The 57,708-nt window shown below is 35.2% G+C and overlaps 8 protein-coding genes, 1 long non-coding RNA gene, 1 other non-coding gene and 1 pseudogene across 10 annotated transcripts; 1 reads left to right on the top strand and 10 right to left on the bottom strand.

Annotated features, from left to right (window-relative positions):
* Positions 1 to 285: 285 nt before the first annotated feature.
* LOC133852044 (bZIP transcription factor 11-like) lies at positions 286 to 1,610 on the bottom strand. The gene has a single exon (XM_062288714.1). The coding sequence runs from the start codon at positions 1,057 to 1,059 to the stop codon at positions 574 to 576; it is 486 nt and encodes a 161-aa protein (XP_062144698.1). The 5' UTR covers positions 1,060 to 1,610; the 3' UTR covers positions 286 to 573.
* Positions 1,611 to 8,100: 6,490 nt separating this feature from the next.
* Positions 8,101 to 11,290, bottom strand: LOC133851513 (mitogen-activated protein kinase homolog NTF3-like). Its single transcript, XM_062287958.1, has 3 exons — positions 10,721 to 11,290; positions 10,131 to 10,554; positions 8,101 to 9,027 (listed from the first exon to the last, which is right to left on the bottom strand). Exons 2-3 carry the CDS (start codon positions 10,551 to 10,553, stop codon positions 8,344 to 8,346), a joined length of 1,107 nt encoding a protein of 368 aa, XP_062143942.1. The 5' UTR covers position 10,554; positions 10,721 to 11,290; the 3' UTR covers positions 8,101 to 8,343.
* Positions 11,291 to 12,126: 836 nt separating this feature from the next.
* LOC133852707 (cellulose synthase-like protein D5) lies at positions 12,127 to 13,022 on the bottom strand (annotated as a pseudogene).
* A 3,785-nt stretch (positions 13,023 to 16,807) lies between these two features.
* Positions 16,808 to 16,879, bottom strand: TRNAH-GUG (transfer RNA histidin (anticodon GUG)). The gene has a single exon. It is a non-coding gene; the product is annotated as a tRNA-His (tRNA).
* A 4,806-nt stretch (positions 16,880 to 21,685) lies between these two features.
* Positions 21,686 to 26,211, top strand: LOC133851740 (transcription factor bHLH110-like). The gene is made up of 7 exons (XM_062288295.1): positions 21,686 to 21,982; positions 22,610 to 23,288; positions 24,582 to 24,704; positions 24,809 to 24,874; positions 25,035 to 25,100; positions 25,343 to 25,402; positions 25,861 to 26,211. The coding sequence occupies exons 1-7, from the start codon at positions 21,852 to 21,854 to the stop codon at positions 25,963 to 25,965; spliced, it is 1,230 nt and encodes a 409-aa protein (XP_062144279.1). The 5' UTR covers positions 21,686 to 21,851; the 3' UTR covers positions 25,966 to 26,211.
* Positions 26,212 to 27,155: 944 nt separating this feature from the next.
* LOC133851821 (probable mannitol dehydrogenase) lies at positions 27,156 to 29,974 on the bottom strand. Its single transcript, XM_062288411.1, has 5 exons — positions 29,222 to 29,974; positions 28,990 to 29,103; positions 28,178 to 28,691; positions 27,634 to 27,787; positions 27,156 to 27,511 (listed from the first exon to the last, which is right to left on the bottom strand). Exons 1-5 carry the CDS (start codon positions 29,317 to 29,319, stop codon positions 27,303 to 27,305), a joined length of 1,089 nt encoding a protein of 362 aa, XP_062144395.1. The 5' UTR covers positions 29,320 to 29,974; the 3' UTR covers positions 27,156 to 27,302.
* Positions 29,975 to 30,398: 424 nt separating this feature from the next.
* On the bottom strand, positions 30,399 to 33,037 carry LOC133851823 (thioredoxin domain-containing protein PLP3B-like). Its single transcript, XM_062288412.1, has 9 exons — positions 32,926 to 33,037; positions 32,710 to 32,811; positions 32,033 to 32,107; positions 31,900 to 31,947; positions 31,646 to 31,788; positions 31,438 to 31,510; positions 31,203 to 31,264; positions 30,862 to 30,959; positions 30,399 to 30,791 (listed from the first exon to the last, which is right to left on the bottom strand). The coding sequence occupies exons 1-9, from the start codon at positions 33,028 to 33,030 to the stop codon at positions 30,682 to 30,684; spliced, it is 816 nt and encodes a 271-aa protein (XP_062144396.1). The 5' UTR covers positions 33,031 to 33,037; the 3' UTR covers positions 30,399 to 30,681.
* A 1,051-nt stretch (positions 33,038 to 34,088) lies between these two features.
* LOC133851820 (disease resistance RPP13-like protein 4) lies at positions 34,089 to 38,526 on the bottom strand. The gene is made up of 2 exons (XM_062288410.1): positions 37,991 to 38,526; positions 34,089 to 36,793 (listed from the first exon to the last, which is right to left on the bottom strand). The coding sequence occupies exon 2, from the start codon at positions 36,783 to 36,785 to the stop codon at positions 34,224 to 34,226; it is 2,562 nt and encodes an 853-aa protein (XP_062144394.1). The 5' UTR covers positions 36,786 to 36,793; positions 37,991 to 38,526; the 3' UTR covers positions 34,089 to 34,223.
* Positions 38,527 to 41,016: 2,490 nt separating this feature from the next.
* Positions 41,017 to 43,349, bottom strand: LOC133851863 (AAA-ATPase At2g18193-like). Its single transcript, XM_062288464.1, has 2 exons — positions 42,274 to 43,349; positions 41,017 to 41,884 (listed from the first exon to the last, which is right to left on the bottom strand). The coding sequence occupies exons 1-2, from the start codon at positions 43,282 to 43,284 to the stop codon at positions 41,423 to 41,425; spliced, it is 1,473 nt and encodes a 490-aa protein (XP_062144448.1). The 5' UTR covers positions 43,285 to 43,349; the 3' UTR covers positions 41,017 to 41,422.
* Positions 43,350 to 49,746: 6,397 nt separating this feature from the next.
* On the bottom strand, positions 49,747 to 52,472 carry LOC133883072 (AAA-ATPase At3g50940-like). The gene is made up of 2 exons (XM_062322268.1): positions 51,341 to 52,472; positions 49,747 to 50,339 (listed from the first exon to the last, which is right to left on the bottom strand). The coding sequence occupies exons 1-2, from the start codon at positions 52,376 to 52,378 to the stop codon at positions 49,923 to 49,925; spliced, it is 1,455 nt and encodes a 484-aa protein (XP_062178252.1). The 5' UTR covers positions 52,379 to 52,472; the 3' UTR covers positions 49,747 to 49,922.
* A 4,108-nt stretch (positions 52,473 to 56,580) lies between these two features.
* On the bottom strand, positions 56,581 to 57,230 carry LOC133851041 (uncharacterized). Its single transcript, XR_009895727.1, has 3 exons — positions 57,101 to 57,230; positions 56,908 to 56,973; positions 56,581 to 56,790 (listed from the first exon to the last, which is right to left on the bottom strand). It is a non-coding gene; the product is annotated as an uncharacterized LOC133851041 (long non-coding RNA).
* Between the last annotated feature and the right edge of the window lie 478 nt (positions 57,231 to 57,708).

Here is a 57,708-nt window from a genome sequence, read left to right as displayed (position 1 = left end):
CCAGAATATATAATACAAATTTTTTTGTCCAATTATGCACATGGAAATTAATTTAAGAGCCGGAAAGGAAGAGAAAAACTATTATATTGATGGTGGTTACGTTACTATTACGTCACCACACCAGAATATATAATACAAATTTTATTATGCGTAATCGAACAACCCACGCACGTTGCGTCCGCAATTTAATCCTTTTATTGACGTAATAAGTCTAACATGAATTATCACATTATTATATAAATATAATAATTGTCATATAATTAAAGCTTGCAAAAACCACAGATCGAGCAGAAGGTCGAGCACTACTGCACTACAGATATATATTAAATAAAAAAGAGTTACACAATTAAACCGGCCAATAGATTAACAGTATCCGTGCAGATACCATTTACAAATCAAGAACCCAATTAATTAAGTGCAAACTCTGCTAATTATTATCACCATCCCCTCACAATCTTCTTGTCTTGGGCTGTTCAAGAATGAAGAACCTAAATCAAATAGTGCACTTATTAGAAACCTGAACGACCCCAAGAAGCAAGAGATATTTAGAAGACCAAGATGGATCCCAAAAGACTAGTACATAAACGCGTCGGTCGAAGCCATTATGGGGTGGTTCAGATAGAGAGAAGAACTCCATGGATTCATGAAGCTATCATATTCATGGGTCTGACTCTGAGTGTACTCCTCGGTCTGAAAAACGACACTGTTTGTGGAGTTCATGTAATTGATGATCCCATTGAGAGACTCTAACCTCTGGCTGAGCTCAGCCATCTGAGCTCTGAGAATGGAGTTTTCAGCCTCAATATTCAAGTAGAGCTGAGAGGCCATGTTCATGCTTGTGAGGATTTGGTTGTTCTCCTTTGCGAGCTGACGCGCTTGGGCCGTCAGATCATCCAGGTGATTCTGTTTGCGCATCCGTGATCTACGTGCCGATTCACGATTGGACAGCATTCTTTTACGCTTTCTTTGATCCACAACCACAACATGCTGAAGATCGCCTTCAGACCCTGAGTTCTTAATCGCGCTCGACCCTGAAGAAGCTCCGCTAGAAGAAGCCATAGTATGTTCTAACAGAAACAGTAATATTATTTCTTGATATCAATATTAAGCTAACAAAAAAACAAGATTTTTTCTATCCGGATTATGCTAGATAATAACCAAGCATAGAACCCAGATGCTAATAATTTGAAAATAACTCTAATATATATATATATATATATATAGAGAGAGAGAGAGAGAGAGAGAGAGAGAGAGAGAGGGGCCTATAGCTAGTTTATGATTCTGAAAAAACGTAGAACCAGTAGAGGAAGACAACAGAGAAGGACTGAACCAAGTGGGTCCTGCGCCGAAGGATGGAGTTTATCATAAACCCAGAGAGGAGGATTTCACTGACTACTGGAGACATGAGTCTCAAACATCAAGAAAAATATATTATGCATCAAAAATAGGTGATGGAGGGGATCGAGAAAGAAAGAGAAAGATCTTGCGCAGAGGGGATATGGGTTAGAACAAGAGAACCTGAGAAAGAGAGGCCCAAAATTTACAGGGTGTAGAAGAAGAAGAAGAAGAAGGAAGAGATTTTAAAGAGAGTTTGCAGGTGGAATTTATAGACCAAACAGACTAACAGAGCCCATTGTAAATAAGTTATTCTAGAAATTAAAGCAGTTGTAGCAATAAAATAAAAGCAATGAGAAAAGACAGCTTAGAAAATTTTGTCTGGAACTATTAGAGACTTTTGAGAGGGGATGGGGTCATGTTCACGCGCATGCGGAAAGAGAAGCTTCCCCCTGGCAGTAATTAAATGTAAGGCCATATAATATTATGTGCACGAAATTTGCAAGTATTATTGTAGAGTCATTATCAATTTATCACTATCATGGCAATAGGAACTTTCAAAATTCCCAAATTGCTCGCTTTTTGTTACTGTTATAGTGTTGAGTTAAGTCTAATCTCAATACGTATACGAAAGTTTTTGAGCGTTCTTTCTTTGGAAGTTATTTTTGAAGATTAAGTTTTACCTAAATTTTGTATTATTTGGTATTAGAGTCAAATTACGTCACAAATTTGAGTTAGGGAGATGACGACTTATGAGTTAGGTTAAAATACTGATAGGTAATGGAGCCACCAAAAGAGAAAATGATATCATCAAGTTAGTGTTCATAGAGTGAACTGCCGTGAACGTTGACTGTGGAAGCATAATGGTATGTTATGACTTTTGTGTCTCATATAGATTAAGTTTAATCTTAATAATGTGTTTATAAACTCTTAAGCATCATTCTCTTGCAAGCCAATCGACTTTCAAAAGTGAGTTTTGCCCAAAGTTAATTTGTATTACTTTAATTTCTTACGTGTGAAAATTACTATTAAATTAAATAATAAATAAAAGTACACTTAATATTTAAAATTGGTGATTTTCACAACCATATAAAGAAGTGAGCTCAGTATTTTAAACATTTTTCGTCAAAATAATATGAGATTTCAAAATGTGGTTTATTGGTTTTCAACTAAAGAAATGCTAGTTTTCCAAAACTTTTTTCAAAATTTTAGTGTCACAATTTTATCATACCTTTATTTACTAAAATAATAAATTACATGAATGACGTCATGGAATGGCGAGACATTAGTTTAAAACCAAAATTTTGGAAAAAGTCTATGAAATAACTATACGCAGATATATCAAATTTTTTTTTTTTTTTTTAAAATTTTTTTTTTATTATTATTTTGTGTTTTCTTGGCATGTACATCGTGAAACTACTACCATACCATGGAGGAGGATTAACTGATGAGAGGGCCGGAAATACCAGAAATTTGCTGAAGATGTGATGGTATGAGTGCTGTAGCTAGCCTGTAGAAGTAATGTTACACATTATTTTTTTGTCCCTTTAAAATTGATGTGACTCTTAAAATCACCATTGGATTTTTGATATATCACTCTTGGATTTTGATCCAATGGTGATTTTAAGAGCCACATCAATTTTGTGAGGATAAGGGGATGATGTGTAGCATTACTCATTCCAATGACGCCAAGACGGCTGGAATAGAGGGATTAGGCTCTGTAGTGAGACCATAATGGATTTGATATCACCTGGGTTTGGCTCAAAAGGCTTTAAATGGTTCTAAGTTGGTTTGTTCGCTTGTTTTTCGGAACCAGTTTATGCTGTGCCGCCATGGTTGAGCTTGGTCCTTGCAACTTCAATTGCTTGGCTTTCACGACTTCATTTGGCCCAAAGGCATTGGAGTCGAATCTGAGTCGTCTAATGTTTTTTAGGTTAAGTACTTTTTTGTCGCATGTGGTTTAACAATTTTATTTTTTGTTCCATATGATTTATTTTTGTATCATAAATGGTATCTCGATTATAGCTAAAAGCAAAGATGATACCTCTGTCCAAAACTTGACAAAAGTCCACATTACATACCTTAAAAAACCTACACGTGTCTATATGCATAATTAAAAATAATAATGAAAAAACTAAAAAAAAAAAATTAAACTTTTTTTTTTAAAAGAAAAAGAAAAAAAGAGAGGTGGCAGCCTATGGGGTGGTTCGGCTATCCCTAAACAGTAAATTGGGGTTGACTGAAACCACTCCCGTTTGGCATGGGGTGGGGTTTGACCACCCCTACAAGGCCACAAGATTGAAAAAAAAAAACCCTCGAGTTAGGGTATGCCCAAGCCAAACGGGGGTGGCTGAGGCACTCTAAAGGCTCTTGGAGGTGGTTTCGAGTCTTTCGACCACATCGGCCATTTAGCTCTTTGGGGGGTGACCGAACCATCCTAAAGGCCATAGGGATGGTTCGGCCACCCCAGATCAGTCCTCTTTTTTTTTTTTTTTTTTTTTTTTCAATTTTTTAAAGTTTTTTTGAAGTTTTTATTTTTATTTTTTTTTAAAGCTGTTATTATTTTTATTTTTTAATTATACGTAAGGACATGTGTTGCTTTTTTAAAACATTGACATGGACTTTCATAAATTTTTGAACTGAAGTTAAACAGAAGTATAATTTTCGTCTTTAGCCAGAATCAAAATACCATCTGCAGTACGTAATGAACTTATTGAGTAAAAAATAAAAGTGTTAAAATATATGATGTCATCGTATTTAACCATTTTGTTTGTATTTGATTGGTTTTTTTAACTGGAGATGTCCGGACTTTTCTCAACGGATGTAAGCCGGATCCATTATATATGGTCGTATGGTGTACTACGTATCTATGGCAATATCGTCCGTACAATAGCACATGCATGCATGTCAGGCTTATGAATTGTGATCCAATTAAACAAGAACAGATCGACAATTTTTGTTGTTGTTGGTAATAGTACTCTAATAGACTTTTGAGCATAGATATATGGTGATATTTGTGGAAGTGACAATAATAATCTCCAATTAATTGGCACCTCGCAAAAAATGATTGCTTATCTCATGGCTGATGAAAGTAAATATTTAGAAAGCCAATTTCATTCTGAAATATTGAAAATCCTATCTTTTTAACTGATAAATAATATGAAATCCAAATATATGTTAATTTTCAGAATAATATTAACACAGATTAAAATAATGCTCAATCAGTGAACGGTATTCACTATTCAAGTTTTGGTTATAGTAAAAAAGATAGCTTTTTTGATATATATATATATATATATATATAAGAAAGCTGGCCTTTTCGTTTTAATTGGGTCACAAACAACGTGAGATCCATTTATATATTCTTCTTCTTCTTCTTCTTCTTCTTCTATTCTTTTAATTTTTTAAAAGAAAAGATAAGATATAAATACAAACCGCACAAAAAAAACACGGCCTGTCAAAAAAGGAAGGCCTCAAAAAGAGTCAAAACACTACCGTCATGAGAATCATCATATTCTGCATGCCGTATGTGATTTTTTTTTATTTTTTTATTTTTTTATTTTTTTTATTTTCCCGGTTGTGTACGCCAATCAATCAAAGTTAAAAAGAGGTGTTATTATTATTATTATTATTTTTTTTTTTTTTTAACTTTTTGCTTTTTATTTCTTTCTTGCCCACTTTATTAACATTTTCCTCTCTCTCTCTCTCTCTCTCATAAAAGAGCATAATATATTAACATTCCTTGCTTTGGATGCCCTACGCTCAAATTTTAGGTAATAATTTAAAGGTGCCTTATACCTTTCATTCAAGCATAAGTAACCCTTTTTTTTTTTCTTTTTTTTTTCTTTTTTTTTTTTTAATTTTCTGATGAGCGGTTTTAGTGGTTCCGCGCTAAGCAATTTGAAGCAGTAGTGAATGAAGTAAAAAAAAAATTATTTTTCCTTTTATAAGATTAGCAATTAAAGAGGTTCCATGCATGAACAGTAATTTCTGGTAGTATACTCATCACCGTCCACCATGAAACTTATAAATTAAATATGGAAAAGATGCTTGGTGTACGTGGCACGAGATCGAAGTTCCAAACAAGAAAGAGCACGTGGAATTGGCTTGGGCCAAATGGTGCAAAAACAAAAGGAAAGCTCGAGGTATATTATAATATTAGTATATATAAGGAGTGTACGTACGTGATCAAGGCATGATACGATGGTAGTGGGTTTGTGATGTTATATATACTTACACACAGTCCTTATCTGCTCAACTTTGTGACTTTGTCTATATCTCAATTGGCGTGCCATTTTCTCCGATACTGGAAACGGAAAAAAATTATAATAATAATAATAGAAAAAGAAAAATATGTGTATGGTGTGGTGTAAATGAGTAGGGTTTGAAACCTAATGGTTTGTGGCGCCTACAAGGGAAGCAAATATGGCGGCACATCTTTTGGTGAAAGCAGTGCTCTAAAATGACTGCTGAAAAGGAAATTTAGATGGAAGAGTAATTAAGCATGGTTTCTCCATGATTTTGTAATCGCTTCTAGGTGTATGATTTGATTTATATGAATAGATGTCTCATAGTTCACTTTAAAAAAAAAAAAAAAAAAAGGGACAAAAATGAAAGAAATCAGTAGTGAGGGTGAGTTGAGGCCACAATTCCAGTACATCCCCCCTTAAAAAGAAAGGTTTGCCTATTCCATTAAAAATCCAAAGATTCTGTCCTCGTGGGAGATATATATATAATATAAAGCATATACATTCAAATCCCTTGCTTTTATTATATATATATATATATATATATATATATATATATATATATATATATATATATATATATATATATATAGGTGAACATTATCAGCACGTGCCTCTTCTGTGGTTTAAAATGCTAGACGCCGCCTAGAAGATTCTCCATACTTTGACTGCTTCACAATTGAAATCTGATCAACATTAATGGCATTATCCATGCTTTACAAGTAGTGGGCAGTAGGCAGCTTCCCCCGATTGTCTTGCAGTAGCAGCCTTGCAAGTTGCAACAGTATATGTATGACATTTTGCTATAAAAAAATATACTTTACACACAAAGATTAATGTCTCATATACCCCAAAGGATTGGCTCAGTTGGTGGAAGCCGAGACTTTAAGTGCTTCTCATAGTCACAAGTTTGAAATCCATTGAGAGCAAACTACTTCTTAGGGTCAGCCTTCCGGGCAAAGCTCGCGACTTAACCGGTCCATGTTAAAAGAGGTGCAATGCATGAGTCTCAGGTTTATCTGACAAGGGCATGCGCACATCTCTTGGAGGGGTTCCTAGTGTAAAAAATAAAAGAAAAAAGAAAAAGAAAAAAAGATTGGCTCATATTCCACGTTGTTTGATCATATCTCATGTTATAAAAATGCTTGCAGAGCCACCGGACCTGATTCTTTGAATCTTTCTGTTGGCAATAAAGGCATTATACCAATTTTAAAGAGAAAATTAGAACCTTAAAGTAAATAAGGAAAGCATGGAATAGTGTTGGTTATCATTATAATTATGCCCACGTTTAAATTTCAAGGACTATTGTTGTTGGAGTTGCTAAAAGCTCCTCCTAAGGAAACTTAATGTCAAAACCACTACCCATATATGATATATTAATAGAGAGGGTAATCAATCAGTCATACCCCAAGAAGAGTAATAGGCCTGCGTAGGTGCCCATTTAGAAATATATTCAACATAATCCCACCAAAGTGGACGCTGTCTTTGGGAGGAGTCGATGTAAAGTGGCCGGAGATCGGCCTACCTTCCTCAGGGTTTGCATGCATTAATACATGGTCTCATTACAAAAAATTTGGTTTTTAGCGATGAGAAAAAGTTGTTTCTAAAAGTCCAAAAGTTGTCGTTAATGACACTTTTAGCGACAACTGGTTGTCGGTAATAAATTTTTACAGTTGCTTCGTTAAAAAAAGTTTATTAGCAACGACCTCAATGTCGTCACAGATAATATTAGAAGTCATCATAAAAAGCTTAAAAGCCGACTAAACCGCCGTGTTGTCGCTGATGAATGAACCAAAAAATATTGGGTGCCTAATGAAATAGGTAACAAAACAACTTTTCCGCCCATTGCCGCTAAATCAGCACTTGGGTATTGGGCATTTGCATGCATGTAACTATGTAAGAACTGAATTATTTGCATCTGTTTGATTTAAGCTCGAGCTGGATGATGAAAAACGTATTCTCCAGGCGGGATACTCAACACGTTAGTTACAACACTGCACGTGTCGATACGCATAGCACTTAGTATCCATTGTTTACGGTTATCAGGTCTCGCTGATAACTAATTATGCATGAGCCAATGCACCGGCCATGAACGTCAAAATGAGTAATCAAGACTTGGATGAATTGCATAAGTTTTGTGACCAAGAAACTAACTTCGATGGAGTTCGAGGCTGTGCTAATCCCAGTTGCATGGGCCTTGTGACCAGGTGTGCTTTAAGTCGTTAGCAGGCTTTTCCTTCTTTCCGAGTCTATAATTCACGAAGGAACTAACTCATGCACCAGCCCAATTGTCCCGCCCTAACGATTAGGCTCAAATATACCTCCGTAGACCTTTTCCTATTCGAGCGATCAAAACTTTTACAAGAATATTTTTTCACGTGTATGGAGCCGATAATGCCTGTGAGAACCCAACTTTCCAGAAAAAGAAAGGATAAGATCTCTTGCTAAAACTACAATTATTGGATGCATCTATATTTTCTGCGTTCTAAATGATAGGGTGTCATGTATGCATCACGAATTATACAGGAACAGACATTTCCAGACTAAAAGGAACAGTTTCAACTATTTACAAGTTACAAGATGCCACAAACAAAGAACTCAAACTAATAAACAATCAAGTAAAACAAAATCTTGGTGCAGTCCTTAAGTTTAACAGCACACTTCTCAAAGGCATGTTTCCCTACGGAACAATAGAACTAGTTCCAGAGACATATCAATATATCATACAACACAACAAGGTCAAAGGAAGCTTTTGCAGTACCTATGCATGGGCAGAAGCAGCTTCAGGATGGTAAAGCAGCATCTCGTTCCACATCATCTCCCTAATCATCTGTTCCCCCAAACTTTCATCTATGTCGAGATTAATTGGGACCTGGGCAGGAGGATTGCTTCTTGGATCAAACAGCCCTGACATGTAAGGGTGTTGGAGCGCTTCAGTGACAGTAATTCTCTTAGTTGGATCAAACACAAGCATCCTTTGCAACAGGTCTATGGCTAAAGGATCAGCCTGCGGGTACAAACGGGAAAATCGTGTCCCCCTTGAATAAGGCAGTGATTTTATGTACTTCCTGGCCTTTGAATTGTCAATGAACTCAAGATCGGCTTCTTGCTGGCTGCCAAGAACATTGATAATCAGTTTCAGCTGGTTGAGGCACTCTGTTCCAGGGAAGATTGGTTTCCGACCAAGAATTTCAGCAAAGATGCATCCTACAGACCAGATGTCAATGGAGGTTCCGTAATTGTCACAGCACAAGAGGAGCTCTGGTGCACGGTACCAGCGAGTGACAACATACTCTGTCATGAACTGACCATTGCCTCCACTGGTTCGTGCCAGCCCAAAATCACATATTTTCAAGTCACAATTAGCATTGACGAGGAGGTTCCCAGGCTTCAAGTCCCGGTGAAGGATGTTTGCTGAATGAAGATACTTCAGCCCTCGAAGCAACTAATATGTGTAATGTGAATTAGTCACAAGAACATTGACAATCAAGACTACTAGCAAAATGAAGTAAGAACAATAAAGAAAGAGGGTTCAGAAATTAACTAAAACTTCTTATAGTAGCACATATATGTATTATATCTGGCAATGCAAGACCAACCCTCTACACAGCATCTCTCAGGTATTGCTATATAGTGTAGAATACTTGACATAGTATTGACTTCGTAATTCAGTCTACACATGCTTAACAAAGTTTGTTTGATCTACAACCAGAGGAAGCCGCAATAGGGACAGAGAAGCACTTGTCACTCTCACAGAAAGTAAAACAAGTGAATATCGCAAAAGACCCTGGACTTCACAGCGAGCATGTCCGGAAAAAAAGGTAAGACACTTTCAATGAACAATGCTGAACCATAGAACTTGGTATTGATGGATGTTGTTTGAACAACACTTGGACTGCTACAGCATTGTAATATTATTGTTTTACACCTCTATAATTGCTCCAATAAATAGTTGCAGGAACCCCAATTAGATATGAACTAAGGGGTATAGATGAGCATCAAAGTCATGAACAATCACAGACAGAATGAAGAAGTTTAAAGGAGAAGTTGAGAACTCAGAAAGTATATATTTTTTCTTAAACAGAGATACCTGAAAACAACATGCAAACAAAACTCAGAATTCACAATTAGTCCAATCATCAAACAGAAACCAACCATTGCATATCCAAGATTTATACATGCTTTAATCATGTTAAATTCATACATTGTCCGCTAAAGGTTGAATGCTGATTGTAATAAATTCAGTACAAGTGGACTTCTAGTTATATTTAAATGACTGTTCCAATTTTATTGTTTCTAGCACTTCAATACCCAAATATGGTTACAATCGCACACAACCTCTCTGTTAGATAAAATCCACTTGAAAAGACTATTATTACAATTGGTAAACTTTTATGATTAACAGGATAATGTAAATTCATACTTAAGAAACATTAGTCTCTGATAATCATATATTTATTCGATCACCAAATTAATACAAACCCATTGGGAAGACTAGCCGAAAGGCTAAATATACCATATACCCTACTTGAGAGACAAAAAAAATACCTGAAAAAGAAAATATTTGCAATGATCATTCGAAAGCGGTTGCGATGACTTAATAATCTGATGAAGATCCGTGTCCATAAGTTCGTAAACCAAGTACACGTCCTTGAAACTCGTCCGATGGATCGGCATCATAACATCCTTCAAAGCGATCACATTCTCGTGCCGAATATGCCTAAGAAGCTTCAGCTCCCTCAGCGTTCTCAGCGCATCGATGCGGTTCTCAAACACGTTGTTGATCTTCTTGATCGCAACTTTGTCATTGCTTTCCCTATTGATGGAAGAGCACACTACCCCATATGCCCCTCTACCTATGGGCTTGATCGGCACGTACTTGGTATCGATCTCAAACAACGTTTGCCACATTGAATAGTAATGCTTCCCTCTTTGCCTAATTCCATTCGGAGGCTCCACAACAGTCGCCATCCTATAATTCGCCATAATATATAATCAATATTAACCAACTACAGCTATAATTGCTTCAAGAAACAATGAACACATCAGCAGTAATCACTTTTATTAACCCACTAATAAAGCTAACTACAGTTCTATTTATGTATATAAATGAAGAAGGGTTTAGAATCGATACTTACTTGCCGATTCTACTTGTGGGTGTTTCGAATTTTGATCTTTTGGGCTTGCCTTCTTTGCTGTTTCGCTTTTCCTTTTCTCCGACTTTTAAATTAGACTAAAAATTCTCACTTTTCACGCTTTTTCCCACCAAGAAAACATTCCCAGATTCCAAATCCTTAAGATCATTCATGCCACGAATTCTTCTTGAGCTTTCACATCATTCTTCAACACAATGAAGCTCGAATCTCTGGCCCAGAAGCAATATCAAACTTTCTCTTTTTGGACACAAGTGGGAAACGAGAAAAAGGCTGGCTGATCTCGAACTAGTCCTGGGCTCACAAAGAGAGAGATTGGATGAGTTTGGGGATTTGGATTTGGATTTGGATTTGGCTATGTCGCCGTGAGCGATGGTAGAGAGGGACGGATGGATATGTATGAAAGGTTTGAGCGGAATCAGGGATGATGGGGGTGTTGTCAATTGTCATGAGCCATCACACCCCACACGGCATTCTTTGCTATGTAATGCATAAACGACTGCTACGGATCTTTCTTCGGTTCTTTTTAGGAAATATCACTTTGTCTAGCTATGACTCTATCTTCTTGCGCTTCAGTTACTTCCAACTTGCACAGACAAAACAGTCGGGTAATTGTGTTTTTACATACCACGCCACGCCGTCTTATCGTCGGCTCTCATCGGCTCGGTTCACTACTTTTAGTACTTATCATTGTTGTTTTTTATTCTCTCTTTCTCGTAAAGGTTGGAATCTGGGGTTTAACGAAAATAATGCAATTATGAATTTAATTAAGCTCAATTGTGTAATACATAATTGGCACCATATATAATTATCATCATCAACACAATGTCACTGTATATATAACCAAAAATAAACACAGTATCATTGTTAGGAATTATCTTATTCAAAATATCATTTTTTAAAGGGAAAACTTCAATTTACCCCCATGAAGTTGTCACCGATTTGCAATTCTATCACCAATGTTTCAATTTTGTTAATTGCACCCCATTAAGTTTCAAAAATTTTCAATTTAGGGATTCCGTCCAATTAATCCGTCTGAAGAGATGGAAGTGATCCCACATGCCTCACACGTGCCTTTTTTAAAAAAAGTTGACAAAAATGTCCTCATTTGTTACAAAAACACAATGTTTTGATAAAATACCAAAAAAAACTCAACTCCACGTACGTCGTTGTCTTCTTCATCCAACCTCCATGCAAACCCACCACCGTCCATTCTCCACATGTCTCCCGCATCGCCAACGGCCAGCCCAACTGGTACGCCATCCTCCAACTCGTCCAGCCGACTCAGAGCATCGAGCTCATCACTTATAGGAGGTGTTGTTGGCGGTGTATGTTAGCCATTTTTGCTATTTGTTTCTTCGCTTACCAGCGAAATACAAGAGTGAAGGACTCTAGCGCTCTACTAGCAAGCCCAAGTCCTCGTAGGTCCCATTTGTTAAAGGATAAGATATCCTCTGCAAGAACTTCATTCGCGGACTCGCGAATAATGCATTGTTTCTTGAGAAGAAAATCTCAACAGACCCTGTTGCCCATCGAAGCACTTGGTGTAGCCTGTCTGTCAGATTAATAGGAGCTGTCCCTCTAAATGCATCCCGTTTGGTGACACAGTACACTGATCTCCACCCTCTATTGTGCATTCTATAACCAGTTACCACATCTTCTGTTACAGAACCATATATCCATCCGACCCTTTTTCCCCACTCAGTTTTGTCCTCATAGAAGCAGGAAATTACACTTATCGCCTCTGCTACAGTTGCAGCATCTAAAGGTTCACGAGGCACGGCAAGAGAACCGGCTGGCCTGCCTTGCTTGCCTTTTCCTTGTAAATCTTGAAGCAACCTTCCCTGGTATTCTGCTACTGGGATAGATGCAGCCAGAGAATTAGAGTTACCAAACCTTTTCGGAAGAAGCAAGGACTCAATATCTGCATCATCATCACCATCATTGTAATCTGCATTGATGGGCAAAGCTATCTCATCCTCTTCCTTCTTTGCCACCTTGGCCTTCCTTAAAAACAACTTAATTTTCCTTCTACCAAACCACCCATGGTGCTCTGTGGCTCTAGGAGGACTAAACCCATAAAGTGCAGTTCTTCTGAAAATGCAGCCTGTACCTACATACATTGGACCCTGTATCCCATCCAGAGCTCTCATGCTTACATCAAAGAACACTGTATTTGTGATTTGCATACCGGTCATTTGGATCAATGCCCTCAAACCTTTGTGGGAATTGAACATAACAGATCCTATCACCTCCCCTATCAAGCATAAAGCACATTCCTACATGGAGTGCGTGAATCAAGAGAGTTGGGCTGCTGTCAGGCATGAAGCATGGATTTTTTTTTTTTTGTTTTTCTCTCGCTTGGAAACGAATTCTTTACTTGTCCAGGAGTTTACATCAGTCCCGTTTGTTTTCACTTAAAGCAACCGCAAGAAGAAATTAACAGTACGATATGGGATCTTCATCGAAAACATGTATCCGTCGTTGTTGTTGGACATATTTGTGTTTGTCATCTTCTTTGTATCAGAGCAGATTATATATTTGCCTGCTAGACATATTTGCTTAGAAGGAAGCAAGCATCATCTGGACAAAATCACCACTGTGATGTGCTCTGTTCACCCCTGTTATACGCAACTAAAACAGAGGCTTCTAGCCCCCATATAGGTCCGCCAATGGCTGTGCCCATAAAGCAGGAAGCAGCACGTAGCCTATTCTTCCACTTCATTTTTTCATTTGCATCCAAAAACAACCCAACAGTAGTATTTTTCTCCAGAAAAGAACAAATTTTCCCATTTCCACAATGGCGTGAAGAAGACAAGCCCTTCCAGTTGCTAGAGAAGAGGGAAGACGAGCCCTGCTCCACCTAGGCCTACCTTGGTCCAGTCACTGACTTCGACCTTTGACTGTAGCTCCAGGAGCGGAACGTCGCCATAGTTGGAGCCGAGCGGGTCATCCTCGACCGAGATCGACTGCGCAGCGGAGGCCAGTGTGGAGGCCTCTTGGCGGCGGCACAGCTTCTCTTGCTTGGCGGCTTCCTTCTTGGCCGATTTCTTGCTCTGCTCTTGTTGCGGCGGCTCAATCGTGGAATCAGAGGAAAGGGTTTGAGATTCTTCGGAGGACATGGTTGAACGCGTTGGAGGAGTACAAGGTCGTTTCTCTGTGAGTTGAAGACAACTTTGTCACCTTCTTTATAAACGAAACGCTGTGTTTTAAAGAGGGCAATTTTGTCAAGTTACGTCCAAAAAGAGCAGGTGCGTGGCACGTGGGTCCAATTTCGTTAAGTGTAACGGATTAATTGGACGGAATCCCTAAATTGAAAATTTTTGAAACTTAATGGGGTGCAATTAACAAAATTAAAACATTGGTGATAGAATTGCAAATCGGTGACAACTTCATGGGGGTAAATTGAAGTTTTCCCTTTTTTAAATGATAGTGGACATAATACCATCACAAGTTTGATTAAAGAGTAATGATTAAATGTTTGTTTTATGTAATGGTTTTAAAATGTGCAATTTTTTATTTATTAAAAAAATAGAGATTTTGAAACGTAATTAATAAAAAAATATAATTTTCAAAAAACACAATTAAATGTTTGATAAAATCTATAAAATGAGATTTCAAAATGTAATTAACAAAAATACAATTTTTAAAAGACACTATTAAACGTTTGATTAAATTTATAAAAAGAGTGTTGATGCATATCATATCTGTTGTGTGGAAATATATATATTTCAGCCTTTAAAATCGTGCGTTTTTTTTTAAAAAAACACACCCTTAATCTGCTGCACAACAATATGAATTTTTTTTAACATTTTCAAACCACTTTTTTTTTTCAAATGCAATCGAAACATTTTTCATAATTTTGTTTAAAAATGCATATTTGACCAGCAAAATCACAAGATCAAGCCCACTTTCAAAATTTTGCCATTAAGGACCTATTGAACTCTATTTGTAGTGTATGGTATGAGATTTATACCTGTTATCTTTGATTTTTTTTTTTTTTTAAAAAAAAAAAATTATTTTTCTATTTCAAGGTACGATATCAAGTGGAGAAGGTTTTATAATCTTGTGATAAAAGACATTTAGTGGTTAAACCAATTGGGATATTAATAAATATTGATTGAAATTTCTATGAAGCATTTTATCCAACGTGGGAGCTAAAGTTCGGCTGGCTTGCAGCTCAGACCGTGTGGCTAAAACGATCAGAAGGGAGCCATAAGAGAGCCGAGAGAGCGTATATATGCTTTGACGAGATAACCCTTTGCTTGCCCTTTAATTCATTCAATCTCGTGAACGTTTCAAAGTAACATTCTGTACAATGGACATGCTTTTTCGCCGCAAGCAAGCGGCCACCCACGTGGACAGTAGTGGTTGAGGCCGGTCGCTTTATGTTGATTTCACAAACTCCTGTGCCTTCGATCCGCCTAATTAGCTTCTTCGTACGGACGCGGATGAGAAAAATACAGGTCTTATTTTTCGACCGGTCAATAAAAATTATTATTGAATATTATATATATATATATATATATATTTGTTATTTCATTCAATAATATATAGCTATTTTTGAATTTTATTTTCAATTCACTTGAAATGAGAAAGATGTTGTTCCACAAAGGGTTACGGAATTACGACACCATGATGAGGTGTTTAATATAATTGAATATAATAAATGCATGAAAAATAAAATGTTGGGGTTGTCAATTATATATTTAAAATCACGTGTATTTTGAATGGATGTTAACGATAATTATATTATGTAAACAACGTTTAGACAATGAAGTACTCGTTGTCACGTCAAGAAATAGAAAGGGTTCCAATTAGGATAAGACCCAATTGTTTTTTATATATGAATAAGTTACTTTTTTAATTAAAAAAAAACATCTATTTGACTTCTTTTTAGATTTAAAAAAATAAAAATAAATAAAGGATCGTTTGGATGTTTGAATTTTTTGAAAAATTGTGAATATTAAAAAAAATTATTTTTTAAATTATGTTTAGATAGTTTAAAAAATTTGAGACAAAATTAAAAAATTGAATTAAAATAAAATCTAACTAAAATTAAAAAAATTAAAAAATAATATTTAAAAAATACAACATGTCCTAAAACATTTGACAATCTCTCTTTTGAAGATATTTGGAGTTCTGGGTTAGCTTGTGCAGGTCATCTTGGGCTTTCAGCTGGGCCCATGATGTAATAAGGTAGTTTTTTTTAGGGACGGAGGATAATGAGAAAGTTACAGCCCTATTAAGGAAATTAAAATGCGTCAGGAAATGAAAAAAGTTTTTCTCCCAAATACTTTATTAAAAATGCACGTAAAAATTATATGCTCTAAAAATACATTTGAGTTTAATAGATTGAATTAAATAAATTTTGAAGAAGGATATAAATTTCTTATAAGCTTGTTTGTAAGAATTTCTACAATCAGGTGTTTAAAAGTGTCACGTGTTATTTGAGCATGTGAGAAGTACAATTTTTTTTTTTTATTAATTATATTAAATAGAAAAGCATGTGAAAAGCACACGCTAATAAAAAAATATATGATTCTCACATGTTAAGAAATACATCGCACTTTTAGAACCCGGGTTGGAGGAAGTTTATAGAAAAATTTTATCATTTTGAGAGAGACTATATTATTGCGCCGGATGTAATGTTAAAAACTACATTTTTATTTTACAATTATCTCATAATGTTTATGTGACAGTTCTAACTAATTCTTGGATCAGTTTTTGTTAAAAAAAATTATAATAATTAATTAGAATTACTACTATAAGACCGATAGTTATGAAAAATATGGTATACCCTTAAAAAAAAAAAAAAAAAAATGAAAAATATGGTATATATCATTAAGTATTTTGCGCAAGAGGCCAAATTGCACTTGACTTTCGGTCTAAGTAATGCAGCTGGTGGTTGGGATTCGGTTGGTGTGTAAATACAAATCTTGCCGACCGAATCACAAAAACATAGAAAGAAACGATTTCACGAGAAGTTGCAAGTTGTAGGGCAATACAAATAGCTATGGAGCTATTAGATTACCCGTACACAAAAATTACGTGAAACTAAAAAGCCGTTACTGTGGCTGCTGGGATTCGAGCCCAGGTCTCCACGGCCACAACGTGGAATTCTCACCACTAAACTACAGCCACAACGCTGCTCAAGTGAAGAAAGTTATATATCTTAGATTATAATAAATCTTTCTAGCCTGTATGCTAGTTCTATGCGCATGCACAGTATGGCATGAAATTAATATTTGTATCACAACAGTTTTTTTTTTTTTTTTTTTTTTTTTTTTTTTTTTTTCAATTCAGTATATAACATTGACAATATGTCTTTTTAGCATGTAAAAATCATATATATATATCAAAACACCTTATGATTTTCATATTTTAATTAAAAAAAATTATGTACTTCTCATTTGCTAAGAAATACATGACAATTTGTTTTATAAGCGGGTTGAAGAAAAATTTCTCTAACTTATTTCGGAAGAAGTTTATGTCTTCTGTACCACTAATTGTGTCAAGGCGAATTCCTGTAAAATATGCTTAGTTCGTGAGATAATGTGATTGCTTTTGCATTAAACCAGGTAAACACCAACGACAAACATAAACAAGGTATTTTGGTAGGTAAATAGGCATTAGAAGCAAGAAGATCAGAGTCCAACTAACGCTATATTTATAATTGATTTCCTAAGCTTGCAAATACACAACACACCTAGCCCAAAACTAGGGAAAAAAAATCATAATATATATATATATATATATATATATATATATATAGGGCTAGGTAGCACATTTCGAGTGCTGATGAGTCTAGACCCAGATCGACCCAACATCGTCATTTCGACAGCTGTGTAATATTCACTCTTCACCTAAAATCATTCAAACCTCGATGTGTCAGTATTTTTCGAAGATAACCTATACTGTTGGAGATGGTTAGGAAGCACCACTAGCTCTTTCCCTGTTACATGGGTAGTTTTAATGTCACTTGACCCATGACAGATGAATGGTAGTTATTGGGGACACCCCCTGCCAAAACTGGTGACCTCGATTCATGGACGAACAACACACAATCTAGTGGGAAGGCAACACGTGGCATGGCTGTACGAGAGAGGAAACGGCCTTCGACCGGAAGGAACATGCATGGTTCAAAAGGGAAGGTAATTAAGCACTTAATTTATTCATTCGAAAAACCACACTAATTCCAAAACTCTTCCTCTTGACTTTCGAGGAAGAAAGACGTTTTTAAAGTTCTCAACTGATTTAGGCATCAAATGTATTTTCTATGATCAGCTCGCCCTGACAAGTCCCTAAGTATATTCTTTCTTGTAATTTCAAGTCTCCGTTTGCGTGGTGTTGGCTGTCCAGACTTTAACATATTCAGTATTTATTTATTTGGTCTTTTCTTCAAATCCAATGTGGGCAACTTTAGACCTAATTTTTAAGTGCTTACACACTAATAATTGTATTAATTACTTTCATGAATCGTAAAGTTTAATTGTCGTATCAAAACATTAAATTTTTCTATGATAATTCATACATATAATAATGAGAAAAGGTTTTTCAAAAAAAAAAAAAAAAATGAGAAAAGGTATTGGGGAGGGGATGCGGGAAACTTGGCTGAATCCTCAGCGTTGTTGCCAATCTTGTGAGGAATGTTTGGTTTTCTGCTGCTTTTGGTACTGTAAGAGCGCCAATGGAACGTTCTCCCGCTTGGATTAGATTAATTAGTTTAGCGATTTTAGCATAATTAAGCATTTAGTAAAATTATAATTTAATTTTAGAAAATATTATATTTTAAAAAAATATTTATTTGGGATTTTAAATTATATATATATATATATATTTTTAACATTTACTCGAATAGAACATATATTTCTCATAATTGATCACCCGTAGACAATTGATCACCCTCACAAATTTTGAGCTTGGTTGACTAGCAATAATTGATAATAGATAATAATTCTTTTCCCATCTATCTAAGATTTAATAATGTATGGAATATTTTTTTCTTCTTCTTAAAGCTGTCGAAGCATATAATGGATCCAACGTGGATTCCAATTCGTGGTTATGTATAAAAAGTGGATTAGACAGACTACATACTTTCACTTGTAATTTTAAATTCCATGTGACCTAGCCAAAACGTATATACAAATGGCATCTTGGGATCCCAATTAATGTTTTTGCAATAAATAAATCTTTTAGCACATTTTCAATGGACACAATTTATTCTCTAAGATAAGAAGAAATTTTTCAATCTAGTCTATTAAATTGATATATATTTTTATAGTACGTTTTTTTTTTTTTTTTTTTTTTAATTTTTAATTTTTAAATGTACGTAAGAATCACATGCTTTAAGTCTAAAAACAAATGTCACATGTTTTGATAATCCTCCACTTGTTTGAAATCCTTGTTAGCTAATCCTTGGGGGCTATAATATCTCTAATTAATCTCCGGAAAAACAAGAATGAAATTAAGCATGGAATGTTACTGATCGAGGAGCTGCTCTTTTGATCAACAGTTTGTCCGACTTAGGTTGTTGTTTTTGTTTGTTTTGTTTGGCATTTGCATTTTGCTTAAAGAGTTTCCTGCTATTGGCTAATTGGCTTGATGTACCGCAGGTACTGTGAATTTGTTTGGCCGGGCTATAAGGCTTTTTGGCTGTTGTTGGTGTTAACGTTGGATACTGTGTGTCGTGTCTTTGTTTCAAGCTGGTTTAGCTGTTTTGGTTGTATTTGTTTCGGTTGTGAATTGATAAAGTAATCATCATTCATAAAATAATAATAATAATAACAAAGATATATGTTAATTTAATCGATTAAATTGAAAAAAAAAAAAAAAAAAAACTCTTTAACAGGAAAACTTTGTCCCATTTTTTTATTATGCCTAGTTAGAGACCTAAAGTACGGAAACTTTAACGGATAATTAATCTTTAACACTGATTTGTTGGAATTAACACAACTCGGCTGTATTAAGAAAGTGCAATCCTAAGGGCACAAAAACTTGGAAGAATGGAGGGATCGAGAAGAAGATCGGCAGTCGGCAACTGCAAGCTGGATATATAATTAAGTAAATTAAGAAGAGGCCGAAAGAAAGAAAGAGGGAGTTGAAGTTGGAGGTGGCGACAAACTTGCCCCATGATCTTTATCTCACTTTTTCCCATAACTTTTTTTCTCTGATGTGAACTTTTGTGGGGTTGATCTGATTAAAAATTTAAAATAGTCGCCCTTCTTTTAGTGAAAGACAGCTTAATAGTCTATACCAATTAATCAAATATAATAATCCAGCACCACCACAATCATATAACAATAATTAAACACATCGGTGACTGGACTCTTCCTTGTATAGTACTAATCTTTTGGATCCATTATAAGAAAATGATTTATGTCATTGAAAACCTTAATCTTAATAAATTGATGTGGGGTTTATTTATGTTAGAGTATTAATTAAATAATTAAATTTATATATTTTTTTATCGGTATAAATTTTAGAAATAAATTGTGATTTATTAATATGGTATTAGAACAAAGAAGTTTAGTTAAAACCCTGTCTCCTAACTTCTTATTTTCTATAAATGGTGATTTAAGGTTTGAACAACTTTTATATACACATGGTATTCACATCTTCGAGAAATATATTCTTTCATCCTCTAAATAATTGATCTGTTCATGGAATTTTCTTCTTAACCAAGCTCTGTTTGTTTCGACCTAGAATCAATCAGATCGAAAGTGAAAAAGTAGCAAATCAAGGTTGGACGGAAAACATTATCCCTATTTTCCCGTGTTCGGTACGTCCGAAAATCTTGGTCAAATAAAAAACATTTTCGATTGACTATGAAAACTTCTTTTAAGTTGTGTTGCGTAAAATGGTTTCCCCTTTTTTATTTATGTCAATCATTTTTTAAGTTTGAACTTCTCATTCTCGCATGCACTATCTCATGCAATTCATTCTCTGCCACTTTCAAAGGTTTCTAGCCGATACCATTGGAGGTCGATGGACGTTGTCGACCATAATCGTGATTGCCAGCCGTCTATGATTTTCCGTACGAGCTAAATATCGAAAAATGTTTTTAGCTAAAATTATTTTCCTAAAAAAGTGATTTCGCTAAAATGTTTTACCGAATAAAAAATATTTTATGTCGAAACAAACTAAGCCGAATATCGTCTAAGAATTTGACTCATATTCTAAGTGGCATTTGAATTAACAAATCCAGATAAGTGGTACTAGTGCTGCAATATATTTCTAGTTATGCTTTAACTTACCTTAATGTACGTAACAGGCATCACTATATGTAATGACTCAGAAAAAAAAAATGTTAGTCATATATGCGCTATCATTTCAAAAAGACTAGTCAATTTGAGCATTACTTTCTTAGAATCCTTTATAAAGCTCAGTTTCACCTAGTAATTAGATAATGTGAGACTTAGTATAAATGATTATCTTTATAAATCACTCACTCTATGTGAGTTATTCATCTATTTTCACTGGTATATATATATATATATACCGGTGAAAATAGATTGACTTCTTTTTCCTGAAAATCATTGACGCAGTTACACAAGTAGCGGGCGGCTCCTTTGTGGATGATGGTGGGTCCTAAATCTAGGTTAGCAAGTACAAGGTCCCTAATAATGGCTTGAGATGAATAAAGCACACGGCTATCCACGGCAAAAGTTCAGTTCTCTAATGGTTTTAATACCTATACACAGTATATATGCAGAATGTGAGGCCCATAGAATGAGGGGGGAGCTAGAAACCATGGTCATGCACCGCAATCTTTCCTCTTTACACGTCTGTTTGAGCCTCTAAACCGATGACATACACGATCTTATATGCTACAGTGGAAGTAAAATCTCAAAAATGTTTTTCCAATATAATATGGAAGATATAGGGTTTCACGAGCAAGTTAAGTTGCATAAAGCTTCCCATACATAAGAAGAGAGTCAGTACTTGTCACGAGAGAGAGAGAGAGAGAGAGAGAGAGAGAGAGAGAGAGAGAGAGAGAGGAACCTTCGTTCTCTTTTCTTTGGAAGGGTTACTTTAATCTTAGACTAGAAGAGTAAAAGAGAAAACCAAGTGAGAAGGCATCTTGGGATTTTCAAGTTCTTAAAGAGTAAATATAATGGAGTCTACAAATATTCATCATCAGCATCAGCTCCAAGAACAGTTAACTGAGTATATTTTTACTTCAGCAACTCATCAGTCTGGCTACAAAGCATCAGCCACCCATGATTGGAGCCCAAGCATCGTTTTGTAAGTACTACATCTATATATCAGCTGCAGTATGTAGTTTGCTTTACCTGACCTTCTCATAAAATAATTAAATCCATGCAAGATTAGGTGTTAAAACTTGATAATATATTCAATCAGAAGATTCACGAGGTCTTGTTTTCTGATGTTTTCAGTAACATCAATGAAACATATAACATGATTATGCATATATAGCTAATGCAAAGAGTACACATATTAAGACTATATATATAGTTAAGGGTGATCAGTATGTGTAAAACTAAAATACCATTTTCAAAATTAATATAATTCACTGGTTTCTTCATAGTTGAGGCGATAGTTAATTTCCTAGGGTTTATGAGTTTATATATGTTTGTTGACGTAGATTGAATTGAGCCCAATATTGCTGATCGACCTTTCTAAAAGGGTTTTATACACTTATGTCTTGCCACGGCGCGCGCACAAGAGATTAAAATTTATGTGAATTTTGTGTCATGTTATAAATCTTCGTGTCTCTTGTAATTATTTTGTTTTATTTTTCTATTGCTAGCTATTTTGGTAAACCTACTATAATTGAGTACTGGTTATGTGAATTGATCTCTCTCATTTTGAGTTTAATTAATCTCTTGTTTCTCTTCAATGATGGGGCAGAAATGGTAGTAATTACAATAGCTATCTGACAGCTGAAAACGTCCCAAGTTCAAGGGAATCATGGCAGAAGTTTTCCATTGATGACCCTCTTCTTAGCCGACCTTCGGTCATTTGTCAAGACTTGCGTTTTTGTGATGGAAAAAGTACCCAACAATCAGCCAATGAACTACTGCACCTTGCAAAATTCAAAGAAGAGGTGCCAGACACTTTCCCAAAATTGAGTGAAATTGTATGCAGCCTCTCTGATATTTCAGAAGAATCGCATTCACTACCCACAAAACATGAGCAGCAATGTTCTGCTAATTATCTATGTGAGAATCTATGTCTCGGCAACTTCTCTTCTGGTGGACAGATCCCTGGACAACAGCCTTCGGCTGGAGATTTGTACTCTAATAGTCACAACCCTACAAGTTTTGGAGGAGTGCCTGGATCCAATAGATATAATTTCAGCCATGTTTTTCCATTTTTTTCACCCTCAGATCTGTCTACTTCATTAGCTTCAAATTCTTTGGGCTTAAACTTGCAAACATTGGATCTCTTGACATCTACCAATTATGGTGGGAATTTTAGCCAGGCTTCACATGATGTTATAGGTGCTCCTAAAGGAAGTACTTCTCTAAGCCCTGATCACATGCATATGCAAGACCTCGCAGACAGCCCATCAAATAGCTCCAACAAGGTGGGCATCTTCTTCTTCTTTTTCCCAAGTCATAGATATGGTGTTTTTGCTTCTGTTCGTAAAATTATCATAAACATTGACCATTGCAATTACAACTGCAGAAAAATAAAGGCAATTGAGAACAAACAAAGGGCTAGAGGTTTAGATCCTAGAGGAAGATAAATGCATACCATTGGAGTTGTGCATTCTGAGTCTCTCACTAAATTAACTGCATGTCTTCTTTTTTATTTATTTTTTTGTTGCTGCTAGAATATGATATTACGATCCTAAGCTTTCCACATAACTTAAGTTCAATTTTAATCATGTATATACATAGAAGCTTTTAGGCACCCTCCTCTTGCAGGTTAGTTTTCAAATGTGAGAAAGTTTATATCATTTAGTATCAGAGACATTCACCATATTGAGTATGAGATCGGATACAGCTTGACTTTGTGGTCGAGTCAGGGAAGGGCAACCTATAAGCTAAATTAAAATATCTTGGTACTATATATGTATAGATATATTGTAAAGTCATTAAATACTGATAAGTAAGTAGAGCCACCAAAAGAGATAATGCGTTGGTTGTGAAGTGCAATCTTAACTATATATATATATATATATATATATATATATATAAGTTATTGGAACCTTCTCATTGCAAGTTAATATATATATATATATACCTCTAATAAAGAAAATATACATATATATACTCGATCAATGATTGTATTATAGTAAGAACGAAATAGATGCTTAGCGAAGAAAAAGTTTGAAGGAGCTAGATAGTAATGACAATATTGTACTAGATATTTGATTATAGGGAGGAAATCCTCAGATTTTTCAGTTTCAAGTTTAATTACATTTCTTTCTACTTGATCATCTTCGTGTGGATAGCTTTTACTTTATACAGTCTAAGTATTCTCTTTTCACTACAAGAATTTTGGTTTTTAATGACGATCAAAATTCGTCGTAAAAAGTCTAAAAGTTGTCGTTAATATTATTTAGCACCAACTGGTCGTCACTAATAGGTTATCAGTGACATCGCTAATAAATCATTATCAACGACGACTCTGACACATGTCGTAGTTGACATTGTTATTGCAAATAGTGTTAGAATCTAAACCGACATGTCGTCAGTGATGATACATTGTTATTAGCGACGACATAGTGGCTATACGTTGCCGATAACTTGAGCATTATCAACGCCACAAGAAAGGTTCTTGTTGTGTTTAATGAGTCCATCTCTCTTAATTCTAGACTTCAAGCATTCTCATCGATATCCAAAAATTAAAATTTTCTCTTTGATTGTAAAAGACATCAGGTTTAATGAACGGAGTTACAAGAACAAAGAGACAGAATGTTTCTGAGCCAAAAGAGTTTTATGCAGAAACAAAGAAGTCGCGGTCAGTATCACGATGCCCATGCCCACCACTGAAGGTCATTATATATATATTTAAGAAATACTCAACAAATCTTCACGTTAAACTTTACTCCCACTATAATATAGTGCGCTCTTACGAGTAATACTAGTTTTAAACTAGGTACGAAAGGAGAAGCTAGGGGACAGGATAGCAGCTCTTCAGAAATTGGTGGCACCTTTTGGCAAGGTACTATATATCTCTCCATTCTCTGTCTCAATTATATTCTTCATCAAAACCCACTAATGTGTTTCCAAGAAAGGGGATTATAATATATCTTCGGCCCTGCTTCTGTAAAACTTTTTTTTTTTTTTTTTTTTAATATTTGAATGGATATTGGAGGTTGCAGACAGACACAGCCTCCGTATTAACAGAAGCTATTGGGTACATCCAATTCCTTCATGATCAAGTCCAGGTGATTTCTTTTACACTTTCGAACATTTGATCTCTTCTGAATGCATGTATGTGATCATCACGATTTGATAGCTTCATACAAATTAATGGTAATATCAAAGAAACTAGTGCAACCCAGAAAGAAAAGTGGAATCTACTCCATAAATTAAAGCTGTAAAGGCATTAATTAAGCATAAAAGATATGCATAAAATAACCCACACAGTACTTCTCATTGGAACTCAAACGGGTTTTGATTCCTGCAGACATTGAGCACGCCTTATCTGAAGTCCTCGCACAGCAAGCCCATTAGAGCCATGCAACCGGTAAGATATTCTTCTGGCCATACATATATATATTGTATTTAAATCTCTACTATTCTCTCTCTTCCTCTCTTAGCTAGCCAGACCAGAATGTTTTACATTTAAAGGTCATTTCCATATCTAGAGACAGATCGATTGAGAACAATAGCAAAATGAAGTACTATATATAAATATTAAGTACCCATTGATTCATTGAACATCATTGCTAAACATTTAACATCTAAGAAAATTTATTATGGGTAGAGTTTTCCTCTAAATTGAGTTGAAAGAAGTTCTTCTGACACCATTTATAACATTTACATATGTCCCTTAACATGATAGAAATACATATTATTTAAAGAACATATCACTATTTTATAAACTGGATTGAAGCTTGAAGAAACTTCATCCAACCCAATATTAAGGAAATATTCAAGAAAAGTCGTTTGATATGATTTGTATTTGTTAATAATTAATGACAGGGTTTGATGAAAGAGGATGGAGCAGTACCGAAGCGAGACCTTAGAAGTAGGGGGTTGTGCCTTCTGCCCCTATCATGTGCATCATATATAAGTGGTTATGACTGAGGGCTTTACTTACCACGTAATATATGCTTACCAGGCTACTCTCATGGACTTAATGCCCGCCCACGTTTTTATTGTTATGGGCTATTCAGTGCGAATTGGTCGACCTCTACACATGAGAAATGTTCGTGTTTAGGGGAACAAATCTTTTTTTTATTTTTTTATTTTAGTATTGTAAGGGGTAGTTCAGCTTTTATCGTAAGCTTTTTACAAACTGATATGATAATTTACGTTGCACTTATCACATTAGTCACTAAATATGAACTGTCACGTAATAATCTATATAACACTTGTAAACTAATATGACAGTTCGTGATTGTTTTATCAGTGTTGTTAGGGGTACAATAACGTTTATTATAATTTCTTTATAAACTGATATGATAGGCCTATTTACACTTACCATATATCATGGACCACTAAAATATGAACTATTACATAATAGTTTATATAATACTTATTATGTTTACAAATTGATGTAACAATTTCTGTATCACTTATTACGTCAACATTGCCGAGTAACATATCCCTAACACTCATTTTCTATTAAATATGACTTGTGATCGATGTAATTAAATTTGTTAACGATATGCAGTAAGAGTTGTTTGGCAATTAGATTGATGGGACGCCAATTATTACTTGTGATATATACGCAAATTAGATATTCGACAAAAGCTTTTGATTTATATATTATATATGCAAGGGAACATGGAATACATATTTGGGTGGCTTTGGAAAAGGGAGCATCACCGCAGTTGGTATATATCCTTAGAGCATCTCTTGGTGTATATTTTATAAGAAAAACGTTAAGAGGTTTTTTTTAGTGTTAATTTGGTGTTTTTTTTATGATGATATATATGACATCTTATTTTTAATAAAAAAAAAACTATAACTTGATTTCTTTCTTATGTTTTTATTAAAAAATTACAGTATTATATCAACATATAAAAACCCAAAAAAAAAAAAAAAAATGCTAAAAGTAGCTTAGCATTCCTATTTTAATTATAAAGTGTCCCTGTTCGAAATAAGTGAAATCATTCATTTTCTTTTCATAATTGTTTAGAAGAAGAAAAAAAAGTCGCTGAAGTCACGTAGGAAATTGGAATTAATGACCGAAAAGCAAAGATAAAGTGTGGCAGTTCACAGCCACACCTGGCCTTTTCATCTTTATTTGTAACAACTGTAACAACAGAACGTGTTGTTTGAAACGACTACAACCATTTAATGACTATCAAATGATAAAAAGAACAAGGTTCCAGTAGATCGAGATACAAGAATATATATCTAAGCAGTTTGTTAAACAGAATTATTGGATCGAAAACAATACAAGAAAACTAAGAACTTCAAGATTTGGTAGCGGCTAAGGTGTTTCCAATGTCAATGACAAATCGGTATCTAACATCACCCTTAGCAAGGCGCTCCATCGCCGTGTTCACGTACTCCATTGGAATAATCTCTGTGTCTGCCGTGATGTTATGTTTCGCTGCGAAGTCTACCATTTCTTGTATCTCCTTCATTCCTCCAGTATTACTTCCTGCAACCGTCTTCCTTCCTACATGTTTTAACAACTCTTATTAATTAACTCTATGACTATGAATGAATAAAAAAGGATACCAACATATAGAATTAACTCTATTGCAAATTAAGTTTGTCAGTCTTAGCTTATAGAATTACCCATAAGCAGAGGAAAGACGGGTAGCTCAAGCGGCTTTTCTGGTGCACCCAACAAAACAAGCTTTCCATGGGACTTCAATAGATCAATTAATGGCAAAATGGAGTGCGTTGCAGATACGGTATCAAGGATACCATCCATTGTATTCTTGGCAGCCTGCTCAAATTTAATATATGTATCCAAAATTACAAACCCAATCTTATAAAGTATTAATTAAATTATTAAACTTATCAATTCTTATAAGCTTAAGCTTTTGAGACAAATGGTGCATGATTTAAACATGGTATCATAGGAGGTCCAGAGTTCAAACTTTGTCTCTCATTCATTTATCTTTAATTTCAATTAAATATTACACGTGTTGAACCTCATATATTAAAAGGGAGTTTGAGCCCACAAGTGATAGAGATTGTTAAAGTATTGTTTAAATGATAATTAAATTTAGCTTTCCCTGTAAACTTAAAACTTTTGGGACAATGAGTGATTTAACACCATTATCAAAAAGTACAACTATCATGAGAAGATCATAATGAAAGCTATAATATTTACCTGCACTTGTTCTTGGTCACGGCTAAGCAAAAATGAGTCGGCACCAAGATGTTCCAAAGCCTCATCCTTCTTGCTAATGGAGGTGCTAATTACCGTCACTTTCGCCCCAAAAGCCTTTGCAAATTTAACAGCTAGATGACCAAGTCCACCTAGGCCAACAACTCCAATATGCTTACCCGGCTCGGCCAGACCATAATATTTCAAGGGACTATAAACTGTTATCCCGGCACAAAGTAGGGGAGCACTGGCGTCAAGTGGGATGTTTTCCGGGAAGTGAATGATGTAGCGCTCGTTAGCTACCATTGTGTCTGAGTAGCCTCCATATGTGAGTGTTCCATCGGAGTAAACGGAACTGTAGGTAAGAATCATTTCGGGACAATAAGCTTCAAGGTCATTCTTACAGTTCTCGCAGGAATGGCATGCACCGACCACGCATCCCACGCCCACCTTGTCTCCTACTTTAACTTTCTTCACCTTGCTCCCCACTTCTGTCACTTCTCCAACGAATTCGTGCCTGCAAGCCGAAATTTAAAGTGAACCCATGATATATATATAGTGGAAATAAAATAAACTAATTAACCATCATAATCAAAATTACGATTTAATTACGCCCATGCTAGGAAAGCAAAACTTAACAATATTATGGATAAGAAAAATTGATAGGTTTTGCTGAATTTATTTTCGACGACTCAATCCCAGCAAAATAAATAAATAAATAAATTGAGTCTCCTCCAAAATAAACAAAAAGTAGAGATTGTAGATGGATGATTCACATAGAAGAGTAATGAGAAATTGCTAGCTAGGAAACATACCCAGGGACAAGTGGGTAGGTGGACATGCCCCATTCGTTCTTGATCATGTGAAGGTCCGAGTGGCATATCCCACAATAAAGAACTCTGAACGTTACGTCCTCGTCTCCCGTTGCTCTGCGGACATATATATATATATATATATTATATATACCATTTTTATCACAATTTAACCAAGAAATGCATGTTAAGCACGCATTTGTGTAAAAACGAGTCAAGTAAAGAAAAAGAGTACCTTCTGGAAAATTTGAAGGGCGAGAGGACCCCCGAAGTGTCCCTGGCTGCCCATCCGAAGGCCTTCTTCGGGTGCTCTTGCTCTGGTAATTTCGCCATCTAACTCTTCCCACACGTAGAAATTAAGCAACTACGAACAATTCTGGTTACAAAAAAGTGGCAGTTTATACAGGAAAAGAATACGTTGAAAGAGGGATATATGATATCGAATGAGCCTGTGATATACATATATATATATATACATACATATTGGTTGGGGGGCGCTGACGTATTCAGTGAGCTAATGGTTTTTATGGACTAATTGCATGTTACAGTGATTATAAAAGTTCCAAGTCATAGGCTGCTCGGAATTGTAGACCAGAGTGGCGGCTCTAATATATCTTGCGGACTACGCCAGTCGCCAGTCGCCAGTCGTTCCTGGTTCCTGGATTGTGGCCTCTCACATCATAGCACAATGGTCTTGATTGTGGCCTAGGGCGCCTGGGCTTGTGTTTGGATTTATGATGGATAATGAGACAAGATAATGAGAAAGTTAGAAGACAGTGAAAACATCGAAAGCAAACATGAACCTATATGCAAAAATAACGGTTTTTTTTTGTGGTTCTGATGATGGAAACAAGGCTCTTGAAGTCTGAAATCAGAGTTCCACTAGTGACTAGCGTGTGCTTTGCCGCATCCGCCATAGCCACAGAGGAGGACTTTTGAGCCACTCCTCCTCTTTTTTCTTTTTTCAATTTTTTAATGCTTTCATTATTTTTTTTTTCAGTTTTATTTTTTTTTAATTTTTAATTTTTAAAGCCTTTTATTTTCATTTTTTTTTTTTTTTTAATGCACAGGACACGTTTCAATTCCTAGAGGTGTTAACGTAGACTTATGTCAATTTTTTGACGAAAATTTGGACAGAAATACCATCTCCGTCTTTAGCCATAAACGAAATACCATATACGATACGAAATGAATAACAGAAGGGCAAAAAATAAAGGCGTTAGGTCCAATGGGGCAAAAACGTATTTAACCCAAAGTTTTAATATGAAATAAATGAAAGGGATTTTATATTATTATAGCAAGCTTCCGTAACCGAAGCTTCAATGGAAGTAGAGCTTGATACCCCCAAGGTGGCCAAAAGCAGTCAAAACAGCGTCAAGGTTACATTTCCCTTGGATCAAACAAATGTGCTCTGGATCAAGTAGTATTATCTACTATTGACTAGGTCGGTTAAACAAGCTGCTCAAACATGGCACTCAACAGTCATGTAAATGCCTGAAGTTCCTATCTAGTATCACTTGTGCAAAAGGAATCTGTTGGGATAAATGCACATTAGTTTAGCAGTGACAATAACAAACAAAAGCATGCATTTAAAAAGCGTCTCAAATCCAGCCCCCATCCCTCCCTCTCTCTCTCTCTCTCACCCAAATGGCCTAAAAATGAGAATACAGCTAGAAAGATCCAATTGCTCCATCTTCACTCGGAATCAGAATCAGGATTGAAAGAGGATCTCACTGATCTGCACCTAATTTCATGGCATCCATCATCTTCGCCATCTTCATCTTCTTTATTCTCACTTATAATACCTGTATAATGATATGGTTGAGGGACTTGTCACAGTTAAGCAATGCAAAACACGCTGGACAAAAGCATTACCTTTCTTTATTAGTAGGACCTCAAGCGCCTTTGTGGTGAAATCATCTTTTCCTCCCAGATCTTGAAACCCAACCAGCCTATCTACTGCAATTCCTTTTCTGAAAGAATATATAATTTGATGCAAAAACTTGAACAAATCTGGCCGTCATCAAAACATTCATTAAGGCCTATCAGCACTGTGAAACTTTGGCTAATCGTTGAGATAGCCTTGCCTAGCCTAACCTCCAGACAAATTCCACCAATTGTTCATCATTAAAGAACCAGATGGCACAGTACTGATATGCCTCTTTAATAGTTCTAATGATCAAATAGAATAGTTAAAAACAACAATATGCCCTCACCTAAACAATATGACACAAGGCAAAGTCTTGACTCCTAGTTTGGCAACGAAGAAGGGTGCATTCTGCATTTCAATTTCAGTCATGTATCTTATTTTGCATCTTGATTTCTTTAAATAGTCAACTTTTGCGTATATATAGATCCCCAAATGCCAATGTCAAAATCGTATAAACTCAGGTGAATAACTAATAAGTTCTCTATTGAATCATATGAACAGAAAAAACAATGCATACTAACCTCTGCATTCAGGCTGATGAACTTCGCATCAAGATGTCTTGGTGCAAGAGACTTCAAATGCTTATCCATTATCCTAAAGAGATCCATTTGACATGAACCATTTTCCATGAAACCGTAAACTTTGCAATTCAGATATTTATGTGCACGTGGGTGTCTGCTTGAAGAGAGAGAGAGAGAGAGGAGAATAAGACTATAGTAAATGCTTTACTTGCAGCGATAGAACTCCTGATGATAGAATTGACAAATAACTTTTTCACTACCAGTAACTTCGCCCAAGAAATCACCCTCAGTAACCTCCCTGTATTCTCCATGCCCTTGCTTCGTTAATGCTTCTCGCTTTTCAGCTTCTTTCTATTCAAATAAATCCTATCATAAATACTTTACTAACTACAGAATGCTTACTCCAAATCTATATACCATTATGCATCCAGGAAAATTTAGGAAAAACATCAAAAATCTAACCTTGAGAGCCGCAATCCTATCGGCATGCAACTTTTCCAGCTCAGGATCCTAATATCACCCAGTGCAAGTACACCTTTATAAATAGAAACATTTGCAGTAATATGCCGGATGCAAGAAGCACTATCAAACTTACGTCCATCAACTCATCAAGGTCGACCTCCTGGTTAATAGAACTTGACGCCTGTGCCTTATCTTGAGAAAGCAATTCCTGTAACATCATATAAGCATACGTGAGGAATATAACAATTGGCGATGTGGGTTGCAAACTGATACAATCAAACATAACAACTTCAAATCTGGTTGGTTAAACAACATACCCATATCAGTCTTTCTAACTCATGAGAAAAGCATTCTCCTATTACCAAGCAAACCCATTATTTAACATCACCTAAACCAACTACTCCTCAGCTTGCTTCAACCAAAAGAGTTATGAAACCGTGAAAAGCAAAAGCCAATGAAGAGGATAAACAACCGTACTTCTGCAGGGGCCTAATCATGTGAAAAAAAGAAGTAACATTTGGATTTTTTTTCCCTTAGGCTCATAATATCAGGAACAAAAGCAACTCAAAGTGTAATTAGCTGATATATAAACCCAAAACATTGAAAATTGCCAATTAAATTTATTAACTTGTCATCACTTGCAAAAATTCCAAAAACCCATCACTGACAAACAAGGTACCAAAATTGGATTTACAGATCACAGGACAAATAAACACACAATCATTTCCCCTCCCTTTTCCCTTGTATTGCTCAGGAAAAAAAAATATATACACAATCAAGAAGTAACTAAGAAGTAATTAAGAGAAAGACCTTCTGATAATCACGAGCAGCGGCTGCCATCACATTCCCAAATGCTAAGTTCGACAGCGTCGATTTCACTGCTTTCGGATCCATTTCTCTCTCTCTCTCTCTGAAAGATTTAAAAAGCATATCGGAATCGGGATCAGAGTAAACGATATCGTTTTGAATCAAACTAGTCAAAAAGTTATGAGCTCGCACGAAGGGATCTGGAAATCGAAGCCTTACCTGTGCAGATCGTGAAACAGTGTGGAAATACAAGAGTAAGTTGGGAATGGGAGACTCAACAAGTTCGGGAAGAGAAAGATTGTCAAACGGTGCGTTTTGAAGCATTCTCTATCTAGAGGGAACCCACCAAAAAATAAAAAATAAAAAATCCAACGAATAATATATCATTTAAAGGACTCGTTTGAGTGTGCAATTTTCGAAAAATTGTGAATATTGACAGAATTTATTTTTTGAAATTATATTTCAATGGTTAAATAACCTAAAATAAAATTAAAAAAAAAAATTGAATAAAATGCAAGTAAAATTCGATATTTTAAAAACAGTATTTGAAATTTTTTACTCACCCATCACATGCCACACTTCTTTACAATATGAAATATTAATGATACATTGGATGAATTCTATGTGACACAATATGAATGAATTTTTTTAGTAAAAATTGTGATATGACTCATATGAGTTTATAAGAAATTATAGTAAAAATAGTAATTTTTTTTATTTTTTTTTAAAAAAAATGACAAACTTGGCTATAAGATATATAGAGTAATGCTACTCCTAAAACTCTTTTATAGCTTACTAACATTTGTTTATTGAACCCATCAGCCACTTAAAAAAAAATTATCACTCTCCAACATAGAGCATGTTCTCGAATATTTATTTGCAGAAATATTAAAAACGAAGAAGAAAGAATTAAGAGAACATAATAAAAATGAAATAAGAAAATTATCCCAAAATCATAATAAGAAATAAAATGCCACAAACTTCAGCTTTAGATTGATACTTTTTTCTAGCTAATTGGTGTCCCAATTCACTCCTAAACTCATAAATGGAATCTTCTCTCCAAAAAAAAAAAAAAAAAAAAAAATGCTTCAACAAAACTCATGATAATAAATTGTATTGAAGACAGAAAGCAATAAACAACTGAGTATTGTAAACTTAAGAAGTTGGTTATGAGATTATATTTCAAGATATCCAAGAAGTTCCAAAAAAGAATGGATTTCTTACTTCTCGTCATACTTTTGAACAGAAAAATGCACATCCCCTCTCTTGCATTTCTAGGCATTGGAAGCAAACCTTTTAAGTTTAACAACACATTGCAGCGCAGCAGACCAATGGCATGATTTATCTGTAAGACTAAACAGAAAAAAGGAAAAGGAAACCAATTTCTTACAAGCATAACGATTACCATATAACTTACAAGCTTAACAATTACCATGCAAGTAACAGAAAATTTTCAAGTGCCATAACCAACAATATATATTACACAAGATCCATTGCCTTTTGCATTTGTTCTGGCTTTAGCGTCTATGCTCTCCCTTCTTCCAGACATCACCTCTGAACCCAGAATCGTCAATTGGGAAAGACTCTAACTCTGGACTCCAACTCGCATTCACAATTCTTAATGATGGCATAACTTGTTGCATCTTCGACCACTCCACTCCCAAATCCGAGAGAGATTCCAACATCAAGGCCTCAATCTTCCAAACAGTATCGTCATCCCCCCAAAATCCCTCATGGAATTCTGCAATATTACCGGAGGAAATTGAAAGAAACCTTAATACAGGAAGTGACATGGGGCTGAGCCACATTGGACTGATCTTTCCTGGATAAAATTCGAGACACAGCTCATGGAGTTGCGGTGGAGGAAATAGTTTATCAACCTTGGTAATGAGGTCGCTACCATCACTATCAAAGCAACTCATGGACAAATATTGCAGTTCTTGGAGATTTACCAATGCATTGACCTCAGTATGTCCAAGCTCATCATCTCGAGTTATTTGTATGCTCAACATCCTAAGTTTCGCTAAATTTCTCAATTCACCAATGCGACATCCTTCTGGTTGGCTTGATCTTGCAGGCCTAAACCCTAGCAATACTTCAAGGTTTGAAAGCCTTCCCAAGCCTTTGGGAAAGCATTCAAGTGAACCGCAATGGCTCACATCTAAGACCTTCAGCTTCTTAAAAGTCACAATGTAAGATGGAAGCATTTTCAAGTTTTGACAATAACTTACATCCAAAATCTGAAGGTTGCCAAGCTTCTCAAGTGATGGTGGGAATTGAACCAATGGATGAGTATTGCTTAAGTTAAGGTAAGTTAAGTGCTGAAGGGAACCAATCTGGCTTAGAATACCTGAGAGGGATGTTCCAAAGATTGATTTGGAAACATCAAGTACCCGCAAGTAATGAGGCTTGGAGAGTGCTTTGGCAGTGCTGGATGCAATCTTGTTTACTTCAGCAGTCTTGGTTGTTGACAACAAAGCCCGTAACTTTCGATTGCCTATCAGGTGCTTAGAATCCAAATTGCTTGTGATCCCCAAATGGCGACAACTTGTTCCATCTTGTTTGAAGAATTCATCATCTTCTGCAATTTTTAACACCAAATCACGAACCATATCATGAATTGTACAAGTATAAATTGTCCCATTGTAAGTCTTATCAACAACCTCGATCAGACATCGATTTGTTAATCCTGAGAAACAATCTTCCCCAGCTTCAGTTATTAATCTACCACTTCTCAGCGGGACAAAACACTCTCCAATCCACCAATGGACCAATTGCTCTTTGCTTATGACACAATCCTCTGGGTAAACAGAGAAGCAAAGAAAACATGACTTTAGATGAGGTGGGAGCTCATCATAGCTCAACTGTAGTGAAGCCATCAAGCCTCTCTCAGAATCATCATTTTCTGCTAATTCATCACGAAAATGGTCTAAGATTCGCTTCCATTCATGATATCGAGATGGTTTACAAAGCATCATTCCTCCAACTACCTTAATTGCTAATGGAAGACCCTTGCACTTCTCTACAATCTCCTTCCCAATATTCTCTAGCTCAGGGTATTTACACTCACCTTCACTTGCTGCAAATGCAATCTTTCGAAATAGTAACCAACTATCATCCTTACTGAGAAATTTAGGCCAATGGATTCTGTTTTCCCTCACTCCCATCTTTTGTACAACTTTCTTAAATCTTGAAGTGATAATGACAACGCTTCCATTTCCTTTAGGTAATCCTCCCTCAATTCTCTCCCACCAAGCGAAGTCCTCGCCCCATACATCATCCATCACAATCAAATACTTCTTCCCTATGAGATATTGGTTTATTTTCCTCAACAATTCACCTCGATCATCCCCAATACTAGCATCTCCCAAGTTCCTTAACATGCTTCTCAAAATCTGTTCTTCACTAAAAGTTTGTGAAACAGAAACCCACATTCTTCTTTCGAAGCGTCCCTCTACTTCTCTATCATTGTAAACTTTCAGGGCAATGGTGGTCTTTCCCAAACCACCCATGCCAACAACTCCAATTGCTAGTATACCACCATCTGCTTCAAAAAGCCAATCTTTTACCTTCCTCGTGTCACCTTCCAATCCTACCACTTGAGTATGATCGTACACAGGTGAGCTCCATCTTTGGGATAAGTCATTGCATCCATATACGTGATGTGGTTGGTTTGAAAATGAGACACCAAAATAAGTTGCAATGTCTTGTTTGATGTTGGTAATTTTCTCGATGATTTCTTTGAGGCGTTTTCCAGTCTGATATTGAGCTGGAACCTTTGTCGGATAGATGCACATTAACCAACCAGTGGAAAAGAGTTCATTATCCCTTGAATGAAGTTGGCAATCTGCTAAAATGTCTTCAGCTTCAAAAATCAGCTCTCGCAGATTTATTGTGATTCTACGAAGAGTATTGTTCTTCCTTTTGAGCCTGTCAATATCTTTGAGGAAGCTTTGCATTAATAGGAGCTCACTCTGTAATCTTTCAAACTGATCTCTGAATTCGCTTAAAACGCGGCTCTCTTCTGAAAGAGCATTAAGCAGTTTTTCCAAAAAAACGCTTACTACTGCATCCACCATGTCTTTGCCTAACAAAACATTATAAGAAAAATGAGCCCTCAACATTTAATAGAAATACTATAGCAAGAATCATCAAAGAATGGAAGAAATCCAGACAAGAATGGCAAATATCAGGTTCCCCCTCCTACTGGAAAATATCAATGCCCTGCTGCTTGGAATGGTATCAGATTACCATTGCCTTGAGTTGAGTTGAATGGCATAAGCTGATATGGCATCCAAGGGCTATTCCAGAGCATATTTTTGTAGTTTGGCTAGTTATCATAAACAGATTTTCATCAAAGGTTTTATTACTGAGTAATGCTAAAAGTCCCTCTTGTGTCCCTCCAAAAATGAGGTAGCTTTTAAAATCACTATTGGATTTTTGATTGATTACTATTGAATTTTGATTAAAAGATAATTTTAAAAGCCACTTCATTTTTTGAGAGACGCAAGAGTGACACATGAAGACTTCTAAAATTTCTCTTTTTTACTTCAATGATGTTATAATGGGAGTGCTATTTGTACTTCTCACAGAAGAATCTTGGAAAGCAAAAATTACTTATTTTACAATCGCAGATTTTCTAAAATAATTTGGAAGCATTTACCAGAATTATGCTCAACTAATGCGCAGATAGAACTATGGATGTGGAACTATAGCGGGCAAGTGCAAACGTAAAGGGTAAGAGTTTTCAAGCTATTCTACTGTAGCTAGTTTGGTCAGCTCATATTTACCATATTTGGCTAGAAAGAAATGCAAGGAATGATGATGGAAATCATGGAAACAAGGAAGTTTGCTACATACCATAAAGGAAGATGTCAGAGATTAAATCTGTTCTAGCAAGCCTGAGAAAGAACCTTCCCAAACTAAGCAATTACATAGAAATTGAAGCATTCCTTTGTCTTTTTTTTTTGTTAGCATTGATTTCTTTCTCTTTGGTTTGAATTCATTCATATCTTAAATCACCACTTATCCTAAAAGCTTAAACAGATAAGAAAATGGTAAATCTAATCATTAGTTAATACTTTAACAATATCAAATACTGCTGTTTTTATGAAGTTATTTCCCTCAACTAAACTGATACCCACCAAGAAGCTCCTTCTTCTCCAACACGTTTCCCAACCCCAAAAGCCAAGATTCAGAAATAACTAGGCAGATATAACAGTGTAAAATATGACCTTTTTCCAAACCAAGAATGAAACACATAGAATTGGTACGTTAGACTTACAATTGGGTTGTGTTCACAGTTGAATTACTCTTCTCCAATGATGCCCAGTATCTCCCAGAATCAAGTGACTTTGACCTCCAATAATAGCCTCCAAATCTACAGTTGAATCTTGTAGGAGAAGATCAAACAGACTGTTACCAATCTTTCCTACTTCTCTCCAAACGCAGAAGCTAAGTATTGAAGAATCGTGAATGAGAGCTTCAAGGATAGATGGTCCTAAATGATATATTAAGCTTTATATGCTCATGCCAATGAAGTCATCCTGTTCAACATCTCGGACCTGGATTTACATAACCATCCTTCCTTATAATATTAGATCCAGGCTATCCAGCGATAATCTTAACACTTGTAGCTTCGGATTTGAGAATGACAACACAAGGACATAATGGTAATGTTATCGCTAATTGCTCGTCAACTCAACAAGGGTCGACTACAAAGCAATGAGTGAACCGGTCCACGCGGTTTGAAGTTCATCTAGAAAGAACAGAAACTTCCTTTCATCTCTGCGGTTCCTGCCCCGAGCCCGCTCTGTTGCTCTGTTTCTTCGAAATTGTTTGAGCATCCTTATCAACTTCTCCAGAATTTTCTTTTTTGATTTTATCCATAACTTTTAAAGTAACTCATATATCAAATTCTTTAAATATTTTTCTATTTTAACTATATATTATTTTTTATTGGTTTTGAGAATAACTACTTTCATGAACATCAAAATTGTACCAACAATCAGCCGACTCCCTTCATCTAAGGCTATCTACAGCAGTTAAAGTTAAAGTAGCTACTCAAAAACTACAAATATTTACTTTAGCTACTCCAACAGTTAAAAACACTCCAACAATACTCTTTATTCTACTCTTCATTTCATTAAAATATTGTTTTTAAATCATTTTCTTTTATTTATTTTTTTTATTTCTCTTTCACTCTCCGGTCTCCATCTCACTCTCCGGTCTCCCCAACCCCAACCCGTCGAGAACGCCATCCTCGCCCAAGAGGCAGAGCCCCTTCTGGAAAGCTCAGATCAAACCACCATCCTCACCGTGCGACCTAGAGAAGATGGAGATGGAGATTGAGAGAGAGAGGTGGGAGATCGAGAGAAATCGGGAGAATACCCGAGCCCAACCCCAACCCGTCGAGAACACTATCCTCGCCCAGGAGGCGGAGCCCCTTCTGGAAGGTCCGATCGCCGGTGGATGGACCTGGGTGGACGCCGGCGAAGCTGGGGGCGGGATTCTGGTGGCTAGAGAAACGTGTGATGAGGGAGAGAAAACATCAGTTGGTTGTGGTGATGATTTTGGTTGTTTTCAGTTGATTTTGGTTGTTTTAGAATATGCGTTTCAGTTGATTTTGGTTTGGGCAATGGCCGAGGCCGGAACGGAGGTCTCTGGCGGCCAATGATGGTGTCGAAGTGGCGGACTCGGTGGAGACCAATAGAGATGAGAAGTGAGGGAGAGGGAAGTGGGTGAACGAAGAAGGAGAGGGATGCGGGTGGAGGTGGAGGTGGAGTGATAGAGAGGGAAAGAGAGAAAACATTAATAAAAAATTCAGAAACAGATGAACAGTGAATAGCCAATAGTGGCTATTCACTATTGATGAAGTTAAGGAAAAAATTATAATGGCCATTCTGTTGGACGAAGGAAAAGTGGTAAAAATAGTCAAATTTGACTTTTTGGTTAAAATGAAGCTTCTGCTGGAGATGGCCTAACGTCCTACATTTTTTTTTCACTCAAACATTTTTTTTTTTAAACCCAAAACGCCCCGTTTAGTCGAGCCTCAGTAGCCTCCAATCGTTCCCCACTTGCTCTACTAGGCTTCTTCTACACTCTTCCATCTTCTGTTTGAACTTAGACTCAAAGGTTCCACCCGTGCACTAGCTTCTCTATACTAGGCTTCTTCTACACTCTTCCATCTTCTGTTTGAATTCAAACTCAAAGGTTCCACTTTCAACTTCCCTACCACAGATCTACCTTTGACAAATTAAATCGCACTCAGTGAAGAAATTGCACCCAGAGAGAGATGCACGAAAAGCGGAAGGCGGGGATGAAAGTGAAGAAGCGGGAGAAGTGAAATAAAATGATATAAAATGAATGGCGTAAGAGTAGATCGGAGGTAAATTTGGAGAGGGTTTTTGACATGGGTTATTTTGAGAAAACTATGGAGAGCTCGATGCAAGAGAGATTTTGAGAAATTTCTCTATTGTTTGGTGAAATTTTTGAAATAACGAGATTGATACGGATGCTCTTAAGGAGGTGTTTGGTAACATCCATACCGTTCCCTTAATTTATTTTTACTTTTTCTAGAAAACAATTAACTTTAAAACATTCTAACTTTTTTTGCTTTTTATATCACATCAATAATTTTTTTTTATTATTTAAATAAAACAAATTTACTACAATACAAATTTTTTTCATTTTTTCATAAAAATTCTTTATACTTTATATCCCATTAATTACTTCTTACTACTATTCAAAAAATTCAATTCAACAATCTTTATCAAACACACCCTAACTATTGCTATATCGTATAAAAATACCTGACAAAAGTTTCGTAAGGAGTATTCCAAGTTTATTATAAACTAAGGTGACAATTAATTTGACAGTTACATAAATACATGCAGACAAAGGGAAGTTATGACCTCTTATATATATATATATATATATATATATATATATATATATATGGCTAAAAAAAGTTAAGATTGACTTCAATTAAAATTTAATTTGATCCCTAATTCATATTTTAACCCCTCCGAATAAGAAATTTCAGTTTTGTTTCTACTTATCATACCAGTTACTAAACAGTATGACTATGAGCATTCACTAAATAATTTAATTAGTTAGTACCTTAAAATAATAAATAGCATATGAATTATCACGTCAATTTATAAAAAATGAATTATCACGTCAATTTATAAAAAATTATAGTAGTTTAAACATGATCCGTATTTAAAGAGAATTTTCTCTTAATTATTATAATTATTATTAGGTTTTCGTTTAAGTTTTTTTATCAGCTTTTTGATTGAGACAGTAAGATAAAAACAACTTATTTTTAACATGATCCATACTATTATATTATAGGATGACAAGTGAAGTGACCACCTACCCAACTCTTTTCACCCAAGAAAAGAAAAAGAAAATGAAGAAAAAAAGAAAGAAAGAAAGAAAGAAAGGTTCCGTAGGCAGATTGCCAAACTAAACGAGTGGTGGGCGAAGAATCATTTCGGAATTCGGATTACATCATCTACATATGATATCCCCACACATGCAGCTTGGCTTGGCCCCCATGTTTCATGAACAATGAAACTTTAGACTTTAGGGTATGCTAGACTTTAGAGTATGCAAGACTATCTAAATCCAAATTTAGTACTTGTATCCTGCAGAGAATCCAAACACATGAGATCAGTTTACACGAAAATTAATTCGGGCTTAATCGATCATTTCAATTTTTAATTTGTTCGTCATCAATCTTCGTCTTCTCTTCAATCTTCATCTTCTTTGATCTCTGGAGTGGGACTTCACTTTCATCTACTACATCATTCGTTCCACCGTCCTCCATCTCTTTTCGCTTAAGGAACTTAACAAGTCCTGAAAGAGCAACATCAGCATCATCATCTTTCATTAATTCTTCTGCCACTGCTGCAGGAGTGACCTCTGTTGTCTCTAACAAGTGTTCAACTTGTTCAAAAAGTGGGTGACTTTGGACATCAAGGTAATTAGAGGCTAAGAGTCGAAACCCATTAAAGGTGCAGAAGGACAAGTTGATGTGCATGTCCATCCGACCAGGACGTAACAATGCTGGATCTATTTGCTCTTTGTGATTGGTAGTAAACACAATTATTCGCTCCTCTGCACTGCTTGTCCACAAACCATCTATGGAATTTAGTAGACCTGAAAGTGTGAACTGCAAAAACAGCACAAAAGGCTATCGGTAAGACAAAAAGTGGGGGGCACGAAAAAGTACTTGAAATTCGTCAAGTCACTTAGTCTAAAATGAGTGTACATAATAATATTGCTTAAAAATAATTAGTTGTTTAAAGAGAATTCTTGCAATCACAATGTCAATTCTTGCAAAGTTAACCTCATCCAAAGCATTTGGTGTACCTCAAAGATCATGATCTTTTCTATTTTAAGAACCATTTTACTGTCAAGATTTTGTTTTGTTATATATATCCTGTGTATATAGTGTCATACTATTTTAAAAAATATAAAATAAATTATGCAAATAGGTAAAATATATAGAGATCAGGATCTTGAAGGAAAAATTTAGGATGTTTTTTAGGACACACTAACCTTTTTAAGGTACTTGGGTTTACGAGAATGATCATCATCATCTTCTTCTAATCGATCCCGGACCTCTCTGTTGCAATCAATGTCCTCAATCACAAGTATGGAACGATTAGACGTATTACGCAAGGATTGCATCAGATCTGCGTTGGAGAAAACACTGCTGAGCTCCAGATCGTAAATATCAAACCTCAAGTAATTTGCCATAGCTGCGATGAGGCTCGTTTTCCCAGTTCCAGGAGGGCCATACAGTAGATAGCCGCGCTTCCAAGCTTTCCCAACCTTTTTGTAAAAACTCTTCCTCCTCAGGAACCGATCCAGATCATCGAGAATAGCCTTCTTTAACTCGGGTTCCATGGCAAGCGTGTCGAACGTTGCTGGATGCCCAAGTTCGGCTGCTTGCCATGGACCATTCATCCTCGTGTAGTGCTTCAAAACCTTCTCTCCCTCTTTCATGGCCTTGTACTTGTCCAAGATATGAGGCAGATAAGAATCCATGACTTTTTCCAGATCGTTTTCATCAAAACTCAACACATATTGATACTCAGGACTCATTTGTCGACGAGATGATGATGAATTTGTCGGCGGCTGATCCTGCTGGGAATATCTCCATGTAAGCTTGATGTTGTCAAAGACATCCGCGATAGATTCTCCACCTTCGATTGCCTTTGCTATCCTATTAGCTCCTCCTAACTTGCCGACTCTGAGCTTTCGGTTTGCACGACTGATCTTGGAAGATATGTATTCTTTGACAGCATCGTAGAGTTCGTTACGACCCATATTCTCCCAGGTCTCACGGATGGTGATGTGAGAAGACTTACCGGCAACAACACCAAACAAGTAGCGCTTCATTGTTTTGTAGATTTGTGATCGAACATTTGCCGGTATGAGTTGGTTGGTCGCAGTTTGCAAAAGCATCAGAGATGTGGAGAGGGCTACGTAGGCGTCGAACCATGATGATGCTGTCGGTATAGACCTCAGCGAAGAGGTAAAGCTGCGAAGAGGAGCAGAATTCATGGTGGAGACTACTGGAGAGATGAGAGCTCTTTGAGGATTGGGAAAGAGTATAGGCCTAACTTAAATTCCTCATTTGAATTATTTATAAGCCTAAGTCAGAAAAAAAAAAAACCATATTTATTCATTTTTATTATTTCCTCCTTGTTTCTATATGTGACTCATGGTGCTTTGATGCTAAAAAAAAAATAAAAATAAAAAGTGAGGAAATGAAATGCTTTCCACTCAAACGATTTGTCTCTTAGTTATCTTTTGAGAAGTGGGGCAGAAGGTCATGTGTGGGGCTATGAAAGTTGGGTCTGTTTAATTAAAGGGTGTGTTTGGTAATTTTTTTTTAAATTTTTGGATTAAATATCTTTGAGCCCACGTAGTTTAAAGATTTTATTAATTTTTTATCTCATGTGCTTCATTTCGTATAGCATATAATACTTTGTTTACGGCTAAAGATTGAAATGGTACATTTGTCCAACTTCCGTCCAAAAATTGACGGAAGTCCACGTCACTAACCTTAACAAATTGACATGTGTCCCTATGCCTCATTAAAAGTTATGTATCTGTACTTTTTGAAAAAAATTAAAATTTGGTGTCTCGGCCACCCCTTTTTGGCCTGAGGGTGGGTTCGGCCACCCTAGACCAATCAGTTTGGAGATAGTTCAGCCACCTCCACAAAGCCAAAAAGAAAGAAAGAAAGAAAAAATCGGCTTGGTAGCCGAACCCACCCTCAAGGCTATTTTGCTATTTCGGCCACCCTCATTTTACTATTTGGGAGCCCTAAATTTGTTTTTTTTTGTTTCCCAAAAATTAGAACACGTTTCAGTTTCTTAAGAGTGCTGACGTTGACTTCCGTTAATTTATGGACAGAAGTTGGACAAAAGTACCAATTCCGTCTTTAGTCATAAACGATGTACCATTTATAATATAAAATAAAGCACAAAAAACAAAAAATAAAGTCTTTAAACCGCAGGGGACAAAAAGGTACTTAACCCTTTTCTTTTTTAAACGCAATGAAAAGTTATTTATGTGATATAAAGTAGGAAGAAGTTTTGAATTTTTTCTTATAAAAAAAAAAATGTTGTCAAAAAATAATAGATGCGACAGAAAAAGTGAGAAAAAAAAAAAAGTTGCTAAAAAGTTATATAATTGATATAAAAATTGAATGTTTTGAAATTGAAAAGAAAAAGAAAAAGAAAAGAAAGAAGGTAGAGTCCACATCAATGTCTTCCAAAGCTTTCAATCTGGACAATAACGTTTTCTCAGATTACCAAAAAATTTAATGTTCCCCAATGTCAAAAATTCCCTTGATAAAATAATAATAAGAATAATAATTAACAAAAATTAACAAAAGAAGTACATAAAAACTAAGGGTAGCCAAATTTAAAAGCTTTCGTTTTTATTTTTAAAATTATTAGTTTTTTTTTAAGAAATTAAGAAATTTCGTTTTTTTTTTAATAACAAATTTCGGTTTTTTTGTTTAAAAAAATTAATTATTTTTTCAAAAAATTTAAAGGGGTATTTTTGTTTTATTAAAAAAATTGTAAGGTAATTTTTGTTTTTTTTGCTTACATTGCAGATAATATTTGAAGAGAAATTATTTCAATTAAAAGTTTGAAGAGGACATTGTCCTAATGACTCTAACCACAACTTTTTTTTTTTTTTTAATCTCCTTTCACCGGTCGGAAAGGTCACGAACTGTTGGAGATTTTACCCTCAGTTCTAATTAACGTCTTATTGTAAGACTCATGGTGGTTGATGCTAAAAATCAGCCACGGCCCACCGCCAAAACTGCATTGTTTTCTCCCCCCTTAACCCTCTTCCAACGCCCTTTTTTGTTTTTCTTTCACTCCTCGTCATCCTCCCTTCTCTGGCCATCCTTTTCCATCTTTTTCACCGACACCACTCTCCCACTGCTTGCTGCATCCGTGATGACCAGCGTCCAACGTGGACGGGGAAATTTGTGCCATTCATATTGTCTCGTAATTCGTAAACCTGTGTTGCAGTGTTGGCTGCACGTGTACGTACCATGGCAAATGATCATTGGGATCCGTTGGTGAGTGGACGTGGGAGGAAGATTCCTTGCAATTTCTTTTATTTTCAAATTATGTAAATTTAAATCGTTTTCTATATAAAAAAAAGGGCTAAATACCCCATTGGTACCTGAGTTTTACGTGTTTTTAAATTTAGTACCCCAGTTTTGTTTTGTATCATAGGTGGTACCTGAATTAAGGGTAAAAACCCATTTAGTACCTCTGTTAGATTTTCCGTCCGAATTTTAATGGCTCGCCACGTGTCAACCGCTGAGGTTGACACGTGGCACTACATAAAAAAAATTAAAAATTAAAAATTAAAATCTTTAGAAAATGATTAAAAATAATAAAATTTAAAAAAAAAATTAAAAAAAGAAAAAAGAAGAGGGGTGGCTGAGCCACCCCCTTGGCCGGTCTGGCCGGTCTGGACCCCACAGTTGAAAAAAAAAAAAAAAAAAAAAAAAATTTGAAGGGTTTTGGCCCTAGGGGGTGGTTCGGCCACCCCCAAGGGCCAACCCTCAATTTTTTTTTGAAGGGTTTTGGCCCTAGGGGGTGGCCGAACCACCCCCTAGGGCCACGGGGGTGGTTCGGCCACCCCCTAGGGCCAAAACCCTTGAAAATTTTATTTATTTATTTTTTTTTTCAACTGTGGGGTGGCCGAACCACCCCATAGGGGGTGGTTCGGCCACCCCAGACCGGTCAGACCGGCCAAGGGGGTGGCTGGGCCACCTCCTTGGCCAAAATGGGGGTGGCCGGCCACCCCCATGGTGGCCAAGGAGCCACCCCTCTTCTTTTTTCTTTTTTTAATTTTCTTTTTTAAAATTTTATTATTTTTAATCATTTTCTAAAGATTTTAATTTTTAATTTTTAATTTTTTTTTATGTAGTGCCACGTGTCAACCTCAGCGGTTGACACGTGACGAGTCGTTAAAATTTGGACGGAAAATCTAACAGAGGTACTAAATGAGTTTTTACCCTTAATTCAGGTACCACCTATGATATAAAACAAAACTGAGGTACTAAATTTAAAAACACGTAAAACTCAGGTACCAATGGGGTATTTATCCCTAAAAAAAAATATTTTTTACTTAAAAAAGTGAGATTACCCTTTACAATTGAGTATGTTTTTATTATCTTATGTCATAGGAATTTTTGTGCAAAAAATATTTCTAACTTGTTAAAGAAAAAGGTATTCTTAAAAGTGAAAAAAAAAAATTTGGAATGATTTTTTTTTTTTTTACATAATTGAACCATTGGTTCTTGAAGTTAGCCTAAATTACAAATCACTTCCTGTGGTATAAAAAGTTCATGTAGGGTCTATGTGGTAAACTATAATTACGAATCACTCCTTGAACCCGTTTTCGTCTACAAAGTTAACAGATTCTGTTAGTTTGTCATATTATACCTAATAAGAAATTGACACATGTCAATTACGATAAATAAAATAAATAAATAAAACTTAAAAATTATTTTATTTTATTTTTTAAAATAGAAAATAACAAAGGGGTGGTTGCCGAGGGTGGCCCGGCCACGTCTGGGGGGTGACGTACAGCATCCCCTAGGCTTGGGGTGGCTAAGTGTCGATTTCCTATTAGGTATGACGTGACAAACTAACATAATTTATTAACTTGGTAGACAAAAAACGGGTTCAGAGAGTGATTCGTAATTATAGTTTACCACAAGGACCTTCCATTAACTTTTTGTACAACATGAAGTGATTTGTAATTTAGACTAACATTCATTCGTTTTCTTTTTCTTTTTCTTTTTCTTTTTTTCTTTTTTTTTTTTTTTTTTTTGTATTGACAATATGTCACATTTTTAATATGTTGCATTTTTCATGCCATACGATGCAAAAAATTGTCTGAATTCATATAATTTGGTAAAATTGTAGTGAATCGTAATTCGTAGAGGAGTCGGACTATGGGAGGGTAAATCGGTATGTTTTCTTTTTTGTGGTTTTTTCTTGGAAAATGTCCATATGCTGTTCTTAAACTACCATCCAATTGATAATGTTTCATCCAAACCTTCAATCGGGACAATGTCTTTCCAAACTACAAAAAAATTGTCAATATCCCTTTAAAAGCGAAAATACTCTTAATAAAATAAAATAAAAATTATTAAAAAATGAAAATACTAAGGGGTGGATTTTTTTTTTTCCCCTGAATTTATAGGGGTATGTTTGTCTTATTGGGAAAAAAAAATATTATGGTCATTTTTGTCTTTTGCTAGCCTTGGGAGTATTGATACTTTCTTGATAATTTGAAGAGGACATTGTCTCAATTGATTTATTTTTTTTAAAAAAAATATATATTATTAATTGAGTGGAAGTTTAAAAATAGTAGACATTCTCAATTTTTTTTTTTCTTTAAGGTCGAAATCCAGTTAATTTTTTGACCTTTTCCCTTTTTTTAAAAAAATAAAAATAAAAAAAGTAATTTAGCGGTGGGTTTCAACTTCCAAGCCTTTTGGTTTTGGATGGCTTTAAGCCTTTAAGAAAGGTGGAGTAAAAGTCGTTTCTTATCAAAAGAAAAGCAACATTAAATAAGTGCATTCGCCATTTTTATTCTAAAAGACCTGGCCACAGTTATTTTATGTTGGTTCTTTTTTTTATATTTAAGAAAAATTTCATAAAAAATATCAAAAAAAATCTCCCACAGCAGATGTTTTATATTTAGATGAGAATGTTGTGAATGAATAGTAATTTTCTATATATACATGTCTACTATTCATTCCCTATGTATTATTTTAATATAAAAAACATATATTTAATTGATATAGAGAAAAGAAAAAAAGTAAGAAAAAGAGAAAAAAAAATTAAAGTAAAAAAATAATATTTAATTGATATAGGAAAAGGTAAGAGAATCTATTGTGGAGCATTTTTTATAGTAAAACAGAAAGTAATTTTATTTCTTAAATATAAGAAAAATAATTAAAAATTGACTGCTAGTACTCTAATAATATAAATTAAAGTTGAACCAATTGATGATTCTCTTATAATAAAATGTGAAACTTTACTCAGCAATATGTTTTTATTTTTAATGAAAGTACGAAAGTATTACCTTTTATATATATATAAAGAAAAAGAAAAAAAAGAAAAAGTTGGCCACCAGCGTGCATTATATTAATTGCAAAATACCATGTATTGCAATAATTAACAATTATTGGTGGAATGTTTTTTTTTTTTTTTTTTTTTTTTTTTCACTTTTTAGACTATTACAGTAAAAAATGTTGCGTTTTGCGTTTAGATGAGAGGACGCCACCGGTATTTCTCGAAACATTGCACAATCAAATGGGGGTGGCTCTTACCTGTTCGGAGTAGTACCAAAAATTTCTTAGTTATACCTGAGGTCGCCAAAGTTTTGGCACCCCTACATGCTGCGGAAATAAACAAAAAGATACGGGCATTCATGATATAATCACGGAGGAAGATGTTATACAGATTGTTAATGAGATTAAAGCAACAAGTAATAATTGGAGTAAGTTTAAACATATTGTGGATGGCATCAAACTGGTGTTATGGCAGCTATGATCTTGAAGAATTGAACATGTTAAGCGGGATGCGAATACAACAGTTCATACCATAACCAAAGAAGCTATTTATGTGTCATTGATAAAGTTTGAGCTGAAACATTTTCAAATTGTATATGTGGTATTATATTTAGGAAGCTTTTGCCCTTAGGTAATTAAAGTTTATTCAATAAAGATTGTTATATTTCAAAAAAAGGGTGGCTCGAACCAAATAAAAGGGCATAAATGTACTTTCATAGTTGTCAATTTTTTTTTATTTATTTTAAAAAAGAATTTATTATTTGAGGGGCATAATTGTACTTTGTCAATCAATTATGTTATGGTTTTGACGAAAAGGTTTACGGAGGTTTCGAAATTTTTTAAAATAAGCTCAAACTTGGTCCAGAGAATATATTTCAAATTAAAAACTGGAATCTTATGACACGTTTGGGTGAGAGAGATTTTTCAAATTTTGTTTTTTAAATATTAAATTCTATTAAGATTTTATTTAACTTTTTTTAATTTTGTCTCAGATTTTCTAAATCATCAAAATATAATTTCAAAAAGAGTAATGTTTATTGCACAATTCTTTCACAACTTTTACACAAATCTAACAATTTTTTTTTTTTTTTTTTTAAATCAACTATTGAATATTTATGGTCTACATGTAGAAAAACAAATTCAATGGTTGATCATTTAAAAAAAAAATAGTTAGAATTGTACAAAAGTTGTGTAAGAGTTATGCAAAAAAACATTACTCTTTCAAAAAACTTCTCTCAGTATTCGCAATTTTTCAAAAAATCACACATCCAAATGAGCCATTAAAATTAGGGGTGGACAAATTATCCGATTACCGCCTATCGAACTGCAACTGAACTGACATTGACCGTCTATCGACCGTTTACTGAACCGCAACCGAATCGACATTGGCCGCCTACCGACTTAACCGAAATCAATTAAACACATGAAATCAATTTACAAGTAAATTAATTCGGGCCCAGTTCTTCATTTCTTATTTTAATTTGATTGAATTCATTAAGATAAATATAGATCATAATAAGATTATAGATCACCCTTTACTCTCCCTTCTTTGATCTCTTTATTTTTGTCATCAATCTTCATCTTCTTTGATCTCCGGAATGGTGGCCTTCGTATTTACATCCTTTATTCCATCGCCCTCCATCTCCTTTCGCTCAAGGAAATTAACAAGTCCCGAGAGAGTAACTTCAGCATCGTCATCCTTCATTAATTCTTCCGCCACTACTGCAGGAGTGATCTGTAGTTTCTCTAACAAGCGTTCGATTTGTTCAAAAAGTGGGTGACTGTGGATATCCAGGTAATTGGAGGCTAAGATTCGAAACTCATTAGCGTTGCAGAAGGACAAGTTAATGTGCATGTCCATCCTACCCGGACGCAACAATGATGGATCTATTTGGTCTTTGTGATTGGTAGTAAATACAATAATTCGCTCCTCTGCGCTGCTTGTCCACAGACCATCTATGGAGTTTAGTAGACCTGAGAGCGTGAGCTACAAAAAGCATACAAATAGGCAATAAGACAAAAAGCACAATGACTTACTAATTATTCTTTAATTAACTGATCGACCTCCGACACAATTATTTTAAAATAATTATTTTTCATTGATGGGGGCAATATTTTAAAATAAAGTTAAACAAAAATTGATTAAAAATATTAAAGAATATAACTAAGGAAATCAAGAAACAATTCAACAAAATTTCAGTATTATTCATAACATAATTATATAAATAGAAACTATATACATGCTCTCGAACAGATATATTGTAGACAGCTAAGCCCAGTAACTCAATTAACAAGATAGCAGCCCAAAATGAATAGCATTAACGTACAATTACTTATCCTTTACACAAAACGCACACCTTTACACATGAAACGCTGCATACTTTCGTATTAATGATGAGTGGATGCCAGCTATCTATTGAGATACATGCCATTTTTTTTTTTTTAAAATGAATAAGAGTTGCACGCCTTCTGCCACGTTGCACTCGAGATACACATTTGACTGCTTTCACACCTCTCAAGCCAAGTTTTCCCGACTTTACCTTCTAGATTTATGGCTCTGTTCATCTTTCTTCTTCGTCTATTTCTTACTAAAAGCGTGAAACTGTTGTCTCAAAGAAAAAAATTAAGACCGCAGTGCGAGTCGTTTTTTTTATTAAATAAAAAAATATATATTTTTTTTTATTCAAATTTATAAGAATATGTCTTACTGAAACTTTTTCACAATTATTTTTATCTTTTTATTTGCTTTAAATAAAATATTAATACAATTAATAATTTGAGCGTACCTATATGTAATAGAGTGGTAGTTTGAATAAAGCATATGCACTTTTACCAAAAAAATTTAAATGATTGATCAGGGTCGCCCACGTGAACATGTTAAATAAAATATAGTGGGTAACAATATTACTCAACGTAAAGAGGATCTTGCTCCCCAAAATGTATGAATTTTGAACGATGTTTTCTGGACATACGTACGTACACACTAACCTTTCTAAACGTGGGATCGTCAAAAGGATGAATCGGATGATCACGAACTTTTTCTGCTCGATCTCGGACCACTCTATTGCAATCTATATCCTCAACCACAAGTATGGAACGATTAGACGTATTACGCAACGATCTCATCAGATCTGCATTGGAGTGAACACCACTGAGCTCCAAATCATAGACGTCAAATTTCAAGTAATTTGCCATAGCCGCAATGAGGCTCGTTTTCCCGGTTCCAGGAGGGCCATACAATAGATACCCGCGCTTCCAAGCTTTCCCAACCTTTTTGTAAAAACTCTTCCTCCTCAGGAACCGATCCAGATCATCGAGAATGGCCTTCTTTAACTCGGGTTCCATGGCAAGCGTGTCGAATGTTGCTGGATGCTCTAGCACGGATGATTGCCATGAACCACTCGTCCTGGTGTAGTGCTTCAAAACCTTCTCTCCCTCTTTCATGGCCTTGTATTTGTCCAAGATATGAGGCAGATAAGAATCCATAACTTTCTCTCTATCATTTTCATCAAAACTTAGCACATACATGGGCCTTGAGTGATCTGATTGAGCTGGACGAGATGAAAAATGTGTTGGATCTTCCTGCTGTTGCCTATCTTTTTGACGGGAATATCTCCATGTAAGCTTTACGTCGTCGAAGACATCCACGATAGATTCTCCACCTTCGATTGCCATTGCTATCTTATTACCTCCTCCGAACTTGCCGACTTTAAGGTTTTTGTTTGCACGACTGATCTTGGAAGGTAGGTATTCGTTGACAGCATCATAGAGTTCGTTACGGCCCATATTCTCCCAGCTCTCATGGATGGTGAGAGTGACGTGATCAGAGATACCCGCAACAGTTCCGAAGAAGTAGCTTTTCAATCTTTCGAAGATGTAGGATCGAACATTTACCGGTATGAATTGACTGGTCGCAGTTTGCAAAAGCATCAGAGATGTGGAGAGGGCAACATAGGCCTCGAACCATGATGATGCTGTCGGTATATTCCTCAGCGAAGAGGTAAAGCTGTGAAGAACAGAAGTCATGATGGAGAAGAAGCTAGGATATGTAAAATCTTGGTTCAAAGGTTCTTGTTCTCTGAACAATGTGTTAACTCACACTAGCCTTGTTGTTAATGGCCCTCTGCTTCTCGTTATTATATAGGCTAAATTGTAAAACTTTAAAAATAAAAATATTAAAGAGTTAAAAAAAAAAAATTAAAAGAAGAAAAAGAAAAAAGGGGTGGTGGAGCTGAATTTTTTTATTTTATTTTTTTATTTTTTTTTAAGTTTTTAATATTTTTACTTTTAAAGTTTTATTAATTTTTAAAAAATACGTAGACTTTTTTTAAAAAATAATAAAAAAGAAGACTCCAAGTAGGCTTTAGGGGCCACCCATGAACAGAACCCCACCGCACAACTTTTTTTAATCCCCTTTTCATCGGTAGGAAAGGTCACAAACTGTTCGAGATTTTCCTCACAGTCCTAGCTTAAAAGACTCATTGTGGACCTAAAAGGAAGAGTTAAAGGGAGGTCAAGAGAGGGGATAAGTGCCTCTTTTTACCACTTAAAAATTGTCTTTACTTTTTGTAAAAAAAAAATTGTAATATATCTGTTGCTCGCCCTCAACCATTCATTAAGAGGCAAATTATTTCTCAGATAGTGCACGTTCACAATCTTCGTAAGAAACCAAAGTTGAAGATTAACTGTGCATTTGTAAAATGCAGGGTACGTTTAAGCATGTGGAAGAGTTTGCGAAACAAAAGTTTTTAATGCTGGAGTTGCATTAAAGTGATTACTATGATTTGTTGAAGTTGCATCGTTTCATTCAAAAGTTTTTAATTTTTTATTGTTAAAGTAATTTGATTCTATCATGACTCATTGAGAAGCGTGAGACGGTGAGACAGTGATGAGCCAGAGTAAAAAAAATAAATTGAAGGTTGTTTGTGAAGAGGCGAATTTTTTTTTTTTTTTCAAAAAAATCTGAACATCAAGGCTTATAGTCCACGCAGGTACACTGGCCTTTAAAAATTAATTATTTATAAATATATATAATTTTGTTACATATTTTAATTGTATGAAGTATATAATTGTAGTTACTTACGATTATGAAGAATAACAATAATTTTATTAAGTTCTAATCAAATTTTAAATGAGCTCGTGTCAATGTAAATCTAGCAAATTTGCCAGCAAATATTGCTAAAATAATAATAATAAAAAAATTAATTACCATCATAGTGATATAGATCAAAAATCCGAATAACATACAAAAAAAATAAAAAATAAATAAATAATCCCAAGAGGGTAGTCGAGGGGTCAAGGCTGGGGTTTCTAGGAGATAATTCTCATGAGGGGTCTCTAGTTCTAATCCTTTTGGTGCTACCAACCTTTTGGGGCTAGCCACTTGGGCGAAGCCCGTGACTTAATGCCATACACCCATTGTGGCGCCTGGTATTGGGTCGAGATTAGTCTGGTGGATCCTGCGCTTGGTATGCCCTTAGGGCCTCTGTCTGATGGTATAGGTAAAATTGGGATACTTGATTGAAAAAAGAAAAAAAAGGAGTCATATATACAAAAAAGACCTTATCAACCAAAATTGATAAATGATTTTTCAAAAACACAATATAAAAAAACAATGTCGTTTTAATCCAGCATGGTTCACAGAATATACTGATTAGTTGGAATACAACATTTTGGAAGACACTGTGTATTGCCTATATTGTTATCTTTTTAGACCAGATACTGAAAATCAAGCAGAAGAAACCCGTTTGTTACTAAATGGTTTTAAAAAAAAAAAAAAAAAATCTTGACTCTCCGAACCAAAACCTTGGCTCCACTACCGAGGGCAGTTTGATGTTAGAAATCAACGATGGCCCACCGCCAAAATTGCATTGTTTCTCCCCCCCCCCTAGGGCTGAGCATGGGGCGGGGATGCCCCTTTTTTGGTACCGCTCCGCACCCCTGCGGGTTGCGAAAATCGCACCCGCAAACCGCACAAAATGGGGAGAACCCGTGCAATGCGGGGGTGCGGGTTTTGCGGGGATATGCGGGTTTAATACCTAGATCTAGAAACATCTAGATTTTCTCAGGAACCAAACAAGAAAATTAGATTCAAACAATACCACTATACCAAATTCAAACAAGAAAATCACAAAACTCAGATTCAAACAAATCACAAAAAAGGGTTGAGAGGTCACTGACCTCAAGATCGACGACTCGGCGAGGCCTCTTGAAGCGAGCGTCGACGATTTCTTCCCGCCATTCCCGGTGACTCGGCGAGGCCTATCAACGTCCACAATTCCATTGGAGCAGACACAGCAACACGCATGACTCGGCATGAAATCGTGAAGAAGAAGAAGAAGATGCGAAGGGGTGCATGCGGCGCTAGGATTTACGAAGAAAATAAAGGAAAAAATGTGGAGGGGGGGTGCGGCACTACTAGTGCTAGGACTTTGTATTTTTTTTTTTTTTTTTTAAATGTGCGGGGCGGGTCCCCGGGGTTTTTAAAAACCCCAACCCGCAACCCGCCCCGCTCCGCATTGGTATATCAGTTTTTGACCTGCACCCACAAAAAATAAACTAAAACCCGGGATTTTAGGGGCAGGGCGGGGCATGCTGGTCCGCAGGTATTTAATCAGCCCTACTCCCCCCTAGTCCTCATCCAACGCCTTTTTGGTTTTTCTTTCGCTTCTCGTCATCCTCCATTTTCGCTTTTGGTGTAGCACTAATTTTTATTTTTATTTTTCCTTTTTTTAAGAAGCACAAAAAAATGTTCATTCTCCCCCGAACTCCCTATATATCCCTTCTCTGGTCATCCTTTTCCATATATCAGGAATTTTTACAATTTTTTAAAATTATTGATTCTCAAATTATATATTTAGGCTGTTTCATACATCGAACAACATGAAAAATGTTATATATTAAAAATGTAACATGTTAACAATGAGAATTGAATATATTTTTATCAGGTTCTTATACTTTATGTCGTATAAATGTTTTGAGCAAAAAACTATGTTTTGGTTTAGTAAAGAAGAAGCGAATATTTAAAAGTAAAGAAAAAGCATTTTTGATTTTGATTTTGATTTTTTTTTTTTTTTTGCCTCGATAACATGTCATATATTTAATATGTAGCATTTTTCATGCTATTCGATATAAAAAATGGCATGAATTCATATAATTTGAGAATCTAAAATTTGTAAGATTTTATCTCCATATATGGCCTATATGGTTATATGCAACATATACAGTATTTATTATATTTTAATTAATAAATATAATATACGGTATTACGGTTATGATAATTTATATCACCGTAATGGAATTGTTTAATTGATTTTAAAATTAATTAATAATATTGTTTTCTTGATGGGAGGAACAATACAATGTTTACTATATTTTAGGGTCCCTGACCTAACCTATAAATATACAGCCTGTGTACACCATCAGTATGGTAATACAGTAAGGCATAGGTTAGAAGATCCCTAAAATAATATTTTTTATTCTTCATATCTTCGTGGAAACATTTGAGCAAATATGACTAGATGTAAGCCTAGCTCCTTATCTTTTTATTTTCCGTTGCGCATATTAGTTGAGCATAATATGTTTATATGTTCTAACATGTAGTATCAAAGCTATCACTACAAAAAATTTGATCATTAGCGGCCAACAAATTTGGCCGCTAATGATGTTATTTTGGCCGCTATTAATAAATAGCGGCCAAATTTGGCCGCTAAAGAGTGGCCGCTAATAGTCCGACGCAAAAGACTATTAGCGGCCACTTTTTTTGGTCGCCGCTAATAATTGTTTTATAGCGGCCACCAAGTTCGCCGCTAAAAGTAATTTTATCCGCCGCTAATAATTGTTAACTGAGTCTAAAATCGCCGCTAATACTAGACTATTAGCGGCGACACGTATGTGGCCGCTAATAGTTAAAATAGTCGGGTATTATTAGCGGCCACATGAGTGGCCGCTAATAGTCTAGTATTAGCGGCCACACATGTGGCCGCTAATAATACCCGACTGATTTAACTATTAGCGGCCACATTTGTGGCCGCTAATACTATTAAAAAATTGAAAAAAAAATATATATATATATATACAAAAAAAAAAAAAAAAAAAAAATAGATCCATTTAACTTCACTGCATTAATTAAATCTCTATATACAATTAATACTACTAAAAATGAAAAAAAATATATATATATATATAAATACAAATAAAACTAAATACAAATACATCATTAAAAAAAAAAAAAAAAAAAAATGTTTAACCCCCAACGCACCCCCTCTCCTCATCTCTCCTACTAGCTCAAATCCGACAATTTTTTCAGATCCGGCCATTTTTTCAGTGCCCCTCACCAAGCAAAATATATTTCAAAAAAAAAAAAAACGGAGGAGATGAAGTATAAGAAATTAAAAATGACCCATCGGGATCTCACAACTGATAAAACTCCTGGACATCTGCAAATTCAACCCCAAAGATATGAATTAACAAAATTTGCAAAAAAACAAAAAGAACATAAAAGAAATGGAAACCCACAAAGACAAAGAAGAAGAAAGGGGAGAAGAGTAAGGTACCTTTTCCTTCTTGTTTCTCTTTAAAATTGAAGTAGATTTCAATAATTGCAATAAATAAACCAAAATCTGAAACAAAGACAAGAGAGACAGAGCTGAGATATGTGACAAAATTTGCAAAAAAAAAAAAAACAGAAAAGAAAAGAAATAGAAACCACAAAGACGAAGAAGAAGAAAATGGAGAAGAGTAAGGTACCTTTTTCTTCTTGTTTCTCTTTAAAATTGTAGCAGATTTTAATAAATCAAATATCTGAAACAAAGACCAGAGAGAGAGAGAGAGAGGAGAGACGAGAGTTCTGAGAAATGAATCAAATGAAGTTGAGAGAGAGAGAGTAAAGAGAGTACAGGATATTTAGAAAGAAACAAAAAAAACATTGAAAAAATAAAAAAATAAAAAATAAATAAAAAATTTAACTTTTGGGAGTGAGGCGCGCGCGGGACACGAAAATTTTCGTGTCCCGCGTGCACCCCTGCACCCCCTCCCCCCCTTCACCCAAAAGGCTCAATCATGAGCTTTTTGATTTTTTAATTCTTTTTTTTTTTTTTTTGAAATCAACACCTCAGAATTTTTTTAAAGAAAAATTATTTTTCGTTTTTTTAATTTAATAAAAAACAGGTTTTTCTTTTTTATTTTTCGTTTGTTTTCTTTTTTCTAAAAAAAATTGTGTTCATAATTATAATGTATTTTTTCGGTTTTTTTTTTAAAATAAATTATTTTTTGTTTTCTATTTTTTTTTCATTTTTCTTTAATTTTTTTAATTCCTTTTTTTTAAATAACTTTTTTTTTTGAAAAATTGGTTTTTT

This window comes from Alnus glutinosa, chromosome 12 (assembly GCF_958979055.1).
Source record: "Alnus glutinosa chromosome 12, dhAlnGlut1.1, whole genome shotgun sequence".
NCBI lineage: Eukaryota > Viridiplantae > Streptophyta > Magnoliopsida > Fagales > Betulaceae > Alnus > Alnus glutinosa.
This window is presented reverse-complemented; position numbering and strand designations above follow the sequence as displayed.

Bases quoted from the DNA above. Each gene is read 5' to 3' on its own strand.
- LOC133851863 (XM_062288464.1), bottom strand. From the start codon at position 43,284: ATGAATTCTGCTCCTCTTCGCAGCTTTACCTCTTCGCTGAGGTCTATA. The intron at 41,885-42,273 runs GTTAGTGTGTCC...CTGTTTTTGCAG, and splicing joins AACCCAAGTACCTTAAAAAG to TTCACACTTTCAGGTCTACT.
- LOC133852044 (XM_062288714.1), bottom strand. From the start codon at position 1,059: ATGGCTTCTTCTAGCGGAGCTTCTTCAGGGTCGAGCGCGATTAAGAAC.
- LOC133851821 (XM_062288411.1), bottom strand. From the start codon at position 29,319: ATGGCGAAATTACCAGAGCAAGAGCACCCGAAGAAGGCCTTCGGATGG. The intron at 29,104-29,221 runs GTACTCTTTTTC...ATATGTCCGCAG, and splicing joins CCCTTCAAATTTTCCAGAAG to AGCAACGGGAGACGAGGACG. The intron at 27,788-28,177 runs GTAAATATTATA...AAATTTGAGCAG, and splicing joins GTGACCAAGAACAAGTGCAG to GCTGCCAAGAATACAATGGA.
- LOC133851740 (XM_062288295.1), top strand. From the start codon at position 21,852: ATGGAGTCTACAAATATTCATCATCAGCATCAGCTCCAAGAACAGTTA. The intron at 24,705-24,808 runs GTCATTATATAT...GTTTTAAACTAG, and splicing joins GCCCATGCCCACCACTGAAG to GTACGAAAGGAGAAGCTAGG. The intron at 25,403-25,860 runs GTAAGATATTCT...AATTAATGACAG, and splicing joins CCATTAGAGCCATGCAACCG to GGTTTGATGAAAGAGGATGG.
- LOC133851820 (XM_062288410.1), bottom strand. From the start codon at position 36,785: ATGGTGGATGCAGTAGTAAGCGTTTTTTTGGAAAAACTGCTTAATGCT.
- LOC133851513 (XM_062287958.1), bottom strand. From the start codon at position 10,553: ATGGCGACTGTTGTGGAGCCTCCGAATGGAATTAGGCAAAGAGGGAAG. The intron at 9,028-10,130 runs GTATTTTTTTTG...TACACATATTAG, and splicing joins GCAAATATTTTCTTTTTCAG to TTGCTTCGAGGGCTGAAGTA.
- LOC133883072 (XM_062322268.1), bottom strand. From the start codon at position 52,378: ATGACTTCTGTTCTTCACAGCTTTACCTCTTCGCTGAGGAATATACCG. The intron at 50,340-51,340 runs GTTAGTGTGTAC...TGCTTTTTGTAG, and splicing joins ACGATCCCACGTTTAGAAAG to CTCACGCTCTCAGGTCTACT.
- LOC133851823 (XM_062288412.1), bottom strand. From the start codon at position 33,030: ATGCTTCAAAACGCACCGTTTGACAATCTTTCTCTTCCCGAACTTGTT. The intron at 32,812-32,925 runs GTAAGGCTTCGA...TTTAAATCTTTC, and splicing joins CTGTTTCACGATCTGCACAG to AGAGAGAGAGAGAGAGAAAT. The intron at 30,960-31,202 runs GTGAGGGCATAT...ATATTCTTTCAG, and splicing joins CCTTGTGTCATATTGTTTAG to AAAAGGAATTGCAGTAGATA.